At 46.2% G+C, this 72,089-nt stretch overlaps 1 protein-coding gene across 1 annotated transcript; it reads right to left on the bottom strand.

The window, feature by feature from the left end:
* Nucleotides 1-28,337: 28,337 nt before the first annotated feature.
* Nucleotides 28,338-58,050, bottom strand: LOC125522068 (conserved oligomeric Golgi complex subunit 3-like). The gene is given in 26 exon segments (XM_048687141.1): nucleotides 28,338-28,659; nucleotides 29,498-29,598; nucleotides 29,679-29,804; nucleotides 31,475-31,489; nucleotides 31,492-31,569; nucleotides 31,984-32,100; nucleotides 34,595-34,657; nucleotides 34,734-34,820; nucleotides 34,933-34,965; nucleotides 35,068-35,184; nucleotides 35,518-35,595; nucleotides 36,372-36,591; nucleotides 52,664-52,752; nucleotides 53,555-53,647; nucleotides 53,729-53,833; nucleotides 53,989-54,090; nucleotides 54,166-54,228; nucleotides 54,318-54,384; nucleotides 54,472-54,557; nucleotides 55,091-55,168; nucleotides 56,746-56,841; nucleotides 56,935-57,009; nucleotides 57,098-57,142; nucleotides 57,304-57,390; nucleotides 57,716-57,799; nucleotides 57,881-58,050. Coding segments are annotated over 26 exon segments (2,319 nt in total). The 5' UTR covers nucleotides 57,965-58,050; the 3' UTR covers nucleotides 28,338-28,529.
* Nucleotides 58,051-72,089: the final 14,039 nt, after the last annotated feature.

The following is a 72,089-nucleotide window of genomic DNA, read 5'->3' on the forward strand; positions in this document are numbered from 1 at the left end:
TGTGTGTCTTACGATCCCACGTCGCCATTTGGGTGGTATTAGGATCTTTTATTCCTCATCTATACTCTAGGACTCTAATCTCTCTTCTATTCGGGTTTAACAAATTTACTAAAATCTAACTTAGGTTCTCGAAAATACTTTCTCTCGAAGAGCCCCTTCAGTCCAGATGATCGTCGGCTGCACCAGAAGATTTCAAAGATACTCTTCGATATTCTCTCAAGACCTTGTGCATGTTGCTTTTACAATTCCATACCACCAAAATATCCCTATGGATAAATGCTTACACCTGTCGTTCTTGTTTTTATTTCCACTTGATCTTCTTATTACAAGATACCCCGAGAATACTTTGTGCCACTGCCTTGTAGTTCCTTGCCGCAGAAATACCCATACGGAAAATTCTTCGCACTTATCAAGTATCCACTCATTCCCAGTTGTTCTTGTGTCCCGCAAAAGACTCCGAAATACTATTTGATCTTTCGAAAATCCTCAACAGCCTGTTGTTCTGGGAATTCTTGCATACTTGCATTCTGGTTAATTCCATTGGTCTAGCAATTTACTTTTAAAAAAACCTTTGTGATTGTCATTCCGATCCTTTTGATTCAACATGTGTGTGAATGCACACAATCATCAGTTGTTCCCTGGAATTTATCCTTCCAATTCAGACGTCATTCCGGACATGTGCTGGATCTCGACCAATCAAATTGCCATCGATTGTACCCCTAAGGCTATTCAGCTTATCCATCCCTAATCAGAGCATTTCTTCTGATCCCTTGTCTTGGAATTCTTAATTCCTTTGCATTTGAGCTTTGAGTTAGTCGGTTGTTTCTATAATCCGATGCACTTGCATTCCTTCTTCCTTTGATAGAGTACCGATACTCACATCATCTCCGTTGTAGACCACCAGACCTCTTGTTGGATTATTATCCGATAGTGTCCTTCATATTCAAATAACCTTGTGAGCCTTCCCACGGATATATAAAAGCCTTGGTAAATTATATCCTCTGCTTTCTCAACCATGCTCTGTTTTCGAGCTGGTGGTATTTACTATTGAAGCTTGTGGTATATGTTTCCATGATACCCTACCGGGTTGAACCTATGCCTTCCTTAATATGTGTGAACTCGAAAGTTTTCACGAGTCATACTCTTCTAGTATTTTGCTAGATAAAATTTCAACACTACAACTTCTTCGAAAATGAGAGGTGAATGGAAGGTTATACCTTGAAGAAGTGGGAGTCGACCTTGAACTTTGTGTTCATGCCCATGGACACGATGTAGATCCTACCATAAAAGCTTCTTGTAATAATAACTATTTCTTTGATATAATAACATTTGGTATCTGTGAATTGATCCTATGCAATCGTGGTTCCGACCATATTTTCTCTTTGATCCCATTTCTCGAACAAGTTAAAGCACTTGTCTTTTGCAAGTCAATACACCAGTCGAACCTCTACTTTGATCTACCGTCGAGTATTACCCTCTGGTATCTCGAGCATATCTAAGAACTTTGTTGCATCTTATGAGTCTTCATCAGCTATTATTTCTCCCTGATTCCAAATTTTTCATGGGTTCTGAGTTGTTAGTCGCGCAAGAACACCGGTAAGTGAACCGATTCCGCACTCGGGTTCGATAACTCTAAGTAACCTTCATTGCTTATGAGTTTAATAATCCTTTAAGTCATTCCTAGCCCGATCGGCTATATCATTATCATGCAAAATTTTAACTGTGCTACCCGGTCCTTCTTCCCCGAGCACAATTTCCGACGATGAGCTAAGCTTACGTCGATTTTCCTCGTCATATTATTTGTCCTTGAACAACAAACTTGATTTCGAGTTTGTGTCGTACCCGTGGTTCCAATAACCTTTTTCTTTCATCATTCCTTTGACTTGATGTCATCATTGATCGATTACATCTTCTTGAAACCTCTCGACAATGTGTCGTGATCATCATCAACATGTTGACCCCTTCCAGGATATCAATTGAATTCATGATGAGAAATACCATCCTTGCCCTCGGTGATTTGTGTTATCATCGAAAACGTTTTTGCCTTCCCTCCAACACAAACCTGCTCATGTTTGTGATGTACCTTGAGTTCCTTGCTATCCAACTTATGTTATGTTCTACCTTGGAGTATTACTGACTATTATGTCAAGGATGTTGCAAGGATTCCTCCACCTCTTAAGAATTCTTGGTATAGCGATACTTCTCACAAGCACCATTCTTTCTAGGTTCTCGTATTGACTAACCGGGAATATCAAGAAGTGAACGATGCTGCTTGGATTCTGTAATTCTAGCAACCCTAGTGCTTATAAGTTATTGGTCGATAGTTTCATTCTAAGTCTATTTCTTATTGAATCATCATTCAAACATTGACCATGCTACCCAATCTAGATTTCAGGGTGCACCTTTCTATCATTGTTAAATTGTGTATGTTTTCCTTGAGCATACATCATTATACCATTTGATCTTTTTGGAAATCTTGATGAATTGTCGCTGAGTTCATCAGTCACCTCCTCATCCTCTCCTTGGTTTAAATGATGAACTCTTGTGTCGGAACTCGCTCCCGTAGTTCATTTCCCGAGAATCTTATATTGTTTGTGTTGCAACCTTTATTCTCGGGTATCCTAAGTCTGAGGTTTTCCTGACACGAATCAAATCTGAATCTCGGTCGGATATGATGGTTGGGACATTTTCCAAGAGCCAAAGCATTGGTCCTATTATGACCCATTAAGATGATGTCATGCCTAGCACGCCTGGCCGGAGGACCTATTGCTATAGTTTCCTTTTCAGTAAGGTTATCCATTCTTCCATGAGGAAATTGTAAGACTTATTCTATAAGTTATTCCTGAGGGATCCTTTGTGTTTCCAAAGTCTGATCTTCACCTGTTGACCATGTCCATGCTATCTCGAAGCATGTCTGTGGTACTCCGATTTTCAATAAGAGCATTGAAAGTGCAATGCTAAGTTTTCTTTAACCATTATCCAAACACCGTTGTATGGGTAATGCCATGAAAATTCCTCTCCCATTACCTAAATGGTTTTCTACTTTCTATCCTCTCATGGATATCGTGTTCTGCTTGTCCTTGGGAAGGATATACCCTTGAAATATGTGTTTAAACACATTTCCCTTCCATTGTTCTGTTTAATCTGATAATCATATTTTCCTTTCAATTGTTTGGTTTAACCTTCTTGTGAACTATATGATCTAAGCAGTAATATTCTCCTGCTTATGTAACCCCCTCGGTGTACAATTATGTCAGCAAGACCCTGTTACTATTGTTGATGACATTCCGGTAACCACCGATGGATGAGAACTTTACCTATTGGTCCGCCTCGTTCAACGAGCAGGAAGATGGTTCTCTCCATCCCTTGCCCTTGGTACCGACGTTGCCGACATAATTGATAGGCTATCCTCTGACATGCGTTGTTATCATGACTGTGCAAAATATCACCGCCTTTTCTACTTTTAACCCACATGGTGGGCCCATAACCCACAGTCCCACAGGATCGAAACCTGACTCTCCTGTACACCCCCGGTTCCCAAAGTTATTCCTCGCGCTTGATCTCGTATGTAATTCATGGGTCATCTTCCTAGTAAGCTACTTTTGAATCAGACACAATACTTATTCCCGTGATTTGAACCCCTTTCACGCCCCATTTCAGGCATCGAACGTTTGCCTGCCCACTCGAAACTTCCCAGGATACCTTCTTATTTAGCTCTCGATTTTTTTCTCAAGTTTCAATTCGAGAGTTACTCTCTGCCACCTTCCCCGATGTTATCGACCAGGTAGTCAACCTTGCAGAGGTCCGTTCTTTCGGAATAACCACCCTTTATTCTTTCGTAAGTATGATGAAGATCCCGAAGAAAGGATGCGTACTACATCATCATGACCTGAAGCAGAGAAATGAAGACATCAACATAATGGATCGACAGCTTCAAGAAGAGCAACCAAGATTGAGGACGCTCATTAGAATTTCGTAACCAAATCCCTTCCACCTCCCTTCCCCTCTTAAATCTCGAGACGAGATTTCTTGTAGTGGAGGAGAATTGTGACGCCCGTATATTTAAGCTACAGTAATACCCTGCTAATGATGCCACGTCACCACAATTACTGTTGTTAATCCCGCGTTAGTTCAAAGCGATTCAAATTCAAATTTGAGTTAATGGCAAACATCAAAAGTTTTCAAACATTAAAACTAAAATGTTCAGTTTGCGGCAAATAATCCATACATTAATTTGGTCAAGAAACCACATTTTATAAAATAATTAAATGCTCTAAGATAAGTAAAACAACAGCTGAAACAATTATTTAAACATCTCTTAAATGATAAAATTATTGAAAACCACATTTTTATAACTAAAAAGATAATTGAGGCGGTGGTATAACTACTATTACTAATTTAGGTGCTAACTATATGATTTAAAAAAACTAAAACAATTTGAAAGTCTAAATAAACAGAAAAGAAATTGAAAAAGAAAAAGAAAAGACAAAAAAATAACTCACGACCCAACTGGGCCACGGCACAGCTGGCCGCACACCCAGCCGGCCCAGCTCCCCCTCCCGAGTCGTCTTCATCCACTGTGCGTGCGACCGAGCGTCCGCGCCCGCGGTCGTCGCCGGACCGGCTCGCCGTCCATACCGCTGCAGTTACGCGGGCGGATAAGGGCGCCGTCCACCCCAGGCTAACCCTAGCCCCAGGTCCACTTCCCCCTCCCCCCGTCGCTCTCCCCCTGTCGCCCCGGTTCCGCTTCTCCCCTCTCACCCGAGTGCCATCGCCGGCGTCCACTCACGCCCTCATGGCCACTGAGCTCCCCGGCGCCCGAGCTGCTGTCCAGGAGGACCGCCGTCATCTCCTCCATCGCCTGAGCCACTAGTTGGAGCCGGCGAGCCGCCTCGACGCCATCTGCCTCGATCCCCTTCGCCGGAGGCCGTCGATCCCCTCGACTCCGGCACCCCCTGGCTCGCCTGAGCCCCCTACCGGCCCTCTGTGAGCCCCCACATCCTCCCCTCTTCCCTTGAGCTCTGGCTCCCCCACTAGCTACCACCGCTACCGCGTCCGAGGACTCATCACCGTCGTTTGAGTCTCCGTCGTGGCCACAGCTCGCAGGACTCACGACTGAGCTTTGCCTCGTGTTCCTGAGCCCCCAGGAACCATCTGATGCCCTTGGGTCGCCTCGCCATACGCTGCGACCCTGAAACCGAGCTCATCGAGATTCGGCCATCGCCTTTTCCCGTCGCTGGCGTCGCTTGGGACCTCCCTCGCTCCTGCCCCTAGAACCGTTGGACGCGGGACTTCAAGCGCGTTCGAACGCGACCAGCGGCGCCCGTTTTGGTGGCATGTAGCCGTTTTCTGATGACATCCCGTGCGTCGCCGCCGTGTTTTCGTCGCCGGCGGCTAAACGTTGGTGCCGCTGACGTGTCCGCTTAACCCAGCCGCTAATGACGTCTAGTGCCACTGACTGCTGGGACCCGCCTCCTAATTAACCACAACTTAATTAAATTGGCTAATTAACTAACCTAATTACTCCCTGACATGTGGGGCCTCCCCTGTATTTTGCCCTGGGTTAAATTTAACCACTGATTAAACGGTTGAAACAATGACAGGTGGGACCACTCCACTGTTCTAGTGGATAAGGCTGACTTGTCAGCGGCTGACTCAGCTGACTGGACCCACCAGTCAGCCTCTTTGTTGCATTTGCTGGGTACACTTCTGTGTACCGATAGTAATTAAATATTAATTCATTTTCAAATTAAATTAAATCCAAAAATTAGTAATTCAATTAAAGGTTTGAAAATTAATCTAAAATAAACGGTAGCTCGGACGGAAAAACTTTGTACATGAAAGTTGCTCAGAACGACGAGACGAACCTGAATACAATGAAGGAAATATGCCCTAGAGGCAATAATAAAGTTATTATTTATTTCCTTATATCATGATAAATGTTTATTATTCATGCTAGAATTGTATTAACCGAAAACATAATACATGTGTGGATACATAGACAAACAGAGTGTCACTAGTATGCCTCTACTTGACTAGCTCGTTGATCAAAGATGGTTGTGTTTCCTAACCATAGACATGAGTTGTCATTTGATTAACGGGATCACATCATTAGGAGAATGATGTGATTGACTTGACCCATTCCGTTAGCTTAGCACTTGATCGTTTAGTTTGTTGCTATTGCTTTCTTCATGACTTATACATGTTCCTATGACTATGAGATTATGCAACTCCCGTTTACCGAAGGAACACTTTGTGTGCCACCAAACGTCACAACGTAACTGGGTGATTATAAAGGTGCTCTACAGGTGTCTCTGAAGGTACTTGTTGGGTTGGCGTATTTCGAGATTAGGATTTGTCACTCCGATTGTCGGAGAGGTATCTCTCGGCCCTCTCGGTAATGCACATCACTTAAGCCTTGCAAGCATTGCAACTAAATGAGTTAGTTGCGGAATGATGTATTACGGAACGAGTAAAGAGACTTGCCGGTAACGAGATTGAACTAGGTATTGAGATACCGACGATCGAATCTCGGGCAAGTAACATACCGATGACAAAGGGAACAACGTATGTTGTTATGTGGTCTGACCGATAAAGATCTTCGTAGAATATGTGGGAGCCAATATGAGCATCCAGGTTCCGCTATTGGTTATTGACCGGAGACATGTCTCGGTCATGTCTACATAGTTCTCGAACCCATAGGGTCCGCACGCTTAACGTTTCGATGCTGGTTATATTATGAGTTTATGAGTTTTGATGTACCGAAGGTTTTTCGGAGTCCCGGATGTGATCACGGACATGACGAGGAGTCTCGAAATGGTCGAGACATGAATATTGATATATTGGACGACTATATTCGGACACTGGAATGGTTCCGGGGGTTATCGGATATATACCGGAGTACCGGGGGGTTACCGGAACCCCCCCCCCCCGGGGGGGGGGGGGGTTATTGGGCCTCATGGGCCCAAAGTAGTGGAAGAGGAGAGGCAGCAGAAGGTGGCGCGCAGCCCCCCTTGCCCCAATCCGAATTGGGAAAGGGAAGGGGTGCGGCCCCCTTCTCCTTCCTTCTCTCCACCTCCTCCTTCCCCCTTCTCCTAGTTGGAATAGGAAAGGGGGGGGGCAAAACCTACTTGGAGTAGGATTGCCCCCCTTGGGCGCGCCTCCTCCTCTTGGCCGGCCCCCTCCTCCTCCACTCCTTTATATACGTGGCCAGGGGGCACCCCATAGACACAACAATTGATCTCTAGATCTCTTAGCCGTGTGCGGTGCCCCCTTCCACCATAATCCACCTCGATCATATCGTAGTAGTGCTTAGGCGAAGCCCTGCGATGGTAGAACATCATCATCGTCACCAAGCCGTCGTGCTGACGGAACTCTCCCGTGAAGCACTACTGGATTGGAGTTCGCGGGACGTCATCGAGCTGAACGTGTGCTGAACTCGGAGGTGCCGTGCGTTCGGTACTTGGATCGGTCGGATCGTGAAGACATACGACTACATCAACCACGTTGTGCTAACGCTTCCACTTTCGGTCTACGAGGGTACGTGGACAACACTCTCCCCTCTCGTTGCTTTGCATCACCATGATCTTGCGTGTGCGTAGGAAATTTTTTGAAATTACTACGTTCCCCAACAGTGGCATCCGAGCCAGGTTTTATGCGTTGATGTTATATGCACGAGTAGAACACAAGTGAGTTGTGGGCGATATAAGTCATACTGCTTACCAGCATGTCATACTTTGGTTCGGCGGTATTGTTGGATGAAGCGTCCCGGACCGACATTACGCGTACGCTTATGCGAGACTGGTTCTACCGACGTGCTTTGCACACAGGTGGCTGGCGGGTGTCAGTTTCTCCAACTTTAGTTGAACCAAGTGTGGCTACGCCCGGTCCTTGTGAAGGTTAAAACAGCATCAACTTGACAAACTATCGTTGTGGTTTTGATGCGTAGGTAAGAACGGTTCTTGCTAAGCCCGTAGCAGCCACGTAAAACTTGCAACAACAAAGTAGAGGACGTCTAACTTGTTTTTGCAGGGCATGTTGTGATGTGATATGGTCAAGACATGATGCTAAATTTTATTGTATGAGATGATCATGTTTTGTAACCGAGTTATCGGCAACTGGCAGGAGCCATATGGTTGTTGCTTTATTGTATGCAATGCAATCGCCCTGTAATGCTTTACTTTATCACTAAGCGGTAGCGATAGTCGTAGAAGAATAAGATTGGCGAGACGACAACGATGCTACGATGGCGATCAAGGTGTCGCGCCGGTGATGATAGTGATCATGACGGTGCTTCGGAGATGGAGATCACAAGCACAAGATGATGATGGACATATCATATCACTTATATTGATTGCATGTGATGTTTATCTTTTATGCATCTTATCTTGCTTTGATTGACGGTAGCATTATAAGATGATCTCTCACTAAATTTCAAGATAAAAAGTGTTCTCCCTGAGTATGCACCGTTGCCAAAGTTCGTCGTGCCCAAACACCACGTGATGATCGGGTGTGATAAGCTCTACGTCCATCTACAACGGGTGCAAGCCAGTTTTGCACACGCAGAATACTCAGGTTAAACTTGACGAGCCTAGCATATGCAGATATGGTCTCGGAACACTGAGACCGAAAGGTCGAGCGTGAATCATATAGTAGATATGATCAACATATTGATGTTCACCATTGAAAGCTACTCCATTTCACGTGATGATCGGTTATGGTTTAGTTGATTTGGATCACGTGATCACTTAGAAGATTAGAGGGATGTCTTTCTAAGTGGGAGTTCTTAAGTAATATGATTAATTGAACTTAAATTTATCATGAACTTAGTCTTGGTAGTATTAGCATATCTATGTTATAGATCAATAGCTCGCGTTTAGCTCCCCTGTTTTATTTTTGATATGTTCCTAGAGAAAACTAAGTTGAAAGATGTTAGTCCGTGATCTGAGGTTTATCCTCATTGCTGCACAGAATAATTATGTCCTTGATGCACCGCTAGGTGACAGACCTATTGCAGGAGCAGATGCAGACGTTATGAACGTTTGGCTAGCTCAATATGATGACTACTTGATAGTTTAGTGCACCATGCTTAACGGCTTAGAATCGGGGCTTCAAAGACGTTTTGAACGCCATGGAGCATATAAGATGTTCCAAGAGTTTAAATTGGTATTTCATACTCATGCTCGTGTCGAGAGGTAAGAGACCTCTGACAGTACTTTGCCTACAAGATGGAGGAGAATAGCTCAACCAGTGAGCATGTGCTCAGATTGTCTAAGTACTACAGTGTCTTGAATCAAGTGGGAGTTAATCTTCCAGATAAGAGAGTAATTGACAAAGTTCTCTAGTCACTATCACCGAGTTACTAGAACTTAGTGATGAACTATAATATGCAAGAGATGACAAAAGTAACTCCCAAGCTCTTCGTGATGCTGAAATTGACGAAGGTAGAAATCAAGAAAAGCATCAAGTGTTGATGGTTGACAAAGACCACTAGTTTCAATAAAAGGGCAAAGGGAAGAAGGGGAACTTCAAGAAGAACGGCAAGCAAGTTGCTGCTCAAGTGAAGAAGCCCAAGTCTGGACCTAAGCCTGAGACTGAGTGCTTCTACTGCAAAGGGACTGGTCACTAGAAGCGGAACTGCCCCAAGTATTTGGCGGATAAGAAGGATGGCGAGGTGAACAAAGGTATATTAGATATACATGTTATTGATGTGTACTTTACTAGTGTTTATAGCAACCCCTCGGTATTTGATACTAGTTCAGTTGCTAAGAATAGTAACTCGAAATGGGAGTTGCAGAATGAACAGAGACTAGTTAAGGGTGAAGTGACGATGTGTATTGGAAATGGTTCCAAGATTGATATGATCATCATCGCACACTCCCTATACTTTCGGGATTAGTGTTAAACCTAAAATAAATGTTTGCGTTGAGCATGAATATGATTGGATCATGTTTATTGCAATACGGTTATTCATGTAAGTTAGAGAATAATTGTTGTTCTGTTTACATGAATAAAACCTTCTATGGTCATACACCCAATGAAAATGGTTTGTTGGATCTCGATCATGGTGATACACATTTTCATAATATTGAAGCCAAAAGATGCAAAGTTAATAATTATAGTGCAAATTATTTGTGGCACTGCCGTTTAGGTCATATCGGTATAAAGCGCATGAAGAAACTCCATACTGATGGACTTTTGGAACCACTTGATTATGAATCACTTGGTACTTGCGAACCGTGCCTCATGGGCAATATGACTAAAACGCCGTTCTCCGGAACTATGGAGCGAGCAACAAATTTGCTGGAAATCATACATACAAATGTGTGTGGTCTGATGAATATTGAGGCTCGCGGCGGGTATCATTATTTTCTGATCTTCACAGATGATTTGAGCAGATATGAGTATATCTACTTGATGAAACACAAGTCTGAAACATTTGAAAAGTTCAAAGAATTTCAGAGTGAAGTGGAGAATCATCGTAACAAAAATAAAAGTTTCTACGATATGATCGCAGAAGGAAAATATTTGAGTTACGAGTTTGGCCTTCAGTTAAAACAATGTGAAATAGTTTCACTACTCACGCCACCTGGAACACCACAGCGTAATGGTGTGTCCGAACGTCGTAACTGTACTTTATTAGATATGGTGCGATCTATGATGTCTCTTACCAACTTACCACTATCATTTTGGGGTTATGCATTAGAGACAGCGACATTCACGTTAAATAGGGCACCATCTAAATCCGTGGAGATGACACCGTATGAACTATGGTTTGGCGAGAAACCTAAGCTGTCGTTTCTTAAAGTTTGGGACTGTGATGCTTATGTGAAAAAGTTTCAACATGATAAGCTCGAACCCAAATCGGAGAAGTAAATCTTCATAGGATACCCAAAACAAACTGTTGGGTACACCTTCTATCATAGATCCGAAGGCAAGATATTCGTTGTTGAGAGATCCTTTCTAGAGAAGGAGTTTCTCTCGAAAGAAGTGAGTGGGAGGAAAGTGGAACTTGATAAGGTAATTGTGAAGGAAATATGCCCTAGAGGCAATAATAAAGTTATTATTTATTTCCTTATTTCATTATAAATGTTTATTATTCATGCTAGAATTGTATTAACCGGAAACATAATACATGTGTGAATACATAGACAAACAGAGTGTCACTAGTATGCCTCTACTAGACTAGCTCGTTAATCAAAGATGGTTATGTTTCCTAACCATAGACAAAGAGTTGTTATTTGATTAACGGGATCACATCATTAGGAGAATGATGTGATTGACATGACCCATTCCATTAGCTTAGCACCCGATCGTTTAGTATGTTGCTATTGCTTTCTTCATGACTTATACATGTTCCTATGACTATGAGATTATGCAACTCCCGTTTGCCTCCGGCAAACTTTGTGTGCTACCAAACGTCACAACGTAACTGGGTGATTATAAAGGAGCTCTACAGGTGTCTCCAAAGGTAAATGTTGGGTTGGCATATTTCGAGATTAGGATTTGTCACTCCGATTATCGGAGAGGTATCTCTGGGCACTCTCGGTAATGCACATCACATAAGCCTTGCAAGCATTGCAACTAATGAGTTAGTTGCGAGATGATGTATTACGGAACGAGTAAAGAGACTTGCCGGTAACGAGATTGAACTAGGTATTGAGATACCGACGATCAAATCTCGGGCAAGTAACATACCGATGACAAAGGGAACAACGTATGTTGTTATGCGGTCTGACCAATAAAGATCTTCGTAGAATATGTAGGAGCCAATATGAGCATCCAGGTTCTGCTATTGGTTATTGACCGGAGACATGTCTCGGTCATTTCTACATTGTTCTGAACCCGTAGGGTCCGCACGCTTAAGGTTTCGATGACAGTTATATTATGAGTTTATGAGTTTTGATGTACCGAAGGTTGTTCGGAGTCCCGGATGTGATCATGGACATGACGAGGAGTCTCGAAATGGTCGAGACATAAAGATCGATATATTGGAAGCCTATATTTGGATATCGGAATCGTTCCGGGTGAAATCGGGATTTTACCGGAGTACCGGGGGTTACCGGAACCCCCCCGGGGGTTATTGGGCCTACATGGGCCCTAAGGGAGAAGAGGAAAGGAGGCAAGAGGTGGCCGCGCGCCCCTCCCCTCCCTAGTCCGAATAGGACAAGGAGAGGGGGGCGGCGCCCCCCCCTTCCTTTCCCTCTTTCCCACTTCTCCTTCTCCAACTAGGGAAGAAGGGAGTCCTACTCCCGGTGGGAGTAGGACTCCCCCTTGGCGCGCCCTCCTTGGCCGGCCGCCCCCTCCCCTTGGCTCCTTTATATATGGGGGCAAGGGGGCACCCTAGAACACACAAGTTGATCTTCGTGATCGTTCCTTAGCCGTGTGCGGTGCCCCCCTCCACCATATTCCACCTCGGTCATATTGTAGCAGTGCTTAGGCGAAGCCCTCCGACGGTTGAACATCAAGATCGTCACCACGCCGTCGTGCTGACGGAACTCCTCCCCGAAGCTTTGCTGGATCGGAGCCCGGGGAGCGTCATTGAGCTGAACGTGTGCCAAGAACTCGGAGGTGCCGGAGTAACGGTGCTTGGATCGGTTGGACCGGGAAGACGTACGACTACTTCCTCTATGTTGCGTCAACGCTTCCGCTTCGGTCTACGAGGGTACATAGACAACACTCTCCCCTCTCGTTGCTATGCATCACCATGATCTTGCGTGTGCGTAGGAAAATTTTGAAATTACTACGTTCCCCAACAGTGGCATCCGAGCCTAGGTTTTATGGTTTGATGTTATATGCACGAGTAGAACACAAGTGAGTTGTGGGCGATATAAGTCATACTGCTTACCAGCATGTCATACTTTGGTTCGGCGGTATTGTTGGATGAAGCGGCCCGGACCAACATTACGCGTACGCTTACGCGAGACTGGTTCTACCGCCGTGCTTTGCACACAGGTGGCTGGCGGGTGTTAGTTTCTCCAAATTTAGTTGAACCGAGTATGGCTACGCCCGGTCCTTGCGAAGGTTAAAACAGCACCAACTTGACAAACTATCGTTGTGGTTTTGATGCGTAGGTAAGATTGGTTCTTCCTTAAGCCCGTAGCAGCCACGTAAAACTTGCAACAAACAAAGTAGAGGACGTCTAACTTGTTTTTGCAGGGCATGTTGTGATGTGATATGGTCAAGGAATGATGCTAAATTTTATTGTATGAGATGATCATGTTTTGTAACCAAGTTATCGGCAACTGGCAGGAGCCATATGGTTGTCGCTTTATTGTATGCAATGCAATCGCCCTGTAATGCTTTACTTTATCACTAAGCGGTAGCGATAGTCATAGAAGCATAAGATTGGCGAGACGACAACGATGCTACGATGGAGATCAAGGTGTCGCGCCGGTGACGATAGTGATCATGACGGTGCTTCGGAGATGGAGATCACAAGCACAAGATGATGATGGCCATATCATATCACTTATATTGATTGCATGTGATGTTTATCTTTTATGCATCTTATCTTGCTTTGATTGACGGTAGCATTATAAGATGATCTCTCACTAAATTTCAAGATAAAAAGTGTTCTCCCTGAGTATGCACCGTTGCCAAAGTTCGTCGTGCCCAAACACCACGTGATGATCGGGTGTGATAAGCTCTACGTCCATCTACAACGGGTGCAAGCCAGTTTTGCACACGCAGAATACTCAGGTTAAACTTGACGAGCCTAGCATATGCAGATATGGTCTCGGAACACTGAGACCGAAAGGTCGAGCGTGAATCATATAGTAGATATGATCAACATAGCGATGTTCACCATTGAAAACTACTCCATTTCACGTGATGATCGGTTATGGTTTAGTTGATTTGGATCACATGATCACTTAGATGATTAGAGGGATGTCTATCTAAGTGGGAGTTCTTAAGTAATATGATTAATTGAACTTTAATTTATCATGAACTTAGTCCTGGTAGTATTAGCATATCTATGTTGTAGACCAACAGCTCGTGTTGTTGCTTTCATATGTTTATTTTGATACGTTCCTAGAGAAAATTGTGTTGAAAGATGTTAGTAGCAATGATGCGGATTGGATCCGTGATCTGAGGTTTATCCTCATTGCTGCACAGAAGAATTATGTCCTTGATGCACCGCTAGGTAACAGACCTATTGCAGGAGCAGATGTAGACGTTATGAACGTTTGGCTAGCTCAATATGATGACTACTTGATAGTTTAGTGCACCATGCTTAACGGCTTAGAATCGGGACTTCAAAGACGTTTTGAACGTCATGGACCATATGAGATGTTCCAGGAGTTGAAGTTAATATTTCAAGCAAATACCCGAGTTGAGAGATATGAAGTCTCCAACAAGTTCTATAGCTAAAAGATGGAGGAGAATCGCTCAACTAGTGAGCATGTGCTCAGATTGTCTGGGTACTACAATCGCTTGAATCAAGTGGGAGTTAATCTTCCAGATAAGATAGTGATTGACAGAATTCTCTAGTCACCATCACCAAGTTAGTAGAACTTCGTGTTGAACTATGATATGCAAGGGATAATGGAAACGATTCCCAAGCTCTTCATAATGCTGAAATTGACGAAGGTAGAAATCGAGAAAAACATCAAGTGTTGATGGTTGACAAGATCACTAGTTTCAAGAAAAGGGCAAAGGGAAGAAAGGGGAACTTCAAGAAGAACGGCAAGCAAGTTGCTGTCAAGTGAAAACCCAAGTCTGGACCTAAGCCTGAAACTGAGTGCTTCTACTGCAAAGGGACTGGTCACTGGAAGCGGAACTATCCCAAGTGATTGGCGGATAAGAAGGATGGCAAAGTGAACATAAGTATATTTGATATACATGTTATTGATGTGTACTTTACTAGTGTTTATAGCAACCCCTCAGTATTTGATACTAGTTCAGTTGCTAAGATTAGTAACTCGAAACGGGAGTTGCAGAATAAATAGAGACTAGTTAAGGGTGAAGTGACGATGTGTGTTGGAAGTGGTTCCAAGATTGATATGATCACATCATCGCACACTCCCTATACTTTTGGGATTGGTGTTGAACCTAAATAAGTATTATTTGGTGTTTGCGTTGAGCATGAATATGATTTGATCATGTTTATTGCAATACGGTTATTCATTTAAGTAAGAGAATAAATTGTTGTTCTGTTTACATGAATAAAACCTTATATGGTTACACACCCAATGAAAATGGTTTGTTGGATCTTGATCATAGTGATACACATATTCATAATATTGAAACCAAAAGATGCAAAGTTAATAATGATGGTGTAATTTATTTGTGGCACTGCCGTTTAGGTCATATTGGTGTAAAGCGCATGAAGAAAATCCATACTGATGGGCTTTTGGAATCACTTGATTATGAATCAGTTGATGCTTGCGAACCATGCCTCATGGGCAAGATGACTAAGACTCCGTTCTCCGGAACAATGGAGCGAGCGACAGATTTGTTGGAAATCATACATACTGATGTATGTGGTCCGATGAATATTAAGGCTCGTGGCAGGTATCATTATTTTCTGATCTTCACAGATGATTTGAGCAGATATGGGTATATCTACTTAATGAAACACAAGTCTGAAATAGTTGAAAAATTCAAAGAATTTCAGAGTGAAGTGGAGAATCATCGTAACAAAAATGAAAGTTTCTACGATATGATCGCAGAAGTAAAATATTTGAGTTACGAGGTTGGCCTTCAGTTAAAAACAATGTGAAATAGTTTCACTACTCACGACACCTGGAACACCACAGCATAATGCTGTGTCCGAACGTCATAACCGTACTTTATTAGATATGGTGCGATCTATGATGTCTCTTACCGATCTACCACTATCGTTTTGGGGTTATGCATTAGAGACAGCTGCATTCACGTTAAATAGGGCACCATCTAAGTCCGTTGAGACGACACAATCTGAACTGTGGTTTGGCAAGAAACCAAAGTTGTCATTTCTTAAAGTTTGGGGTTGTGATGCTTATATGAAAAAGTTTCATCCTAATAAGCTCAAACCCAAATCGGAGAAATATGTCTTCATAGGATACCCAAAGGAGACTGTTGGGTACACCTTCTATCACAAATCTGAAGGCAAGACTTTTGTTGCTAAATTCAGAGTTTTTCTAGAGAAGGAGTTTCTCTCGAAAGAAGTGAGTGGGAGGAAAGTAGAACTTGATGAGGTAACTGTACCTGCTCCCTTATTGGAAAGTAGTTCATCACAGAAATCTGTTCCTGTGACTACTACACCAATTAGTGAGGAAGCTAATGATGATGATCATGTAACTTTAGATCAAGTTACTACCGAATCTCGTAGGTAAACCAGAGTGAGATCCGCACCAGAGTGGTACGGTAATCCTGTTCTGGAAGTCATGTTACTAGACCATGACGAACTTGCGAACTATGAGGAAGCGATGATGAGCCCAGATTCCGTGAAATGGTTTGAGGCCATAAAATCTGAGATATGATCCATGTATGAGAACAAAGTATGGACTTTGCTGGATTTGCCCGATGATCGGCAAGCCATAGAAAATAAATGGATCTTCAAGAGGAAGACGGACGCTGATAGTAGTGTTACTATCTACAAAGCTAGAATTGTCACAAAAGGTTTTCGACAAGTTCAAGGTGTTGACTACGATGAGATTTTCTCACTCGTATCTATGCTTAAGTCTGTCCGAATCATGTTAGTAATTGCTGCATTTTATAAAATCTGGAAAATGGATAAACAAAACTGCATTCCTTAATGGATTTACTAAAGAAGAGTTGTATACGATGCAACTAGAAGGTTTTGTCGATCCTAAAGGTGTTAACTAAATATGCAAGCTCCAGCGATCCATCTATGGACTGGTGCAAGAATCTCGGAGTTGGAATATACGCTTTGATAAGTTGATCAAAGCATATAGTTTTATACAGACTTGCGGTGAAGCCTGTATTTACAAGAAAGTGAGTGGGAGCACTACAGCATTTCTGATAAGTATATGTGAACGACATATTGTTGATCGGAAATAATGTATAATTTTCTGGAAAGCATAAAGGAATATTTGAAAGGAGTTTTTCAAAGAAAGACCTCAGTAAAGCTGCTTACATATTGAGCATCAAGATCTATAGAGATAGATCAAGACGCTTGATAAGTTTTTTCAATGAGTACATACCTTGACAAGATTTTGAAGTAGTTCAAAATGGAACAGTCAAAGAAAGAGTTCTTGCCTGTGTTGCAAGGTGTGAAATTGAGTAAGACTCAAAGCCCGACCACGGCAGAAGATAGAAAGAGAATGAAAGTCATTCCCTATGCCTCAGCCATAGATTCTATAAAGTATGCCATGCTGTGTACCAGATCTATTGTATACCCTACACTGTGTTAAGCGAGGGAATACAATAGTGATCTAGGAAGTAGATCACTGGACAGCGGTCAAAATTATCCTTAGTGGAATAAGGATATGTTTCTCGATTATGGAGGTGACAAAAGGTTCGTCATAAAGGGTTACGTCGATGCAAACTTTGACACTGATCCAGATGATTCTAAGTCTCAATCTGGATGCATATTGAAAGTGGGAGCAATTAGCTAGAGTAGCTCCGTGCAGAGCATTGTTGACATAGAAATTTGCAAAATACATACGGATCTGAATATGGCAGACCCGTTGACTAAACTTCTCTCACAGGCAAAACATAATCACACCTTAGTACTCTTTGGGTGTTAATCACATAGCGATGTGAACTAGATTATTGACTAGTGCAAGTGGGAGACTAAAGGAAATATGCCCTAGAGGCAATAATAAAGTTATTATTTATTTCCTTATTTCATGATAAATGTTTATTATTCATGCTAGAATTGTATTAACCGGAAACATAATACATGTGTGAATACATAGACAAACAGAGTGTCACTAGTATGCCTCTACTAGACTAGCTCGTTAATCAAAGATGGTTATGTTTCCTAACCATAGACAAAGAGTTGTTATTTGATTAATGGGATCACATCATTAGGAGAATGATGTGATTGACATGACCCATTCCATTAGCTTAGCACCCGATCGTTTAGTATGTTGCTATTGCTTTCTTCATGACTTATACATGTTCCTATGACTATGAGATTATGCAACTCCCGTTTGCCGGAGGAACACTTTGTGTGCTACCAAACGTCACAATGTAACTGGGTGATTATAAAGGAGCTCTACAGGTGTATCCAAAGGTAAATGTTGGGTTGGCGTATTTCGAGATTAGGATTTGTCACTCCGATTGTCGGAGAGGTATCTCTGGGCCCTCTCGGTAATGCACATCACATAAGCCTTGCAAGCATTGCAACTAATGAGTTAGTTGCGAGATGATGTATTACGGAACGAGTAAAGAGACTTGCCGGTAACGAGATTGAACTAGGTATTGAGATACCGACGATCAAATCTCGGGCAAGTAACATACCGATGACAAAGGGAACAACGTATGTTGTTATGCGGTCTGACCGATAAAGATCTTCGTAGAATATGTAGGAGCCAATATGAGCATCCAGGTTCCACTATTGGTTATTGACCGGAGACATGTCTCGGTCATGTCTACATTGTTCTCGAACCCGTAGGTTCCGCACGCTTAAGGTTTCGATGACAGTTATATTATGAGTTTATGAGTTTTGATGTACCGAAGGTTGTTCAGAGTCCCGGATGTGATCATGGACATGATGAGGAGTCTCGAAATGGTCGAGACATAAAGATCGATATATTGGAAGCCTATATTTGGATATCGGAATCGTTCCGGGTGAAATCGGGATTTTACCGGAGTACCGGGGGTTACCGGAACCCCCCCGAGGGTTATTGGGCCTACATGGGCCCTAAGGGAGAAGAGGAAAGGAGGCAAGAGGTGGCCGCGCGCCCCTCCCCTCCCTAGTCCGAATAGGACAAGGAGAGGGGGGCGGCGCCCCCCCCCCTTTCCTTTCCCTCTTCCTCCTCTTTCCCACTTCTCCTTCTCCAACTAGGAAAGAAGGGAGTCCTACTCCCGGTGGGAGTAGGACTCCCCCTTGGCGCGCCCTCCTTGGCCGGCCGCCCCCTCCCCTTGGCTCCTTTATATACGGGGGCAGGGGGCACCCTAGAACACACAAGTTGATCTTCGTGATCGTTCCTTAGCCGTGTGCGGTGCCCCCCTCCACCATATTCCACCTCAGTCATATTGTAGCGGTGCTTAGGTGAAGCCCTGCGACGGTTGAATATCAAGATCGTCACCACGTCGTCGTGCTGACGGAACTCCTCCCCGAAGCTTTGCTGGATCGGAGCCCGAGGAGCGTCATCGAGCTGAACGTGTGCCAAGAACTCGGAGGTGCCGGAGTAACGGTGCTTGGATCGGTTGGACTGGGAAGACGTACGACTACTTCCTCTACGTTGCGTCACGCTTCGGTCTACGAGGGTACGTAGACAACACTCTCCCCTCTCGTTGCTATGCATCACCATGATCTTGCATGTGCGTAGGAAAATTTTGTAATTACTACGTTCCCCAACAAATTGTACCTTCTCCTGAATTGGAAAATAGTTCATTACAGAAATCAGTTCCAGTGATGTCTACACCAACAAGAGAGGAAGTTAATGATGATGATCATGAAACTTCAGATCAAGTTACTACAGAACTTCGTAGCTCAACCAGAGTGGTACGGTAATCCTGTTCTGGAGGTCATGTTACTTGACCATGACGAACCTACAAACTATGAGGAAGCGATGATGAGCCCAGATTCCGCAAAATGGTTTAAGGCCATGAAATCTGAGATGGGATCCATGTATAAGAACAAAGTATGGACTTTGATTGACTTGCCGATGATTGGTGAGCCATTGAGATTAAATGGATCTTCAAGAGGAAGACGGACTCTGATAGTAGTGTTACTATCTACAAAGCTAGAATTGTCGCAAAAGGTTTTCGACAAGTTCAAGGTGTTGACTACGATGAGAGTTTCTCACTCGTATCTATGCTTAAGTCTGTTCGAATCATGATAGCAATTGCCACGTTTTATGAAATCTGGCAAATGGATAAACAAAACTGCATTCCTTAATGGATTTATTAAAGAAGAGTTGTATATGATGCAACCAGAAGGTTTTGTCAATCCTAAAGGTGCTAACAAAATATGCAAGCTCCAACGATCCATCTATGGACTGGTGCAAGCATCTCGGAGTTGGAATATATGCTTTGATAAGTTGATCAAAGCATATAGTTTTATACAGACTTGCGGTGAAGCCTGTATTTACAAGAAAGTGAGTGGGAGCACTACAGCATTTCTGATAAGTATATATGAATGACATATTGTTGATCGGAGATAATGTAGAATTATTCTGCAAAGCATAAAGGAGTGTTTGAAAGGAGTTTTTCAAAGAAAGACCTCGGTGAAGCTGCTTACATATTGAGCATCAAGATCTATATAGATAGATCAAGACGCTTGATAAGTTTTTTCAATGAGTACATACCTTGACAAGATTTTGAACTAGTTCAAAATGGAACAGTCAAAGAAAGAGTTCTTGCATGTGATACAAGGTGTGAAACTGAGTAAGACTCAAAGCCCGACCACGGCAGAAGATAGAAAGAGAATGAAAGTCATTCCCTATGCCTTGGCCATAGGTTCTGTAAAATATGCCATGTTGTGTACCAGATCTATTGTATACCCTACACTGTTTTTTGCAAGGGAGTACAATAGTGATCTAGGAGTAGATCACTGGACAGCGGTCAAAATTATCCTTAGTGGAATAAGGATATGTTTCTCGATTATGGAGGTGAAAAAAAAGGGTTCGTCATAAAGGGTTACGTCGATGAAAATTTTGACACTGATCTAGATGACTCTAAATATCAATTTGGATACATATTGAAAGTGGGAGCAATTAGCTAGAGTAGCTCTGTGCAGAGCATTGTTGACATAGAAATTTGCAAAATACTTACAGATCTGAATGTGGCAGACCCGTTGACTAAACTTCTCTCACAAGCAAAACATGATCACACCTTAGTACTCTTTGGGTGTTAATCACATAGCGATGTGAACTAGATTATTGACTCTAGTAAACCCTTTGGGTGTTGGTCACATGTCGATGTGAACTATGGGTATTAATCACATGGTGATGTGAACTATTGGTATTAAATCACATGGTGATGTCAACTAGATTATTGACTCTAGTGCAAGTAGGAGACTGAAGGAAATATGCCCTAGAGGCAATAATAAAGTTATTATTTAATTCCTTATATCATGATAAATGTTTATTTTTCATGCTAGAATTGTATTAACCGGAGACATAATACATGTGTGGATACATAGACAAACAAAGTGTCACTAGTATGCCTCTACTTGACTACCTCGTTGATCAAAGATGGTTGTGTTTCCTAACCATAGACATGAGTTGTCATTTGATTAACGGGATCACATCATTAGGAGAATGATGTGATTGACTTGAACCATTCTGTTAGCTTAGCACTTGATTGTTTAGTTTGTTGCTATTGCTTTCTTCATGACTTATACATGTTCCTATGACTATGAGATTATGCAACTCCCGTTTACCGGAGGAACACTTTGTGTGCCACCAAACGTCACAACGTAACTGGGTGATTATAAAGGTGCTCTACAGGTGTCTCCGAAGGTACTTGTTGGGTTGGCGTATTTCGAGATTAGGATTTGTCACTCCGGTTGTCGGAGAGGTATCTCTGGGCCCTCTCGGTAATGCACATCACTTAAGCCTTGCAAGCATTGCAACTAAATGAGTTAGTTGCGGAATGATGTATTACGGAACGAGTAAAGAGACTTGCCGGTAACGAGATTGAACTAGGTATTGAGATACCGACGATCGAATCTCGGGCAAGTAACATACCGATGACAAAGGGAACAATTTATGTTGTTATGCGGTCTGACCGATAAAGATCTTCGTAGAATATGTGGGAGCCAATATGAGCATCCAGGTTCCGCTATTGGTTATTGACCGGAGACATGTCTCGGTCATGTCTACATAGTTCTCGAACCCATAGGGTCCGCACGCTTAACGTTTCGATGTTGGTTATATTATGAGTTTATGAGTTTTGACATACCGAAGGTTGTTCGGAGTCCCAGATGTGATCACGGACATGACGAGGAGTCTCGAAATGGTCGAGACATGAAGATTGATATATTGGATGACTATATTCGGACACCGGAATGGTTCCGGGGGTTATTGGGCCTCATGGGCCCAAAGTAGTGGAAGAGGAGAGGCAGCAGGAGGTGGCGCGCAGCCCCCCTTGACCCAATCCGAATTGGGAAAGGGAAGGGGGCGCGGCCCCCTTATCCTTCCTTCTCTCCACCTCCTCCTTCCCCCTTCTCCTAGTTGGAATAGGAAAGGGGGGGCAAAACCTACTTGGAGTAGGATTCCCCCCTTGGGCGCGCCTCCTCCTCTTGGCCGGCCCCCTCCTCCTCCACTCCTTTATATACGTGGCCAGGGGGCACCCCATAGACACAACAATTGATCTCTATATCTCTTAGCCGTGTGCGGTGCCCCCTTCCACCATAATCCACCTCGATCATATCGTAGTAGTGCTTAGGCGAAGCCCTGCGACGGTAGAACATCATCATCGTCACCACGCTGTCGTGCTGACGGACTCTACCATGAAGCTCTACTGGATTGGAGTTCGCGGGACGTCATCGAGCTGAATGTGTGCTGAACTCGGAGGTGTCGTGCGTTCGGTACTTGGATCGGTCGGATCGTGAAGACGTACGACTACATCAACCGCATTATGCTAATGCTTCCATTTTCGGTCTACGAGGGTACGTGGACAACACTCTCCCCTCTCGTTGCTATGAATCACCATGATCTTGCGTGTGCATAGGAAATTTTTTGAAATTACTATGGTCCCCAACATACACTACCCACATACCTGTCAGATGCCCCTAACTATCTGAACATGGAACTTTCCCCCTCCGGTCATCTATCTGACACAGGTCCGGAACCGGGAAAACATTCCCGGTTGTTTTCCCCCTTCACCTTTATCGCGTAGCCATACGTTAGGTCACACCCGGCACATCTTATTGCCATGTTATGCTTTGTGGTGCTATGTTGCTTTATATTTACTGTTTCTTCCCCCTCTTCTCTCCGATAGACCCCCAGACCGATGTTGCCCCTGTGATCGACTACGTCGACGACGACCCCTCCTTGCTAGAGCAACCAGGCAAGCAAACCCCCCTTGAGCATTCCGATATCACCCATCTCTTTCCCTCTCTTGCTTGCATTAGAACTGCTACTGCTTTATGTATGATCCTACTCTGATGCATAGCCTGTTTTTGTTACCTGCTTTCATACCTTACCTGCTTATCCTAAAATGCTTAGTATAGGTTGGTTAGAGATCCATCGGTGACCCCCACCTTGCCCCAGTTGCCCCGCTTTATGTTCGATGACTCTACCAACGTGATTGATGTCCAGGCCCCGACACCGCACATCACCCCCCCTAGTTGTATGACTCTACAGAGTTACCATCGAGTGCCGAGGGTGGAACCTCTTACATCACTCCTGATGAGATCCCTGTAGTGTAGCTATACGGTCGAGGTCATCGAAGGTGATTTCCTCCTTAACCACTTCCGTTACGGCTCTGTCGTGCGACCCCTCAAGTGTGAACCTGGAGGGTGGATCCTCTTACGTTCACCTTGATGATAACATCGAGTGGATTTCACCGCGGGTGATTCCTCGGGTTTCCCCTTGGTGTTAGACACACAGTTACTATGGTTACTATGACTTTATACTAAACCATGTTACTAAAGACGGGTCGGCCCTGAGGGGTACCCGCGCGAGCTTATTAGCGAGTGATGTGGAGTCGGGTTGACCTGGAAGGTGCCCGCGAGATACTTACGAGGCGTGGCCGGGCAATCTTAGCCCTTGCCGCAAGTACTCGAGACGGGGCGACGGGGTCACATCAATCATGAGTCTCTGCTCGTTACCGCGTGCTCCTAATCCACTACGGTTTGGATATTTGATCCGAGGGGCCTCTGACCTGATAGCACTAACCATCACGTGGGCATAGTATGGGCGTTCTGCATCGTATACATCATAGACGCCAGCGACTGAGCGGCGCGCGCCGGGTTGGACTGCGTAAGCTCCTGCCTTGTTGAAGGAGGTAGCTAGGTCTGCTCACCGGCCGCCCACGCAACGTGCATGAGTTCTCGGGGCGATGGCCCATGACCCCTGGGGGCATAGGTTTAGTCTGGCGTGCTGGCCTCTCTATTAAGCCTAGATCGGGTTGCGGCGTATTGTTTGGCCGAGGTCGGGAATGACTCGGGAAAGTGTGTCCGGCCGGAGTTAATCGAGCGTGGTGGGTAAGTTGGTGCACCCCTGCAGGGAAGAAAACATCTATCGATAGCCTGTCCTACGGTAACGGACACTTGGAGTTGTATCCCGATCGATACAACTAGAACTGGATACTTGAGATGAGAAATGGATATGAGACATGGTTATGATGAATGGATAGTATGGCTCTGGGATTGCTTTCTCGCAGGGAGTCGAGAAAGGATCTCTGGCCGAGGTTGATAACACTACTGCTACTTTACTTTATGCTACTCTACTCCCTCATGTTGCTACAAGATGGTGGTTTCCAGAAGATGCTAGTCATCGATAGGACTAAGCCTTTCCTCTATTCTGGCATTCTGCAGTTTAGTCCACAGATACAGTCCATTTCCTTTGATACAGATGCATACTTAGTTTAGATCTGATGTAAGTCTTGTGAGTACTTTGGATGAGTACTCATGGCTGCTTTGCTACCTCTTTTTCCCCATACCCGATTGTTGCGACCAGATGACGGATCTCAGGAGCCAGATGACACCATTGATGACTACTGCTACCCTGAGGGTGCCTACTACTACGTGACGGCCGCTGACGACTTGGAGTAGTTAGGAGGCTCCCAGGCAGGAGGCCTTGCCTTTTCGATCGATATTGTTTTTGTGCTAGCCTTCTTAAGGCAAACTTGTTTAACTCATGTCTGTACTCAGATATTGTTGCTTCCGCTGACTCTTGTGTATTCGAGCCCTCGAGGCCCCTGGCTTGTAATATAAAGCTTGTATTATTTTATTTTGTGTCTAGAGTTGTGTTGTGATATCTTCCGTGAGTCCTTGATCTTGATCGTACACATTTGCGTATATGATTAGTGTACGGTTGAATCGAGGGCGTCACACATTGTCACAGGTCTGCTACATCTGTAATCATACATTCAACATGTAATTTAGCAAATCTGCATGTTATCCCCTATCAAACATAATTTTAGTATGCTAGTGCGGCCTCTAGATAAGCTTTCTGAGTCAACTGGATCATGTGTAAATGAGATATTTGTTGCCTCTATTTACATTCCTTCAATTAGGTAAAATTTGTTAATCATGGTGGAGGTCGGAATTTCGGAGTCGTCGCCAGTGCATGTAGTCACCATTGGACGGCTCGTCGTAATCTCGGCAGCGGAAGCGAGCACCCAGAGCGGTTGTATTCGTTCTAGGCTTGTAGCTCATATTGAGAAAACGGCAGTCAACTATCTGCCTTCAGGAGAGGCTTCAGGTTCTTCTCCTATTGTGAGTGATGTAGCGTGGGATTTCTATTACGTCAGTCAAGAAGCTGAGAACCTCACCCAAATTTCTTTCATAGCAACTGATGCGATCTGGACCATAGGCATTTATCCATATGATGAGGAGTCTAACTGCTCTGAGTTTAATGAGTTCCTCGGTTTCTGGCCATCTGAGGGCCGTGGACAACTGTGGTGCAAGTCGCTTTGATGATGAAGACTTCCTCTTCCACGAGAATGACTGAAGCTTCAGGCACAAGAAGAAATTGAGGCCCTTTTGGTTTATCAGCAAGCTTTGCTTAAGTGCCGTGCTTAGCTTTAGTGCCTCTATTAAAGTGTTATGAATTAGTGCAGTATGCACCTATGCAACCTTAGTGTAAATTTTTTGTAATGAGTACTATGAACCAGTGTTCTAGATGGATGATAGCAGACAATGTATATCTGCATAAGACTGCTACCCCTAGGCTATTGTAATTTATGCACCTGTCAAACGTTAGATTTGGTTTATGTGTTTATCTATTCTGCTTCTGCTTGTCACTAAGGTTGTTTCTTTGTTTCCCTTGTTGTATTTCTGTAAGGTGAACCTTTTTTCCTGATACGGTCAAGCATTGATCTTAAAAGAAAGACAGAAACATATGTTACAAAGGAAAAGACATTGTTAGCCCTGAATGTGGTTTGCTTGCTCAATATTGATCTCGCTGCCACTGCTTCTGCTGCTCTATATCACTGAGTTGTATGCCCTGCTTCTCTTAATCAAACTAAATGGTTCTGCTTTGTGCTCAACTCCTGTTGTTATTAATCAGGATAAATACTATTGCTTTATCATGCGCAAGTAAACATGCTAACCTGCCTCGTTGGCACACGCGCTTAGGCACAACGTTTGGACCCCGACACCGCGTGCCAGGGCGCGCTGTAGGTCTAGTATTGATTGTATGCGTGGAGTACAGGTTGGTTCGGTTGTGGTAACCGAAAAATATCTACACAAGGGAGAGATAGAGATAAACAACATAGGATGTGTCTAAGGCACATCTAGATATGCTTTAGTTATTACACATCTAAGTGAATGAGTCAAGCATAAAAAAGAAAAAAAAAATCCACAAGCATCCCGACGTAAGATCAATGACATAGGACTTAGATGTGCAATAATTATGGCACATCTAGATGTGCTCTAGCAAAACTAAACAACATATGTAAACAAAAGAGAATATATTTCTGTCCTAACAAGATGTAACACACAAGTCATGGTGCAGCTAATGCTAACAACCTACCTGTTTAACATGTGATTGGATGGTTAGAGGGAATGTGATATCCCCAGTCCAGTAGGGTTCAAATCCTGGTGCTCGTATTTATTTTTGGATTTATTTCAGGATTTCCGGCGATGCGCATTCGGTGGGAGGAGACGTTTCCGTTGATGACAAGGTGCCTACGGCGACTTCGTAAATTTCAAGATAATATGACGGCTCGGTCTTTCGAAGGTGCTCATAGGAATAGGGTATACATGTGCGTTTATAGGAGTGAGTGTATGCACATGTATATGAGCCCTTGCATTTGTATTGTGTTAAAAAAACACATTGATATGGACATCTAGGCAAAATTGTATGTGCTTTGATGCAGCCTAAAAAAAAGTCTAATGTAGGTCTTCAAATGGTGATTGACATCGTGTGGGTGGATGTTGGTGGCTATTTTCATGTTGTTCTTTTCTGAACTTCTGTTCTTTTTTTTCTCTAGGTGAGTTTCTTAACAGTTGTAAGGCAACTTTTCTTGATGGTCTTCTTCGTCTTTGGCGGTGGATCAATCCCATCTAATACATGGATAAATACGTCATTGCCAATGTAACTAGAGTGGGTGAGACAATGAGACAAAATATTTCAAGGACAATGAGACACAAAATACTGCATGGAGCACTCCTCGCTAAAAAGAAATGCAGTATTTTTAACTGGTTGAAGTGTTTGACTAGCAAGGAGCTGATGTGTATGGAGTACTATCTCCGTCTAGGTTTATTTGTCCTCATCATATTTTTGTCAAAGTTTGACCATGTATTAAACTTACAAAATGTTAATGCACATCACTGAAAATTATATTGCTGGATTTGTATGTGAATGTAGTTACTAATGATATTGTTATTTCTATGTATAACTTATACTCCTTCCGTTCCAAATTACTCGTCGCAAAAATGAATGTATCTAGAAGTTACTTGTCGCAGAAATAGATGTATCTAGAACTAAAATACATCTAGATACATCTATACCTACGACAAGTAATTCAGAACGGAGGGAGTATAAGTTAAAATCATGGTTAAAATATGATCTAAAATACAAGGAGACTAGTAAACCAGGATGTAGGTAGAAAACATAATTGCAGACACAATCGACAGCTCCATGTCTTAGATGACATTTGCCTTAGTCATTTTTCCTTGCGCATGTCAAAACGGGAATAAGATTCTCTGTCCAATGTCCTGGAGATTAGTTTTCTGCTGCAACGTACATAGTTTTTTTTACACGACCTAGAACGTAGTTTTTGGTGCATGTTACATTCAAATGGATTGGTGCATCTTAAATAGTTTTTATTAGTTGCCCTGTTATGATGTTGAATGCAAGAAATGCAAACATTCAATAGATGTAATCAGTGTCCAATAAAATGCAGCCACTACTTGCAGCCTAACTAAAAATTCATAAGCTAGCCCATGGAAAAAACACAAAACCTATGATTGTGACACACTAATGGCAATTGCCAAAGCAACGAATTCCATATAAAAGGGGGTAAAGCAAAGAAAGGAAAAAAACAATCGAAGAGCAACACACATATGCTTCTAGTATGTGAGTACAGGAGCAACGAAATAATCAATCCGATATGCTAACCCATTAGCAACAATCTTGTATTAGCCATCCACCATGATTGATGTCATATCAAAGTGTGTTTAAATTTGATTACAGGATTAAAAATAACATCACTCTAGTTGAACAATCGAGTGCACTTCTTCACTAAGACTCAGAGGACAAACCATAACAAAACAGATGAAAATGTATGGGCTACAGAAGACTGTCGAGCTGAGATTGCAGATCAGATATAGACAGCATACCAATAGACTGAATTTCTTCAGCCGAGTATTCTGAGTTCAGAAGGGACTGTAGCTGTATATGAGCCTCAACTATATTCGACCTACAACAAAGAAAAAAGCATAAGAAGAAACTCGCAGAAAACAACTTTAGTAGTACATAAAGTGTTTGACCCTCTTCAGTGTACAATCACTAGTGTCAGCATACATGTTAGAATTTCATAGTATAAGAAAACATGAATAAAGGACAATCTTGTATTCAGTCATAACCAAAAGTTAGCTGCGTACAGCTTAGCACATTTCAACTTACTAAACGAGGTACTTGTGTGAAAATCTAGATGATGCACACAAGTAAAAAGTACCACGATTGACAATGATGTATGGAAGTGTACTGATTTTACGAAAACAGTGGAATGGTAAGGTAAAAATTTGCTCAACTACTAGGGACCTTTGAAAAATATAAAAATTGCGTCTGTAGCAGTACTAGGTGGAGATATGCTTCAAGTGCTCTAGTTTGCATAAATGACAACACAGAATAGAAACGGGTAGAAGCGGAGCTTGATCAAAGAACCTCTAGTTTGCAGGCTTTGATCCCCGCACATGCTGCTGAACTCTTGTACCTATTTACTTCTCCACTTAATGAAAAGAGTTGTCTATTCATAATTGTGTAATACCGCCCCTAAGGATGATGAGGATCTACAAAGGTTCTTTCATCAAGCTCTCGCTTTGGGCTCCAGTACATTTATATATATCGGCGTATGGCATCCTGGGAATACAAGTTGCTATTTCCCTAACAAGGATTTGATTTCTATCAATATATGAATGATTTCTTATGGCAAAAACTTAAGTTGGTAGCTAACTTTGGCCAGGTAAGCATTACTACTCAGTGGATAAATAATGCCATGGTATTCTTGATGGGTGTTGTAGGACGTAGAACCTTACTTGATGGGTTTGAATATAATTAATCTTGTCGACGGATTTTGCAAATACAACATCAACTTGGTCATTGCTTTGGGCAGATCTTGTTGAATAGCAGTCCCAACCTGTTTTGGCAGAATGAATAGTTCCATAACATATGAAAAGCAGCACAGTAGTAAATAGCTTTTCATAAAATGACATGTACCTTTTGAACCAGCTCTGCAACTTTATCGGATGAAGCAAATGCTTGTGTCTTAAGGGGTTTTGCTAGAACAGAATCCAAATTCTGGCCCTGGCTACCTGAGGACAGTGCAACTTTGACAGCAGTTACCTGCCATACAAGTGAATCGTGTTACAATCAAAATTTTAGAGTATAGCCTACAGCACTGGATATAACACTGATTTCTAAGATTGTGGTCACACATCTCACATTCTGGCTTCGCTGTTTGGCCTGAACTATAAAATGATGGCCTGATTAATACTAGAGATTCAGATAGTCACAACTTGCAATACAAAATGGCAACATTTCAGGACTGCTACAGTTATTACAGCAAGAAAGAAGTCCACTTTACTCTTCTGCAGCATTTCCAATGTCCACATAACATCCAATGTATCATGCTGTTTACCACCACCCCACCCCCCACCCCTAGAGCTAGTTTTGCCCGCTACAAGTTCGAGTATATTGGCCACATATGAAAGTCATGTAACCTGGTTTTGTTTTGCACATCATGGCGTCCATGTCACCCTTCTTCTATCTCCCGTCCTCTCTACTTGTCTCTGCCATCCCTCCATCTTTCCCTCCAACTCTCATGGCTCTGCATGTAGAAGACCTTTCTCCCCTCCATCTTTCCCTTCCACTCCCATGATACTCTGCACGTAGAAGACCTATACACAGCGCCCACACGCTCAACGGCCACCTGAGCTTGCTCTCAGTGCTCATGACATACGATCAGTCCCGTTGAAAGAAACGCTCGTCAAACTAACGGCAAAAGAACATGCCTTGTTTCTAAGGCGTCCTGCTTTAGACGCTTAAGTGATAAGGCGCCCTGACAGCGGCTTAGAAATATGCCTGCTTTAGGGGCATAGGCGCCGCTTAGGCGTCAGAGCGGGTGGTGCTCGCCTTAGGTCGCTTTACCGCCTTATAAACAATGAGAACAGGCAGAACAGACGATTATAATTTAGGATTAGGGACGGAATGGGGAGGTGACAAGTGGGGAATTGGGTACGGGCTGGTCTTGAGCTACTATGCACGCACCGGTGTCTTCTATTCCTGCTAATGGTTGCCAATTCAGCACTTCTTGATGTGTACTGTTGGTAACTCTTTGGTTGTATGACTGCTTTTCCTTGTAAATTTTGACATGCCAAGTTGGACATCTGGTCATCCAGCTGTATAACCCCATGCGATTGGAGTGCCCCACTTGCTTGAGGCAGAATATCAAACAGGTTCCAGCTGGGCAGGGCAACTCTATTCTGTCGGCAGCATGAGACAAACCTGAAGCAGTAGCAGAGCAGCAAGTTCAATAACCAGATCCCAAGTTCATTCTGGATCCTGCGCAGGATGCAGCTGGGAGACCCCCAGCAGACTGGCACCATGTCCAGTCTCGCGGAGGAGCGCTGCGCAGGAGGTCCGAACACACCGGCAAGTCCTTAGACCTATCTGTGTCAAGACCAAGAATGCACCTGCCTCCAAAACCAGTTGAAGGGAAGGCCACATGGGCAAAGCAGGATGACATAAAAAAGACCCTAAAACCAGCCTCGGTGTTAGCCCTACCTATACCTCATTCTTACGAGAAAGAGAAGGGTTTGGCATAGAGAGAACAAAACTAGTAAAGGAAACAAACCCACGCTTCGGGAAGGTGAGGCCAAGGATGTGACCCAACTTTAGAGGTCAAATAGACTAAATGGAACTTTTGTGTGTTATTTAGGAAACGGTGGGGAGAAAAGTGAACATTTTATTACAGCAAAACAAAATACAAAGGGCTAAGTTTCGATTAACCGTACCTTAGTAACAAAAGAAAAAGCATTGGGTCCACTACTAGTTTAGTGATGGACATTATAAACTCTTCACAAGTAGATTTAAGGCCTTTCTCCAGTTCCTGAAATAAAAGAGTATTCGCAGGGAAATTAGCTGGAATCAACAAAATTGAGCGCAAATGGTTAAACAAACATGTTTGAGTATTCAGTGTTGCCATATTTTAGACATTAGCAACTGCCAACAGCTTCATTACATGTGAAGATGCATTTGTACATCAGCACAGGCAAAGTCCGACTTATGCTCACAAATGCATGCACATCTGCACACTTTATTTCCAATTGTCACGATATGGAATGCTGCTTTCTAGTAGCTGTTGAAGTAAGTCTTCTCCAGCGGTTCAGACTTTGACTCTACCGGTTGGTGCATGAAACTTAATAGTACAAACGATGGGAGAATAACAAAAACATCTTACACTTGATAGCAAATGATCACTTGTAAGCCAAAAGGCAAAATTCTGTCGGTTCAAGTTGCTTACTTTTCTGGCGTCAATTTGATTCTCCAAAATGCGGGGAGAAAAGGTCCTAGCAAGTGATGTTGACCTTGACCAGTCAAATAATGAGACCTGGCCCCTGAGAATCCTTCTTAAGTGATCCTGTAAAAGGAGCACGTGATTTGTTTTGGTTATCTAGGAAATATGATCAACTAACATGATAAATAACATCAGCGTGATGATAGCTAAATGATAATAAAAAAAAGCTTTGGTCCTGTGGAGATCACATGATTAAGTCAAAGTGATATTACACTATTGAAAACCTTAATCAAGCTTCCAAAAATCCAAGCTCACTACAGATACTCCCTCCGTCCGGTGAAGAGTGTACATCTAGAAATTTTAGGACAAATTATGGAGTTAAGCAAAAATTGCATTGGAAAGGTGGAAGCCACCATCTCTCTCCTCTTTAATTACCCAACCCCCAATGAGCTAAGTGCATATACAAATTAAGAAGACCATGTGTGGATTGCTATTGGTCTTGATTACCGTGTGATGAGAGAGAAGTAATGATTTTCTACTTTAAGTGCATTGGGAAGATAGACATACACTCTTTCGGGACAAATTTTGAAGCTAGATGTACACTCTTCACCGGACGGAGGGAGTAGATGCAAAGGAAAAGTAGGGAGTGCATTTGAAAAACATAGGGTTTAAGTTTTCTCCAAAGAAGACAAGATTATAGGTGCATCTTATTTGGTATTGCCAACAGATCACTTCTATTATACTGAAATATAGCAAAAGGAAACGAGACACTTATTTTGGACCGGAGGGAGTACAAACTTTTATGATCTCATCACAATGAGACGCCTTTTAGTCCCATACAAGTTGGGGTAGGCTAGAGTTGAAACCATAAGATCTCGAAACCAACTTGGTTCTGGCACGAGGATAGCTAACTTCCATGCGAACCTGTCCATGTCTAGTTCTTTGGTAATATTCCAATCTTCAGATCTCTCTTAACGGACTCCTCCTATGGTTTCAAAACTGCGACACTTATTTTGGACCGGAGGGAGTACAAACTTTTATGATCTCATCACAATGAGACGCCTTTTAGTCCCATACAAGTTGGGGTAGGCTAGAGTTGAAACCATAAGATCTCGAAACCAACTTGGTTCTGGCACGAGGATAGCTAACTTCCATGCAACCCTGTCCATGTCTAGTTCTTTGGTAATATTCCAATCTTCAGATCTCTCTTAACGGACTCCTCCTATGCTGCTTTTGATGTCTTTTACTTTTACTCCATTACCTGCTCTCTGGACTATATAACCAGCGACTGAAAACCCTAGTTGGCATCTTTTGCCTTCTGGGTCGAACCTTAGCCGCCACCGTTCATGGTCAGTCTCCAGCATTCCCATGTAATCTCGTATCATAATTAGGAGAGGCCTCTGGAGTCGCTATATTGTGAGATGATCATGTGTGTATCTTGTTGTTTCTCTGAATTCCACTATATGACCGTGATACACCCCCACAGCGGCTGCTGGCTGCTCATTCCCACAGCCCGCACCGTGTTGCCCCCCTTCCACCCTCGTGGTGCCGACTCCCTCCACCTCCACTTCTCCTGCATCCCCACCGCAAGCGGCGCCGGCTTCGCTTAGCCCTGCCCAATCTGCAACCACATCACGCGGCAGTGCTCCCCGATCCAATGACCGAGCTAGGCGGCACTCTAGGAGATGGAGCACGGTCGTGTGACAATGGTGGTTGTGTCCTCTTTATCTCCCTTTCTCTCAGTATAAAAGTCGAAGATGTGACATCCTAGGATCTGGCTGCTGTATGCCTGTCGAGCCCCCTGCTGCAGATACAACTACCCCGGCTCCCAGATCAGACATCATCATCGCCGCACATGTTGACCGTCCAGATCAAGCGTGGCCGGTACCTGGAGAACATGGTGACGGATGGCACACTCTGCAGCCAGCATCGACGATGCCGAGCCAAGGACATGCCTGTTGGGGTATGCCCCAGTTGCGATGATAAAATAACGTGGTGCATAGTATAGTCAACACAAGCAATCGGCGCTAGAACTGTGAAGCAGGACACAGGGAGCGGTATGAGTATGAGCTGTCCGCGACGCATCCGGCAAGGAGCGTCAGCAGAACGGATGGCGTAGCGTGTGTCGTTGACAAGCGAACCTAACGCGCGTCATACATATAACGGGGTGGAACCTCATGAGGGCAGTTGTGACCCATCTGGGGCGGGACCATTTATTGCAACAGAGTGTGCAGGCCTGCGCTCGCATAAAACCTGTCGCATAGGCAACGTATGGTTCGGCCAATGGGTACGAGATAAATCACTAGAAGAGAGAAAATAGCGAGCTGGGTGCCAGGGAACCGAATAAACGCAACTGTTCGATAGGTGATACCCAGGTACATGTGATACATATATATATAGGAATGCTAAAGTAAGCGTGAGTATAGAATAAGTTATTCTACACCCCTAGTAAAAAGTGCACAAAATATAGTAACATAGTATGCAAAATATATATAATGAAAGCAAATGTAATCCAGAATACAAGGCTTCAGCAACAAATTCACATGAATATGCAATGGAATACAGCACAAATAAGCCATACTTCCCATTCCCATGCAAAAGATAAAGTTGCACATACCAGCAAATGGGAGAAATCCAGCTCCTTGTGTGTGACTGAGAACTCAATCTCAAATGGTGCAATCTGTAAACATATAATCAATGAGTTGCCAGATGAATTAATGAATTTAATTACGACTATTAGATAGTTGTATGCCCACCTGTTCCCTTAAAATGAGAAGGTGCTTAATTAGGAAAAGCTGTCCATCCATTGGGGTTGCTCTTTTTGCAATGACCTTGCTTGCACTCTGTTCACAGGACCAACAGTTCGTTTCTAAGACTAACATAAGATGTTGCATATACAGAAACTGCAAATAGCATGTTTTTAAGATCATGGACAATGATAAAAGGAGAAGGGACCTGAAGGGATGCTGAGCAAACTTCTATGGCTTCCTGTGAAATTTAAGTGATATGTCAAGTCAAATGAACAGGGCATCAAGTAGTAAAAGAAGAATTAACCAGAGAAATCAACATAAGCTTTGAGAGGTACAATACAAGGGCTAATCCAGTAAAAACCGAAGATTCCAAGCAGTGATATAGCTTTGACAGGCAAGAAACTGTTTTCTCCAGTGGTCTGTACCATGTCGCATACATGTCTGAGTTGTCACTAACCTACAAATAGAAACATAAGCAATAGAATTTGTTATCCTTTCTCAACTAGATCTTCCCATGCTGATTCAGTTAGAAGCGCCATTTGCTTTCTTAAAATCAGAAATAGCCATCATGCGAAAAAGCAATCTTGGCACATACAGACAAGGAGGGGGGGCATTTAAGTCCAAAATCTACCCATAAACTTGCATGCACATCTGTGAGACAAAATATAGATACAAGAATGTGCAAGCATGACTATACAGCAAAATAGTACAGTATTTTAGTGAATGTATAGGACCAAAAGGAGTTGCACAGGAAATAACCAATTTGTATTGCGATAAGAAGAAAACTAACATTAGCACTTGAAATTGTAGATCTCTCAAGTTTTCCAGGATAATCCAGATCTTCGTCAGAAGGGCGAAAATTTGCAATCTGGAAAAAATAGTTAGATGATAAATATTAAGTAAAAGGTTTCAATAGATAAAACAACAGCTGTTTCATGCTCAAAAGAACTTGCACTTGTTTAAACAATTGAATGAGGTATTTGACAGAAAACAAAAAACATTAGGTGCAAACATGACATAAGGTTCAAAACAAAGTAATGCAAGAGTATTATCCTATGAACTCAGATCTGCTGATCAAGTTTCTTCCACTTTAATCATGGAAGATCACCTTTCAATCCTATGGCTCAGCCTTGGCAGTCAGCATCATCATATCCAGTTCAGCTTTTAAGGGCTGTCATGCTTGTGCAGAAGCAAGATGGGTAAGCTACAGAGGAGTTATGGGGATCTAATTATGGGCTTAAGCTTCTCAATATGTTACTTCAAGAGGCTTCGAGTTGAGTCCAACTTTCAAGTTTTTAAACAGCCGTCAATGTGCTAACAATTGCTCATTTTCAGGACAATAACACAATCAAATACACTTCTTTTACAATTCATAACAAGTAACCGACCTCCGATTTCTCTCACGATTACCTGTGCAATGCATGCAGAGGCTTCCATGTGCGAAGCCATGTTCATACAGATGACCAAAATTGATACCAAGCAGTTCAAAGGATTATTGTGCGCAAAGAGGACATTTTCATTATAATTTTTTCAGTTGGGCATCACAGCTGATTGACTGAAGGAACCATACTCACAGTACATACGAAAACAAAAGAGGCTGAAGAAACACAACGTCAGCCACACACAAGAGATTTGAAATAGTACCCCCTCACGAATATGAGTCCGAGCACAAAATGCCAGACGCTCAAGAACATCTGCAAGTATCCTCTGCAATATTGGACGGAGTCCAGCTGCTGATTTACCACGTCTACTCAGTTGTTCGCCCAACACTTCGACCTTCAGAATGTCAACGAGTTCACAGAGAGAATCAATGTTGCCTTCATATATCAGTCTAGGCCTCAGAGTATCATATAAGTGTGTGCACCTGAATGAAAAGGCAATTCAGTTAATCAACTTAAATGAAACAGTTGTCTTCATAACAGATATGCATCAACTATCACAGAGTTTGAGTTTATAAAAGTTGAATATCTACTCTCAGGACACAAGTGACAGTTCTTTATGCACTGAAACCTCATCCAAGAAGACAGAAGAGATTATTAGCTGATCTTCATCTTCAGGTTAAATGCTTGTAGCAGGTAATGTATACTATATCTTCCGTTCTTCATTGGCTACTTTACTTTGTTCTCTCAGGTTATACACATTAGGAGTTTAGGGCTCTGCTCGATTTCCTGATCCTCTGGATCCTTGTACTATCGTATTATTAATTCTGATACAACTAACATGAGCCTACATACCACAGTGGTATCATAGAACTTTGCCAAATTGTTAGTATTACTCATGGCTCAACAAAGAAATTCATTTTTCCAAGTTTCAAGATATTCGGATGAGTTGTGATATTATGGAAGTTTGCTCCAGTTCATACTTTTTGTATATCTAGAAGAGATTCGTATACAAGTTCATTGAAATGTTCAATATAGAAACTGAAAGTTACGACTCTACTACCAGTACAGCAGCAACAACAACAACAACAAAGCCTTTAGTCCCAAACAAGTTGGGGTAGGCTAGAGGTGAAACCCATAAGATCTCGCGGCCAACTCACGGTTCTGGCACATGGATAGCAAGCTTCCACGCACCCCTGTCCATGGCTAGTTCATTGGTGATACTCCAGTCCTTCGGATCTCTCTTTACGGACTCCTCCCATGTCAAGTTCGGTCTACCCTGAACTTCGAACTTCCTGCTCCAGCATGTACTCCAAGATGTAACTCTATCAATCTTTCAATAAAGTGCCAAAAGACTTTCCTTTCAAAAAAAAAAAAGGTTCGGTCTACCCCGACCTCTCTTGACATTATCAGCACGCTTTAGCCGTCCGCTATGTACTGGAGCTTCTGGAGGCCTGCGCTGAATATGCCCAAACCATCTCAGAAGATGTTGGACAAGCTTCACTTCAATCAGTGCTACCCCAACTCCATCTCATATATCATCATTCCGGATCGGTCCTTCCTTGTGTGGCCACACATCCATCTAAACATGCGCATCTCCGCCACACCTAACTGTAGAACATGTCGCCTTTTAGTCAACAACACTCAGCGCCATACAACATTGCGGGTCGAATCGCAGTGCTATAGAACTTCCCTTTTAGCTTTTGTGGCACTCTCTTGTCACAGAGAATGCCAGGAGCTTGGCGCCACTTCATCCATCCGGCTTTGATTCGATGGTTCACATCTTCATCGATACCACATCCTTCCACAGCATTGACCCCAAATATCAAAAGGTGTCCTTCTGAGGCATCACCTGCCCATCAAGGCTAACCCCCTCCTCTTCCCCGTGCCTAGTCGTACTGAAACCGCATCTCATGTACTTGGTTTTGGTTCTACCAAGTCTAAAACCTTTCGGTTCCAAGATTTGTCTCCATAGCTCTAACTTCCTATTGACCCCCGTCCGACTATTATTGACTAGCACCACACCATCCGCAAAGAGCATACACCATGGGATTCTCCTTGTATATCCCTTAACCTGGCTCGAGTGGAGCAGCGCGAAGAAAGAGAGGCCCCCACGTCGTCCCCGCGAGCGACTCAAGTAGCGGCGCCGCCATCCCGCCCCTTCTCCCCATTCGCTCCTCTCTCTCCCCTCCCACCGCCGGCCCGAGCCGCCAGGGCAAAGCCCCTCGTGGTGGCCGGCGGCGGGGGCCCTTCTTCCTCCCCAACCACGCCGAGGCAGCGCGGGATGCAGCCGTGGGCGGGGGATGCGGCGCTCGCGCGGGGCGCCGTGGCTGCAGAGCGCATGGCCGGGCCGACGGCGCGGCGGTGCAACAGCGGCTGCATAGGTGCTCCTGCCGGGTGGCGGGATCGATGGAGGCGGAGCACGCTTGGCAGATGGTGTAGGCTGCAGCGGTGGCTAGCCCAGATCCACCCGATCTGGTGGTGCGGGTCGTGGGCAACATGATCTGCGAGCGGCCGCCCCTGCCTCGGCGACGGGCTGGTGGGGGTGGCAGCGCGGTGGGGGTGGCTGGCTGGGCGTGCTAGTCGTGTCCGCGTTGGGATCTTCCTGGTCCGGCGCATGGATGTCGACGGGCGGCGCGAGGAGGCATCTCCGGTGAGCTCCCTTGCTACTGCTGAGGGTCGATTTGGTGTCCCTCGTCGATGGGCTCACGATTGATGGTGGTCTCACGAGGATGTGTGCCGACTGCCATGGTGGGGCGACACGAGGGTGTGTTCGGTGGGGAGCTTGGTAGGAGGGATGGGTGGCCTCGATGCGGTCATGTCACCTATCACCGGCACAGGAGTGCGCTAGTCCGGATGCATCCACTCCTCCCCCTTTCCTCGACTACAGGCGGGTTGGCGCAGGTCTGCCGATGTTCGGGGCGGAGTGTTTGCGGTGGCTCTGTCGGTCGGGGGCTGCCGGTTGGGCCAAAGCTGGGGCCTTTGTGTGGTCTCGGGGTTGTCTGGTTGCAGGGTAACGGCTCTGGCAGCGGGAGGCACGGTGTTCATGGGCGGAGCGCACGTCTCAGGTGCGTGCGGGCAGCCATGGCTACACAGGTGGCACTGCTGTTGATGGTCGATGTTCGGCGTGGTGGTTTGGTGGAGGTGGATGAGCGTCGGGGTGCATTACCTGCACGCTTCTTTGGCCGGCCAACGGTGGCGGCGTCCGCGGGCGTCGTTCCCTTCCTGAAGGCTCCGTCGCGGCTGCTCCCGTCTCCCCCAGTTTACTCCGGGTGAAAACTCGATCTTCTGGATCAGATGGTGGCAGCACTCCAGTGCCGTGTCCTTCTTGGAGGCACTGTCTTGGAGTCTTTGCTACGTTGAGGGTCAGCCTTACTTCTTCACGGTGGCTAGCTCATAGTGAAGGTCGCCGGCGTCTCCAAGCGGTCTTATTGTTTATCTTTACTGTGCTTGGTAGCGTTAGGGTGATGTAGTGTCGTGCGGCACCCTTTATCTTGCCTTGGGTGTGTGTTGTGTGTCGGGTGTGCCGGTGCCGCGTGTTGGGTGGTTGGTTGTATGCATGGTTGTTGCTTTATATATAAAGCGGGGCGAAAGCCTTTTTCGTATATCCCTTGACCTCATCCATCACCAAAGCAAAAAAGATAAGGGCTCAAAGCTGACCCCTGGTGCCGTCCTATTTTAATCGGGAAGTCATCAGTATCGCCATCGTTTGTTCGAACACTTGTCACAACATTATCGTACATGTCCTTGATGAGGGTAATGTACTTTGTTGGGACTTCGTGTTTCTCCAAGGCCCACCACATGACATTCCGCGATATCTTATCATAGGTCTTCTCCAAGTCAATGAACACCATATGCAGGTCCTTCTTTTGCTCCCTGTATCTCTCCATAAGTAGTTGTACCAAGAAAATGGCTTCCATGGTTGATCTCCCAGGCATGAAACCAAACTGATTTTTGGTCACGCTTGTCATTCTTCTTAAGCGGTGCTCAATGACTCTCCCATACCTTCATTGTATGGCTCATCAGCTTAATTCTATGGTAATTAGTACAACTCTGAACATCTCCCTTGTTCTTGAAGATTGATACTAATATACTCCGGTCCCTATTTTTCTGGCATCTTGTTTGCCCAAAACATGAGGTTGAAAAGCTTGGTTAGCCATACTATTGCTATGTCCCCGAGGCCTCTCCACACCTCAATGGGGAAACAATCAGGGCTCATCGCCTTGCCTCCTTTCATCCTTTTTAAAGCCTCCTTGATCTCAGACTCATGGATTCACCGCGCAAAACGCCTGCTGGTATCATCAAAGGAGTCGTTCAATTCAATGGTAAAGCTCTCATTCTCCCCATCGAACAACTTGTAGAAGTACTCCCGCCATCTATGCTTAATCTCCTCGTCCCTCACTAGGAGCTGGTCTGCTCCGTCCTTGATGCATTTAACTTGGTCAACCTCCCTCGTCTTCCTCTCTCGGATCTTTGCCATCTTATAGATGTCCCTTTCGCCTTCCTTCATGTCTAACTGCTGGTAGAGGTCCTCGTACACCCGACCCCTTGCTTCACTCACAGTTCGCTTTGCAGCCGTCTTTGCCATCTTGTACTTCTCTATGTTGTCTGCACTACTATCCAGGTATAGGCGTCTGAAACAATCTTTCTTCTTCTTTAGCCTTCTGAACATCATCATTCCACCATATCTTTAGCTTTGCTTCTACTTCCCCTGAACACTCCAAACTCCTCTGAGGCCACTTAGTCGGCGTTCTGGAAACGAGGGTACCCAGACTTGCCTGCCTACAGCCCACGGCGTAGCTCCATCGACGGCCCGGTACGGCCCAGCTTCCTCAACAACAACACAAGATCCTCGCGAGGGGCCAAGCCTCGCGAGGCGGACGACACCAAGACCTCCCTGAGGCAGCCTCACCAGGCTGGCTCCCGAGGAGCGAAGATATCTATGCAAGGTGCACCTCGCGAGGCTCACATGACGTAAGCCGTGACGACCAAGGTCAGACGGGCGCCAACGGGCGCATTGTACCAGTTTCCTCTTTGGTGCCAAGGAGGCAAGCATAAGCGCGGAGTCCCGAGGAATCAAGCAAAGGTTTTCATATTTGTGCAACAAAGACCAAGACCACCAGAACAGCAGGATGAAAGTCATCACGGAGCCCACCGCGGCGTCACCAACTTTTGTCAGGATAACTTGTACTAGTTGTCTCTCTTCGAATTTGGCCGTTGTGGGATCCCTTCCCGCCTTACATTTGGGAAGAGGACCAAGGCCACTGTAAATAGGACTTAGCCACCACCATATAAGGGGGATCATTCAGATCATCCTCTCACCCACCAGCTCATCAAGCTCAAGAACACCTCACCTCCTGAGGCCGTTCTATCACTGTACTAGTTCATACTCAGCCCCTCGAGGCAATCCACCACAAAGCTGGAGTAAGGTATTACACCGCAAGGTGGCCCGAACCAGGATAAACTGTTGTGTCTCTCGTTCGTTGGATTCGTCGAGCTAGGCCGTGGGATCAAGGCGTAGGCAGATTGGTGAGGACGAGTTCTTCGCACACACCCCAGTGTTCCAACCTTTTAAGGGTCCGCGGAACCCTGGATCCGACATTTGGCGCGCCAGGTAAGGGTGCGTCGGAGCCTCTCTTCCACCGATCGACTCGCCGCCGCTCCACCGCTTCCATGGCTGACGCTCGTCGAGCCCGTGCTGAGCGTCGGGCCGCTCTCGCCGCTCGCGTCGCCCAGACTGCGCCCGTCGGCGGACCTCCCGTCGTTCTCCATCGCCTGCCGCCAACGCCGCCACTGGCCCGGCGGGGCACGAGCAGGAAGCTTCGTCGCTGAACCCCTCCGTGCGGCGTGATGGACACACGGCCACCCCGTTGCTGACTCCGGCCGGTTCGTCATCTCACGCTCGTCGCGGGCCGGCGGACGCGCAGGCTACGCTGCTCATGGCACGCAAGCTCCTGCGCTACCGCCCTGTCGACGACTTCCACGAAGACTGGCTGGACCGCATCGCCGAGCTTGTCGGCGTCGCTGGGGCTCTCCTGCGTCGTCCTTCTCGCTGCCTCGCTTGCCGCCTGCCGCAGGCGACGTAGCCCATGGAGCGCCTCTGCCACCTCCCCGTCAAGACGTCGCCCTCGGGCCAAAGCGCGCGGCCCCACGGCGTGACCCGCCGCGCAGGACGCCCGCGCATGAAGAAAGCTGCCAGGAGGTCCAGCGGTCGCAAGGTGCTCCGGCGCTCCCTGCACCACCACGTCAAGACCGCGCGCCGCCTGCAATGGTGGCGTGTGAGCGCCAAGATCAGGCTCCACCTCCACGTCGGGCTCCCGTGACCACTACGGGCTGCCGAGCCTTCACTCCCGAGCTTCGCAGCGTCGTCTGGCCGGGGAAGTTCAAGCCTGACCTGCCTCCACGCTACGACGGCACCCCCGACTCTGCCGAGTTCCTGCAGCTCTACGAGCTGAGCATCGAGGCGGCCAACGACGACGAGGTCATGGCGAACTGGTTTCCCATGGTCCTCAAGGATGGCGCGCGCTCGTGGCTCCTGAACCTGCCCGCGGGATCGATCTCCTCCTGGGACGATGCGCGAGCGTTTCGTCACCAACTTCCAGGGCACCCGTGACCGCCCACCTGCCGCGGGTGACCTGCGGCGCATCAAGCAGCAGCCAGGGAAAACCCTGCAGAAGTAAATTCAACGCTTCAACAGCGTTCGTCTCAAGATCACCAAGGTTTCGAACGAGGCCATCATATCAGCATTCTCTGATGGCGTCCGCGATATCAAGATGAAGGAGGAGCTCGCCATACACGAGGATCTGTGCACGGCCCTGGAGATGTTCAACATGGCAACCTAAGTGCGCGAGATCTGAGAAAGGACGCCTCCCTCCTCGAGGTCCCAGCGACCGACCCAGAAGACAAGAAGGCCAAGGCCAAGGACGTGAAGCGCAAGGGGGCGGCCGTGCTCGCGGCTGAACCAGAGATGAAGCGCGGCTGCGACCACCCAGAGTCATCCAAGAGCAATCATCCGTTCTGCATCTTTCACAACGTACACAGCCACAACACCAATGAAGGAGCCCAGGGCCATCCGCGACGGGCGCCTCGGTCGACGCCCCGAGCGCAACGATTGAGGCTACGACCGCGAAGGAGGCCGAAGTGAAGGACGCTGGGACGACCGCAGCCCCGCCAGGAGTGACGCGACCAGCCTCGTGAGGACCGCTAGCAGGGCTAGCCTCGCGAGGGCGCCTGAAGAGATCAGCCTCGAGAGGACCGTCCTCAGGGCAACGTTGGCCTCCCTCCGCTGCCACCACCACCAAGAAGGAACGACGACCACCACCAAGACGAGGGGGCTGGGGGCTTCCAGGAGCCTCGAGCCATCGCATGCATCCTGGGTGACGCTCAGGCCCCAGCCTCTCATCGCATCTTCAAGCAGTTCGCCCGTGAGATGAACACGGCCCTTCCCAGGCTCGAGGCCACGCGCCCGCTCAGGTGGTCCAAGTGCACCATCACCTTCAGCTCGTCCGACCAGCTCAAGTGCGCGGCGACTGTCGGCGCCCTCCCGTTGCTTTGTTCGCCCGTCATCTGCAACGTCCTCGTCACCAAGACCCTCATCGATGACGGTGCGGGGCTCAATGTTCTTTCCATAGAGACGTCCGACCGCCTCCAAGTGCCCTATGATCAGCTGCAGCCCACCAAGCCTTTCTCAGGAGTGACCGACGGCTCTACCACCCCAATAGGGTTGATCCGCCTCCCTGTCACCTTCGGCCAGCGCGACAACTACCACACCGAGCTCATCGACTTCGACGTCGCCCACATCCGCCTTCCGTACAACGACATCCTTGGGTATCCAGCCCTGGCCAAGTTCATGGCGGTGATCCATCATGGTTACAATGTTCTCAAGATGTCAGGGAACCGCGACATCATCACGATCGCCTACGAGGCGAAGGATGCGGTGTGCTCTCTCGAGCGCGCCTACCAAGCTACAACAGTCAAGGACCCAGACAACGAGGGCACCATCTACCCTCCTGAGGCTGCCCCCAAGAAGAAGCAGTTGCTCCGCCAAGAGCCTCAGGATAGCGGTGTCTCCAGCAACACCACCTCAGGACCTGCGCCCATGAACGGGGCGCCTCCCTCTCGCGCGTAGGAAGGCGCGCCCGGCGTCCTCCTCAGGCTGGGCTCGGGGGCTCTCTTCTGGAGGGCCTCTGACTTAGCCAATGTAACGAGGGAGGCGCTCGGGCACCACATGGAAGCATGCTTCATCGCACTTTATGATTATCATCTGCCTGCCCGGTACTTCGTTGTCATGATCGTCGTAGGCCCTTACAAGCCCACCCACGACCGCCTCATGATTAAGGGCGGACACGGCGTCTGTGCTCGGGTCCGTCCCTGCAGCGTCGCTAAACCCAAGTGGCTAAGCTCTGGCTCGCGGGCCAGCTCCTGTGCACGTCACCTCCCATGGTCCTTGGTGCCTTATTCTCACATGAGCTAATCGGGGGCGGGTAAGTTAGGGCGCGCGACACGTGCCTTGTCACCACGGGAGCCGCACGCCGGTTGTCTTTCTTCAGGATTTTCGCATGAGAAGACTGGGCACGGCGTCTGTGCTCGGGTCCGTCCCTGCAGCATCGATAAACCCAACGGTTGAGTTCTGTCTGGCGGGCCGGCTCCGTTCACGTCATCTCCCGGGGTCGTTGGTGTTTGTCCTTCTCATGTGATAACCTCAGGAGATTCATTCAGCGCAGGTTGTCTAACCACCTCGCAGGGCCATCACAAGTGTTCCAAATCAAGTTCAGGCGCAACCCGCCTTGAGGTAGGGCCTTGTGAGTCCCGCGCTGGCTCATGAGTGCCCAGACACACCTCCTCCAGCCCTGTCGTGCAAGCCACGTGTCAGGGCGGGGATGTACACGCCCCGGGGGCTCCACTCAGAGGGAGTCCCCATCCACACACCAGTGGAAGCACCATGCTCCGCGCTGGCAGTCGACATGGTCGAGGAGCGGCTATGCCCGTGCAAGTGCGGAAGCGCCATGCTCCGCGCTAGTGATAAACAACTGGGGGCAAACTCACGGCCGCATTAACCTCAGGGAGCCGCCAGGCTCGGTGTTCAGCTTCATCGCAACACTTCCCCTTCAGGAGAGTCGCGTGAGGGGGCTGAGCACGGGGGCTACGCTCAGGTCACGCCTAGTGTACGCCACCCTGCCAGGTCCCTCGGACCTGGTCGTCGTGCGCACCTCCCGAGCGGGACCTCGACGAGGAAAGGTATGGAGGTCTGTTCGTACGTCAAGGGGGACTCCTGAGCATCATGACTCAGGAGACTAACTGGTCACGTAGCCCCTCACCCCTTGGTCTCGTCCTGGTGATCTGGGTGACCCAACGGCGACTGGGGTATGCGTGGGGCCGGGCCCTGCCGACGCAGAACGCTAAGACCTACTCTCGCATCTCCTTCCCGAGGGTTGTTTGTACGTCAAGGGAGACTCCTGAGCTATGTTTTTAAAGCGTCCCTAAGGCGACGCCTAGGCATCGAAGCGCTCCCCCTCCGCTTTGGAAAATCGACCGCTTTGGGCGCCTAGGCGTCCAAAGCGCCCACCTAGGCGTTGCCTAGGCGCCAAAGCGCCCCCCCCCCTCCCTAAGGAGGTAAGGCGTCGCCTTAAAAACATAGCTCCTGCGCATCACGACTCAGGAGCCTAACTGGTCACGTAGCCCCTCAACCCTTGATCTCGTCCTGGTGATCCGGACGACCCAACAACGGCTGAGGTGCGCGCGGGGCAGGGCCCTGCCGACGGAGAACGTTTAAGCAAACCAGAAGGAAGTCGTAAATCCTAGCAAATTATTACAATACATACCGTCTCTTAAAAAATGCCAAGCACATAAGTTCTTACGCCTCCACGAGGCATGATACATGTCGCAGGAGATAAGATGAAGGGGAGCACCACCAGTGAGCTTCTTCTTCAGCCTTGGACATCGCCATCGCCCGTGATGGGTGCCCCGTCGTCGACAACGTCACCGTCGCCTGTGCCGTCAGCCGTGGTTGTGGGCTCGGCGGCGCCGTCAACCGGGAGCGCAGGATCGATGGCGAGAAACTTTCGCAGCAGGGCCTCCACCTGGTCCTTCACGACTTCAGCAGCGACAGCGCAGTGCTCCAGGTCCACAGGACCAAGCAAGTCTCCAAAGTCGAAGTTGGGGTCGCGAAGGTGGAGGTGCCTGAAGACGCGCGTCACGGCCGAGGTGGAGAGCGCACGGGCTTCTCCTTCCACCATGGGACCGACCCAAGGACAACGCCCTCAAGCGCCGTAACAAGCTGGGGGAGCAGCTCGGCGGGGCCTTCCTCAGCAGTCACCAACGGCTCCTTCAACCCCCTCCCGTAGAGATCCCGCAGCGCCTTGCGGGACCTCTCCTCGAGAGAATCGAAGGCGGCACGATCTTTGGCAAAAACTTTTGCCTTGGCATTCAGCTGGGCCTTCTCCGCCTCCACCTCCTCCTTCAGCTTCTCCAGGCGGCTGCGTACCGCGGCCTGCTCCCGTGCCAATCGCTCCAGCTCAGTGTCACGATCGGCGACCGCATCTTCCGAGCCTTCGGCTTCTCCCGCGCCTCGCGCTGACGGGCCTCGGCGGCCTGTTGATCGCGAAGGGCCAGGCCAGCAGCCTGTTTGCCCTCCTCTGAGGCCGCCACGGCCTGGCCCCATGCCACCCTGACGGACACATCAGCTCGAAGCCATTCCGAGATCAGCTCCAGGCGCCCCGACACCAGGCGCTGATCGGCACCTTGAAGATCGCCGCGAAGCTGGTTCAGCGCAGAAAGAGCCTCCTCCAGAGCATCAGGCGCAGCAGAAGCGGCCGGGGACTCCAGAGCCTTCGGGACTTCGGCAGGCGAGCTGAGGGCGAGCACCTCCGGAGTTGGCTCTGCCGCGGAGATCACCTCCTCGCGAGGACGGGCCTCCGGGCCTAGGAAGGACGACCCAGTCACAGGGGCACGCAGGCTGGCCCCGTCCTTCTGTGGCGGAGGTGGCGCAACCACGACAAGCTGCTGGGCCACGATGGTCCCTGCTGTCTCCTTCGCCACCGGCATTGGCCTAGCCGTACGAGTGATGAGGACATCAATACCATTGTTACATCCACAGCCCCTACTGTTACATATACTGGACCAATTACTAGAGCTCGCGCACGCCAATTAAATTACCAGGTACTTCCGTTTCTTGGTAATGATTCTAATGTTCATGAGATTATGATGCTGCCTAAATTGGATACATTTGTTTTGCTTACAAATGAAGGACCTAGCTTAGAGAAGGATGAACATTGGAGCAAGAACACGCATGGAGTTGATGGCATGCGCAAGGGGATCAAGAACGGAGTTACAAGTGATGATTTCAGGACTTTGAAGCCGCCATAAGGAGTGCATGAAGCCTTGGACGAAATATACAAGATGCCACTTCATAATATTCGTCCATAGGCTATTCTAGGTGCTGCGTCATCTTATTAATGGGCCAGGCCCATGTAATTTCGAAATACTTAAGTATAGGCTATTTTTAGAGTCCGTATGTGTGGGGAAACAAGAGTTAGGGTTGGTTTTGGACCCCACCCTCAAGGGCCACGAAATTCCCCCCTCTTCCTCCATATATACAGCCCTTAGGGCGTCGTTTAGACTTTGGGTTTTGTTTAGATTAAAAGTTCGCCATAGCTGCAACTTCGCGTACTTCGTTTGTGTCCAACGACCAGACCAAGACGTCACAGAACCCCACCTTGATCAATAAAGCTTTCATCTTATATTCGCAATATCCCGATTGCAATCTCAGTTTCTTGCTTGTTCTTCGTTTGCTCGCAGGAAACAGACCCTCGTGGTCAGGTTGATTGTGCTCCGGCGTGGTCAATAACCCTCGGAAGTTGGTTTAGCGATTGCTAAGGCGCGACGTCTCGCACGTTCGTAGTCGGATCGTCAAGGTCGACTCCCACAGAAAACGATAGCCACCATCTCATCGAAACATCGGGACACCTTAGCCTCTATCAAGAGGGAGACATCAAACACAACGGCAAGAACAAGGAACAAAGACCAAAACGGCGCACTTACTGGTCCACAGCAGCGTAGTCCCTCACCCTCTTCTGAAGCACCATGCCCGCAGGCTTCGTGGACCGGGCCGTTGGCGTGCGAGCCCCAGCTCCGGACAAGGGCACGGAGCCCAGGTCCGCGGCAGCCTCAGCCGGCGGCGAGGCGAGGGCACCGCCTCACAGGATCAGCGCCAACCTGCTCTTCTTCGGCACCCCCTGCTTCAGCTCCTTCGAAGGGGTGCCCTTGGACCTCGTGGAGACCCTGACAGAGCGTGGTGACTCCCTGACAGGGTGCTTGCCGGCATCGTCATCATCGAAGAGGGTGCGAAGGTCGGTCTGGCGCGGGGGAGAGGTCTCCCCCGCCCCCTCCCGGGTCGCCTCCAAGTCCGCCCTCTCCTCCTGGTCAGACTCGCCGGAAGATACCGACACCACCGAGCCCGGGAGCCGGGAAGGCTTCGGAGGAACAAGCCCGCGCTCGTCGAAGACAGGCATGGAGGCGGCGATCTTCTCTCTGCCCGGACGGCGGTACAGCGGAAGATAGGAGTCGGGGGGGGGGGGGGGGGCAGCCCTGGTCCTTCCCGAGCAGGGTACGCAAAATCTGGTCCAACTCCTCCTGGGACAAGTCATCCGGACGCAGCCGGAGGTCATCTCCTGCGCCCTTGGAACTTCCACAGGGGACCCGAGTGCACCTGGAGCGGAGCCAGGCGCTGCGTCAGGAATTCCTTGACGATCATGGCCCCCGTCAGCTTCTCCGCCTTCGGGTCATCGGTCTTCAGGTTTGCCGCCATCCTCTCCAGCAACGGCTCCGCCCTGGGATCGGTGAGCTTCTCGTGAGGCCACCCTTCCTGGGGCATCGGCTGCGAGGTCGGCAGCACCAGCCGGGGGTGGATGCGCTTGGCATCCATGAAGATCCACCTATTCCTGAAGACATCCACCTTCCCGGCTCACGAGATCGCATTGCTGCCATGCGCCGCAACGAAGTTGGCGCACCCCGAGCACTGTGTGCCGTTGACCCGGAGGTAGAAGAGGTGGCGGAGCAGCGCCATGGAAGGCATCACCCCCAGGAACGCCTCGCAGGAAAAGGCAAAGATCGACGGGAGGAGGATGGAGTTGGGGTGATGGAGGGCGTGGAGCTTGTAGTGCGAAGGGCGGCGAAGAAGTCGGAGAAAGGAGGAACCAGCCCTGCGAAGACGTTGTGTTGGAAGAAGGGGTAGAAGGTGCCGCCCAGGGTTTCTGACTTAGCGGAGCCGAACTCGAGCGCCGTCTCTCCCCTTTCATTGCTGAGGTCGGCCGTCACCTGGAGCACGGTGGCGAGGTGTTTCTCGGTGATGGTGGACGCGCTCAAGGCTGGCTCGAACCAGGAGGCTTGGCGCCCGAACGCGACGGAGGATCCAGCCTTATCGATGGCAATTGGTCACTGATTCGGGATGAGATTGGCGGATCTGGAGGTTTTCTGAATAGAAGGGAAAGGGAATCTGGAGCAAGACGAAGGAAGGGTAATGAAGGCTTCGCGGCAAAGGCCAGCCTTTTTGTCAGCCGGGAGCAGTTGTCGAGGCAGCGTGGGAGCGGAGACGCCCACATCCCATTAATCGCCACGCGTCAACCGAGGCCGCGGGCGGTTGGGGCCCACAGCACTTCGCACTTGCCCTTTGGCTTCGCCTTGAAACCAAGCTCGAGCGCGCCTTGGGCCCGAGGGCTACCGTCGGCGTCCTGGGAATGGGGGTACCCAGACTTGTCTGCCTGCGGCCCACGGTGTGGCTCCATCGACGGCCCAGTACGGCCCAGCTTCATCAACAACAACCCAAGACCCTCGCGAGGGGCCAAGCCTCGCGAGGCGGACGACACCAAGACCTCCCTGGGGGCGGCCTCACCAGGCTGGCTCCCAAGGAGCGGAGATATCTATGCAAGATGCACCTCGCGAGGCTCACATGACGTGAGCCGTGACGACCAAGGCCAGGCGGGCGCCAGCGGGCGCAGTGTACCAGTTTCCTCTTTGATGCCAAGGAGGCAAGCGCAGGCGCGGAGTCCCGAGGAATCAAGCAAAGGTTTTCATATCGGTCAACAAGACCAAGACCACCAGGACGGCAAGACGGAGGTCATCGCGGAGCCCACCGCGGCGTCACCACCAGAGGCTTTTGCAGGCGAAGACCACTTTTATCAGGATAACTTGTACTAGTTGTCTCCTTTCGACTTTGGCCGTTGTGGGATCCCTTCCCGCCTTACATTTGGGAAGAGGACCAAGGCCACTATAAATAGGACTTAGCCACCACCATAGAAGGGGGATCATTCAGATCATCCTCTCACCCACCAGCTCATCGAGCTCAAGAACACCTCACCTCCTGAGGCCGTTCTACCACTGTACTAGTTCATCATCAGCCCCTCGAGGCAATCCACCACAAAGCTGGAGTAAGGTATTACACCGCAAGGTGGCCCGAACCAGGATAAACTGTCGTCTCTTGTTCGTTGGGTTCGTCGAGCTAGGTCGTGGGATCGGGGCGTAGGCAGATTGGTGAGGACGAGTTCTTCACACGCACCCAGTGTTCGAACCTCTTAAGGGTCTGCGGAACCCCGGATCCTACACACCTTACGAATGCAAGTCGTCATCTTCATCCACATATTGTCTACATCCCTCCTTCCTCCCAAGGCCTTGACTGTCTTAGCTCCCTTCCCCTTGAGCTTCCACCACTTCGTTCTAGCAACTTCGGCACGCTTGTCTCGCTAGACATGAATCCGAAAGTGGAAGCCAGTCTCTTCAGATATCATCTTACAATCTAGGCACGCACGCCTGTCTTCTCTTCTCAAGAGGATGAAATCAATCTAACTAGAGTGTTGACCACTACTAAAAATCACTAGTTGTGATTCTCTCTTTTTAAAGAGGGTGTTAGCTACGATCATGTCATAGGCTAGAGCAAAGCTTAGGACATCTTCTTATTGATTCCTGATGCCATAGCCAAAGCCCTCGTGCACCCCTTCGAAACCTGTGTTAGACGTACCCACGTGACCATTGAGGTCTCCTCCTATGAAGAGCTTCTTGCCAATCGGTACACTCCTAACCAAGTCCTCCGGGCCTTCCCAGAACTCTCTTGGTGTTCTCGTTGTGGCCTACTTGCGGGGCATACGCGTTGATAACATTGAGAACTAAGTCCCTAACTACCAGCTTGACCAGGATAATCCGTTCCCCACGTCTCACATCTACCACTCCATACTTGAGGCTCTTGTTGATCAAAATGCCTACTCCATTGTTGTTTGCAACGGGCCCAGTGTACCACAGCTTGAAGTCGGTATCCTCCACCTCCTTCGCCTTCCGCCCCCTCCATTTGGTTTCTTGGACGCAAAGGATATCAACACCTCTCCTCATCATTGTATCAACTAGCTCCTCGAGCTTACCTGTCAGGGACCCTACGTTCTAGCTACCTAAATGAATCCTCCTAGGCTCGGCTAACTTCCTTACACTTCGCACTCGTCGAGTCAAATGCGAAGACCCTTGCTCATTTTCCACTACACATGGGTGTTGATGTAGCATGCCACTAAGGATGCGACGACCCAATACTTGCTCACTTGCCACAGTATCCAGATCAAAATACGGCGCGCCACCAAGGGGGGTGACGGCCCGACCCTTGCCTATTTGACACCACACCCGGGTTCCGATGTGGCACGTCGTTGAGAGGGTTACGCCCCAACGAAAATCTTTTGGGTTTCATCTCCATGAGAGTGGCCGAGTTTTGACGTTGGCTCGCCAAACCTATCACAACCCTGCCATTTATATCTCCGAAAATGATAAGTACCTGACGTCAGGTTCGAGCACATGGCAAATCAAATTTTTCGATGGCAATTTTCTGTCAAAATAAAGAACGAAGCCATGCTTACCAACTAAAGTTGCCATCCTCACGTCACTAAACTTGCCATCGGAAATATTCGATTTGCCATGTGCCCGTACCTGACGGCCGGGCGTTATCAGATTCCTATATCTCTAACAGGTGGCAGAACAAGCAAAAACCAAATTGACTACTAGCTGACAACTACATACTCCTACTGGCCAAGTATTGGTCTATACAGACCTACACTAATACTGAGTTAATTAAGCACAACACAAGGGTTATAGCTAACATATATTGCATGTAAACCAGAACATAAACCAGACTTGCTACATCTATACTGCTAAGTAACAAAACAATACTTCCTCCGTCCCAAAATTCTTGTCTTAGATTTGTCTAAATACGGATGTATCAAGTCACGTTTTAGTATTAGATACATCTCTATCTAGACGAATCTAAGACAAGAATTTTGGGACGGAGGGAGTACTTCCTGGCAACATACAACATGCGGTAAAACTTGTAACAAGGTGTTAGGACACATTATTGGTTATTGACCTCTTGGTTTGTCAAACTAACTTTACGTGATACCAAGTCAAGTTTTTTTTTTTGCGAGGATTACCAAATCAAGTTGCTGAACTGCACAAATAAATCACTTGTAACTTGTAGGATTGCCAGCATGAACGTAAATGGCTTTAACAGAACTAAGGGGGGTTAAATAATCTTACAATGGGTCCATTAAAGGAGCCATACTTGAAACATCTGATGCGGATGCTGGGAAGAAGTGAGCAAAAAGCTGGTGCTCAAACTGGCATGCCTGAGAAGAAATGGGAAACAAGTATAACATTTTTTTCTAACAGTAAAGAAGATATAACAAAAACAAATCATACCACAAGAATGCTACAAGCTTCGATAAAATATAAGTGTGATACTGAAAATGGATATTGCAGAAAACATAGAACTACTTACGTTTTAACACGCTGGATAATTTCATGTGCGTTTCAGCGGCGGCATAAATATTCTAGTAGGTTAGCCCGTGACCGCTCGTCTATCCTTTGTACATTGTGCGCAAAAAAATAGTTTGTTTTTCTACACAATCATCGTGATTTAGCTGCCATTTTATTGTTAATGCGATTGTGTACCCAAAAAACTGGATTTTATTTGTTAACATTGGATTACCGAAGAGAACATGATTTCATTTGGTTGTCAATAAGATGTGGAACAGCTGAGGCGTTTTTAAGGGGGGGGGGGGGGGGGGGGGGGGGAAAAAAAAAAAAGGGGGGGGGGGGGGGGGGGGGGGCATGGGAGAAAAAACAGAGATGGGAGGGGGGAGTCAAAACGGAGAGGAGGAAGGGGGATGACGTTCGTGGACAGGTTGCACGAAGGAAAGAACAAAATGGGAACCTTATGTTCTTTTTAGTAATGTAAGTAATAAGCATATAGATAGGTAGTAGAGATTTCATGTGTAAACACACAATACTAGGCCACTGAATATACAAAGTGTGATGCTCAATGTCCTCTACCTTACACTTCTCTGTATGCTACCACATATAACAGTAAGTTGTAACTTAGGAAGCAAATGAAATCTAAATAGAATAATTAGCTAAATATGTGGTTACCTCCATCAAATAGGCACAACCAGACCTTGTAAAAGAAGGTAAGGCCTCTTTTTTAGCAAACTCAGAAATGCGTTGCTGCACCATACCTCGTATCTAAAAGCAATATTGCAAGCGATAGGATATAATCAAGTTAAGGACTTAAGGTCAAAACAGAGTACAAAGGTTGTAACTTACCAAGTACAGCCTCTGCTCACAAAACAAACTGTGACATTCTGAAAGAACCTGCGCGTACTCTTTCTTAGAGGATCTACTTTCAATCTCATTGAAAACCGGTTTTAGCTGGAAAGAAGAAAGAATCAGGAACAACAGAAGTACAGAACTACAACTGAATACTACCAGAGCTTCATGGATAGAGTATCTACAGATGGTTTAAACTTTTCAATGGACTACAGATGTGTTCGGAAAAAACCATAGATCATGTAGAAAAAGTATACCTCCCCAGCTGCTGCCTTGAAACGAACATAGATAAGAGATGCTTCCACACCCTCTGTAACGGCATTTTTGCCAGAACCACTGCCTCGAATTGCGGCTTGAACCTGCTAATAAGTAAACCTACTATCCAGTAAATATTAGCTACAGCACTCTACATATTAAATGCAACAGAGGAGCACCTGGGATGAAGCGGCTTTCAGTGTCGACAAGACATGTGACCAGATCATACCTAATGCTCGAGACTGCAATACAAGAAGTAGATAACTATAGGTTAACACGCTCTTATTCGTTATGACTAGAAATGTAGTTTGCCTCACACGTAGTCCTTCACCTGAAGTTGGCGAAACTTGACCAAGTAAACAGCAGATTCAGCATACAGTGGATTATTTTCAACATATCTATATCCACCAGAGGATAGAAAATGAGCTCCATAAATCTCAACACAGAAAAGGAGAAAATGTCACTGTTATGCAACAACTACTTACAAGATACAATCATCAAGTCTTTTCAACAGTGGGAGAAACTGTTCATTTCCAATGTTCATAGTCTGAGAATAAAAGCTAGTAGAGGCCTGAAAAGTGGAAATAGGTAATTAGACAAAATGAATCAGCCTATGGAGACAAATGGAACTTGACTACAGATTCACGTGTCATCACGTCACATATATATAGTAGCCTGAATGTCAGTATTTTGATAAACTGCAGTGCTTGGTAAGTGGCAAAATGTGGTCAGCAACCAGAAAAGATCTAGATCTCAAAGATATGGAATCCATGGAGCCTAAACCATATCCATATATTCTTTCAACAACCAAATGACAGCTCACTTCTTTGCACAAATGAGCACCAGTCACCCAGTTGAGAAAGAGCAAGGATGCAAATACCAGCAGAAACTTCACAAGTATGTTCATTATGTAGGCTTTCTCTTAAGTTTGTTAATTCAATTATAGGATAAGGATTAGAGCATTGCAGAATCCAGTATGTTTGGTTAAGGATGCTCTCATCTGAACTGAAGAAATTGTTGAAAAGGTATTTATTCAACCAAATACATTCATGATGTCAAACAGAAACTTATTTTCAAGAGACAGACTAGAATGCCAAATCTTACATTTTCCAATTCATCAAAGTAGTTTAACCTACTTCGGAGTGCTTCAGCGAACCCAATGAGCCTTTGTTTCTCCACCAACTGCATAAGCATTTGAAAGCAAAAAACAGACCAAGATGGCCAAATTACAAGATAAATAAGCTTTTAGGACAGTAGTATACTACTAGAAATAGAAGAACACAAAATTAAAATAAAAAAGTTAAAATGAAAGTTACACCTGTCTCCAGTAGGTGAAATAAAATATGTTTTCAGATGACAAGTTGATAATACAGCCATGCACAAAAAAGAAAATGGGAGATCATCATTACAGCATTTATTCTGTAAGCTGTCCAGCTAGTTGAGAAACCCAAGTCTTCCTTGTAGAACTTCCCAATAGCCTAACTTGGATTGATTCCCTATGATATCCTTACCAGAGTAATTACATAACATGATAATTTATCTTAATCCCACAATTCACAGCACTATTAACAATATCGGCCGATATTTAAGGTAATCGGCCAGTTAATCCTGAATCCCTAGGCCACGGATGCGATAACACCTTATGCATCGCGTTAACTGATCCAGCGGATTAATCGGCTGTAAGGCCAATTTATCCCATTGGGCCGATCAACTAGATAGAGGGAGAGAGAAATTTGGGCTCCAAAATTTTGTTTGAGGTCAGCCCGTTCCCTCCCTTCTCACTCTCCCCTCCCTCCCGTGGTAACCCTCGTTGGAGGAGGCTAGGAGCAGCCGCCGCCGCCCCGAGCAGCTGCCAGGGCCATCCGCCAGAGGCGCCTGCACTCCTCAAGGATACAGGCACCGAGCCTCTTCCTCCTGCTCGAGCTGGCCACCCCCTCCGCCCCCCCCCCCCCCGAGACCAGCACCAGCAGCACGGCAGACGAGCTCGCCTCCCCCTCCCCGAGCTCGCATCCCTTCTTCTTCCTGCTCCAGGTCGCCGCCCCCTACCCAAGCAGTCTGTGCTATATGCTGATCTGCTTTGTGCTATGTTATACGCTGCTCCTGCTCTGTGCTATATGCTGCCGCTACCGCTTGTTGCCTCTCCTTTATTGCTGTTGCTGCTGCATTATTGCTATATGTAGCTAAGACATATAGATATGGCCCTAATTAACCTACCGATAAATGGGTTACCAACAAATTCAGTTAATAGGTCGATTGCCGATTAATCCCTACTCCTCACCCAACCGAGCAGCTACAAGTTACCGATATCCTGAACACTGAATCACAGTACCAACTTATGGAAAATATTTTATAAGGATCCATACAGGAACTGGTATAGCAGGAGAGGAGACCACATACAATCAACTGATCGAAATGTCAAAACAAATTGTAAATTTTCCAACAAAATATCTAGTTGATGCAATAAGTAGGGATATAAAAAATATCTATAATCAGAACATTAACATGGGATTCAAACTGAACAGATGGCAAAAGACATGCATGATTCAATAAGTAGGGAGACAAAAAATATCTATAATCAGAACATTAACATGGGATTCGAACTGAACAGATGGCAAAAGACACGCACGTCAATGTAACCTGACAAATTTTAGTCTTAAAGTAGGCATGAATGCACAATAAATTATAAACTAAATATCATTTCTTGTGGAAATCTCACAATGGATAGTTAATTCAGACAAGAATGAGTAGAAGGGGCATACAAGTTGGTCGCAAGCATCATGCAAAGTTTGTGTCTTTATGGCAACACTTGAGTGCAAGGATTGTAGTTCTTCAAATAAGTTCTGTGTGTCATCCACCTGAATGGAGGTACTTAATGTTAAAATGAAGGATGTGTATGTTCACTACAAAATTTCTTCCACATAAACTAACAGAAAAGTTCACAGTCCTACTTGTTGAAGGATGTCATCACATGTGTTAACACGTTCCTCTAATGTACTCTCGTAGAGGCGATACTTTTCCTCAGTCTGTCAAAAAACAAAAAAGGAGGGGTTAAAACTCTGCACGCCGTTCCAAGCTGTGCACTACTTACTGAAGAACAGCATATGCACAAACCTCAGATTTCATAGCTGATTCCAGTTCAGCAAACCATTTGTAAAACTACAGGTGGTAATCAAAGTATTAGCTCAATCTGCAGAAAATGTGTACCTTTTATCCTTAAACAACCTAAGGTTAAACATGAAACATAAGGACGACAAAGAAATGAGATCGCAAAGTTCCCTATAGTCAACCAATATAAATAGCAACGAGGGAAAACTTACCTGATGTGTATTCACCAAGACAGCATCCATTGCACCCGCCTCCTCCAAAGCAGACTCTTTTTCTGGCACGGCCGTACCTCCATCTTCCTGATATAACAGCCCGATCAATTTTAGCCTAACCCTGATGGCAATGTAATATAGAACGGGAAGCATGAGCTAATGATGTTACAGTGATCGCCATTTTTTGTTAATTTACTAAACCCTTGTACTGCAAAGTCTGTAACACTATTACTGCTAATAAAATATCTCAGATCCTTCAAAACAAAATGAATTTGACAGCACTCCGACACAATACAAACACAGCAAGGGAAAAACTGAAACCGAATTACAGAGACCCAGACGAGATCACATTATTTGCCATCTCGGTTAGTGAGGCGTAGCTTAAACAACAAATGCGAGATCGGCGTCTTACCAGATTGACCGGGAACGGCCGCTCTGCCACAGCGTGCGAGAGCGCGGAGATCGCGGCATTCTGCTCCTCTGTGACCGGCGCGTTCTGCCAGAAACGAGGCCTCAGATCAGATCCACCCGAACTGTTAATCGCGGAGGGGGGAGGGGGGCATAGGCGGGTACCAACCTTCTCCCACGCGTACGCGAAGTTGTAGCCCTTTGAGAAAGCTCCCGACCTGGGCAGGGTCGCTTGCTTCGTCGCCATGGACATCCTAAGGCGTGGGCTCGCACGGAAGTGGAGGAAGACGAAACGGGACAAGTGAGAAGAATGAAGTTTGTTTTTACTTTCTTCTTAGGCATTATAAGCATATTTTCTTTCTTTCTCTCCAATAGAAGATGTACTACTAGAACGTGCTCCCCTCAAAAAAAAAAATGTTTGTGCTCTCTGAGCCAATGCCGAGAAGAATGAAAAATATTTCCGGAATAAGGCCAACTCCAGCGCGTGACCCCATCCTGCCCGGATGCGTTTGAGGCAAAACAGACAACCAGACGGCTCAGCACGTGGGCGCAAACGGATTTTTGTCTGTTTTCTGTCCGTTTTCGACTCATCCCGGCCCAAGTTTGGGCCGCTTTTGGGGTGAAACGGACAGCGCGCGGACGGGCGGGACGCGCGCGCTTATCCTCCCCTGGCCCGCTCGTCGGTGGCACAAAGCACCACCCCAGCGCCCCATTTCGTGTCATTTTCCCTCAAACCCTCCCACGTCCCGCCCACCATCCTCTCCCGTCCATGGCCGACGCCCCGTCGAATTCCGATGGACAGGCCATCGACCCACCAGGAAAGGTGAAGAAGAAGGCGGCCAAGGGTCCGAGGAAGCCGCGTTCGGAATGCACGCTGAAGGAGCTCGCAAAGATGGACGCGGAATCGGTGAAGAGGAGGAACCGGAGGGCGGTCGTCAAGGGCAAGAACGCCGCGGCCAAGTTCGCCGCCGAGCACGATGCGGTGGAGGCCACGTGGCGCAAGGCCGAGGTCGACGAGAAGGAGGACATCATTGTTGGAAATATGCCCTAGAGGCAATAATAAAAGCATTATTATTATATTTCCTTATTCATGATAATTGTCTTTATTCATGCTATAATTGTATTATCCGGAAATCGTAATACATGTGTGAATAACAGACACCAACATGTCCCTAGTAAGCCTCTAGTTGACTAGCTCGTTGATCAACAGATAGTCATGGTTTCCTGACTATGGACATTGGATGTCATTGATAACGAGATCACATCATTAGGAGAATGATGTGATGGACTAGACCCAATCCTAAACATAGCACAAGATCGTATAGTTCGTTTGCTAGAGTTTTCCAATGTCAAAGTATCTTTTCCTTAGACCATGAGATCGTGTAACTCCCGGATACCGTAGAAGTGCTTTGGGTATACCAAACGTCACAACATAACTGGGTGACCATAAAGGTATACTACGGGTATCTCCGAAAGTGTCTGTTGGGTTGACATGGATCAAGACTGGGATTTGTCACTCCGTATGACGGAGAGGTATCACTGGGCCCACTCGGTAATGCATCATCATAATGAGCTCAAAGTGACCAAGTGTCTGGTCACGGGATCATGCATTACGGTACGAGTAAAGTGACTTGCCGGTAACGAGATTGAACGAGGTATTGGGATACCGACGATCGAATCTCGGGCAAGTAACATATCGATTGACAAAGGGAATTGCATACGGGGTTGATTGAATCCTCGACATCGTGGTTCATCCGATGAGATCATCGTGGAGCATGTGGGAGCCAACATGGGTATCCAGATCCCGCTGTTAGTTATTGACCGGAGAGTCGTCTCGGTCATGTCTGCTTGTCTCCCGAACCCGTAGGGTCTACACACTTAAGGTTCGGTGACGCTAGGGTTGTGAAGATATGTATATGCAGGAACCCGAATGTTGTTCGGAGTCCCGGATGAGATCCCGAACGTCACGAGGAGTTCTGGAATGGTCCGGAGGTAAAGAATTATATATAGAAAGTGCTGTTTCGGCCATCGGGACAAGTTTCGGGGTTATCGGTATTGTACCGGGACCATCGGAGGGGTCCCGGGGGCCCATCGGGTGGGGCCACCTGTCCCGGGGGGCCACATGGGCTGTAGGGGGTGCGCCTTGGCCTACATGGGCCAAGGGCACCAGCCCTACTAGGCCCATGCGCCTAGGGTTTCCATGGGGGAGGAGTCCAAGTGGTGGAAGGCATCTCTAGGTGCCTTGGGGGGAGGGAATCCTCCCCCTGGCCGCCGCACCTAGGAGATCAGATCTCCTAGGCTGCGCACCACCCCCCCTTGGCCCTCCTATATATAGTGGGGGAGAGGAGGGACTTGACACACCAGCCCCTGGCGCCTCCCTCTCTCCCCGTTACGTCTCTCTCTCGTAGTATAGGCGAAGCCCTGCTACTGTGACGCCCTGCATCCACCACCACGCCGTCGTGCTGCTGGATCTTCATCAACCTCTCCTTCCCCCTTGCTGGATCAAGAAGGAGGAGACATTCCCCGTCCCGTACGTGTGTTGAACGCGGAGGTGTCGTCCGTTCGGCGCTTGGTCATCGATGATTTGGATCACGTCGTGTACGACTACATCATCACCGTTCTTTGAACGCTTCCGCACGCGATCTACAAGGTATGTAGATGCATCTGATGAATCGTTGCTAGATGAACTCCTAGATAGATCTTGGTGAAACGAGTAGGAATTTTTTTTGTTTTCTGCAACGTTCCCCAACAATCATCAACAAAGCGCACGCCCTCCTCATGCTTGGGCTTTGCCGTCTGCGCGGGTTTCTCTGGAGCGGCCGTCGGCCCGGCGAGCACAGGCTCGCCGGTCGCCAGGCCTCAGCACTGCCCCTCGCCAACGTCGCGGGCCATGCCTTTGTCGCCCGGTTTTCCCCCGCCAAGGCACGATGGCCAGACCCGTTTTTCGGGGTCGCCGAACTTTGGCGTGATCGCGCCGTCCACCCCGCGCCCCTCAACCATCATTGACCTCAACGTCACGTCGGGGTCCAGCAGTGGCGGTTGGCCGTTCGTCGAGATGCAAAGAAAGCAAGCACGGTCGCCATCTACGGGCACCATGTCGTCACCCTGCGTCCTGTTCGACGAAATGCCAACACCAACGTCAACGGTCGACGACCCCTTCTACAGCCAGTTCATGGAGAATGTGATCTACGAGGGTGGGCACGGCGGTGCCTACAATCCCGAGGAGACCCAAAGTCAGGATGGTCGCGCCCGGTACGTTGCCAATGAAGACAATGAGGCCCACGACCATGCTGACTACAACCATGGTGACTCGTGGCATGAAGATCATTACATCTATTGTGAAGGTGATGGTGATGAAGAAGAATGCATTGTTATTGGGGGCGAGCCATTGTTCATCGACGAGCTCACCCAAAGAGCGGAAGCACAAAAGAGGAAGAAGAGCATTCGTATGGGTTCATACTCATAAAGAAGAGGACAAGTTGATTTGCCAATGTTGGATGGAGATTAGTCAAGATCCGAGGACCGGTGCGCAACAAAAGGGACTTGTTTTTGGACAAGAGTTCACAAAACATTCCATGAAAGAAAGTTGTTTGTGCCCTACAAATTTACGAGCGACTGTGGCATCACCTCCATCCAAAACAGGTGGTTGTTCATCCAACAAGAATGCAACAAGTATTGTGCGCACTTGAGAGCGTTGAAGCACGACCTGTGAGTGGACTCGGCATTGGGGACATGGTATGCTTGTTAGGGAACGTAGCAATTCAAAATTTTCCTATGATCACGCAAGATCTAACTAGGAGATGCATAGCAACGAGAGGGGAGAGTGTGTCCACGTACCCTCGTAGACCGAAAGCGGAAGCGTTTAGTAACACGGTTGATATAGTCGAACATCTTCACGATCCAACCGATCCAAGTACCGAACGTAAGGCACCTCCGTGTCCAGTACATGTTCAGCACGATGACGTCCCTCGAACTCTTGATCCAGTTAAGTACGAGGGAGAGTTTCGTCAGCACGACGGCGTGTTGACGTTGATGATGAAGTTACCGGCGCAGGGCTTCGCCTAAGCTCTACAACGATATGATCGAGGTGTGTAACTATGGAGGAGGGCATCGCACACGGCTAAGAGAAAACTTGGTGTGCCTTTGGGATGCCCCCCTCCCACGTATATAAAGGAGGGAGGGAGAGAGACCGGCGCTCCTAGGGATGCGCCAAGTGTAGAGAGTCCTAGTAGGACTCCCAAGTTCTAGTAGGATTCCCTTTCCTGTTCGGAGTAGGAAAGAAGGAAAGGAGGGAGAAGGAGAAGGAAAGGGGGAGCCGCGCCCCCACCCCTTGTCCAATTCGGTTTGGGAAAGGGAGGAGGCGCGCGCCACTTCGTGGCCCTTCTTCCATCTCTCCACTAAAGCCCAATAAGGCCCATTAACTTCCCCGGCGAATTCCCGTAACTCTCCGGTACTCCGAAAAATACCCGAATCACTCGGAACCATCCTGGTGTCCCAATATAGCCTTCCAATATATCGATCTTTACCTCTCGACCGTTTCGAGACTCCTCGTCATGTCCATGATCTCATCCGGGACTCCGAACAAACTTCAGTCATCAAATCACATAACTCATAATATAAATCCTCATCGAATGTTAAGCGTGCGGACCCTACGGGTTCGAGAACTATGTAGACATGACCGAGACACATCTCCGGTCAATAACCAATAGCGAAACCTGGATGCTCATATTGGCTCCTACATATTCTACGAAGATCTTTATCGGTCAAACCGCATAACAACATACGTCATTCCCTTTGTCATCGGTATGTTATTCGATCGTCGGTATCATCATACCTAGTTCAATATCGTTACCGGCAAGTCTCTTTACTCGTTTCTTAATGCATCATCCCGTAACTAACTCATTAGTCACATTACTTGCAAGGCTTATAGTGATGTGCATTATCGAGACGGCCCGGCGATACATCTCCGATACACGGAGTGACAAATCCTAATCTCGATCTATGCCAACTCAACAAACATCTTCGGAGACACCTATAGAGCATCTTTATAATCACCCAGTTACGTTGTGATATTTGATGGCACACAAGGTGTTCCTCCGGTATTCGGGAGTTGCATAATCTCATAGTCAGAGGAACATGTATAAGTCATGAAGAAAGCAATATCAATAAAACTTAACGATCATTATGCTAAGCTAACGGATGGGTCTTGTCCATCACATCATTCTCTAATGATGTGATCCCGTTCATCAAATGATAACATATGTCTATGGTTAGGAAACTTAACCATCTTTGATTAACGAGCTAGTCAAGTAGAGGCATACTAGGGACACTCTGTTTGTATATGTATTCAAACATGTACCAAGTTTCCGGTTAATACAATTCTAGCATGAATAATAAACATTTATCATGATATAAGGAAATATAAATAACACCTTTATTATTGCCTCTAGGCCATATTTCCTTCAATCTCCCACTTGCACTAGAGTCAATAATCTAGTTCACATCATCATGTGATTTAACACCAATAGTTCACATCTTTATGTGATTAGTTCACATCGCAATGTGGCTAACACCCAAAGGGTTTACTAGAGTCAATAATCTAGTTCACATTGCTATGTGATTAACACCCAAATAGTACTTAAGGTGTGATCATGTTTTGCTTGTGAGAGAAGTTTAGTCAACAGGTCTGTCACATTCAGAGCCGTATGTATTTTGCAAATTTATATGTCTACAATGCTCTGCATGGAGCTATTCTAGCTAATTGCTCCCACTTCAAATATGTATCCAGATTGAGACTCAGAGTCATCCAGATCGATGTTAAAGCTTGCATCGATGTAACTCTTTACGATGAACTCTTTATCACCTCCATAACCAAGAAATATTTACTTATTCTATTGAGGATAATTTTGACCGCTGTCTAGTGATCCACTCCTGGATCACTATTTGAAGGAAATATGCTCTATAGGCAATAATAAAGTTGTTATTTATATTTCCTTATATCATGATAAATGTTTATTATTCATGCTAGAATTGTATTAACCGAAAACTTAGTACATGTGTGAATACATAGACAAACAAAGTGTCACTAGTATGCCTCTACTTGACTAGCTCGTTGAATCAAAGATGGTTAAGTTTCCTAGCCATAGACATGAGTTGTCATTTGATTAACGGGATCACATCATTAGGGAATGATGTGATTGACTTGACCCATCCGTTAGCTTAGCACAATGACCGTTTAGTTTGTTGCTATTGCTTTCTTCATGACTTATACATGTTCCTATGACTATGAGATTATGCAACTCCCGAATACCGGAGGAATACTTTGTGTGCTACCAAACATCACAACGTAACTGGGTGATTATAAAGGTGCTCTATAGGTGTCTCCGATGTTACTTGTTGAGTTGGCATAGATCAAGATTAGGATTTGTCACTCCGATTGTCGGAGAGGTATCTCTGGGCCCTCTCGGTAATGCACATCACTATAAGCCTTGCAAGCAATGTAACCGATGAGTTAGTTGCGGGATGATGCATTACAGAACGAGTAAAGAGACTTGCTGGTAACGAGATTGAACTAGGTATTGAGATACCGATGATCGAATCTCGGGTAAGTAACATACCGATGACAAAGGGAACAACGTATGTTGTTATGCGTTTGACCGATAAAGATCTCCGTAGAATATGTAGGAACCAATATGAGCATCTAGGTTCCGCTATTGGTTATTGACTAGAGATGAGTCTCGGTCATGTCTACATAGTTCTCGAACCCGTAGGGTCCGCACGCTTAACGTTCGGTGACGATCGGTATTATGAGTTTATGTGTTTTGATGTACCGAAGGTAGTTCGGAGTCCCGGATGAGATCGGGGACATGACGAGGAGTCTTAAAATGGTCGATACGTAAAGATCGATATATTGGACGACTATATTCGGACACCGAAAAGGTTCCGAGTGATTCGGGTATATTTCGGAGTACATGAGAGTTACGGGAATTCGCCGGGGAGTATATGGGCCTTAGTGGGCTTTAGGGTAAAGAGAAAGAGGAGGTTGCGCGCCCCCAAGGCCTAGTCCGAATTTGACTAGGGGGAGGGGCGGCGCCCCCTCCTTCCTTCTCTTCTCTTTTCCCTTTCCTTATCTCCTACTCCTACTACATGGAAGGGGGAATCCTACTCCCGGTGGGAGTATGACTCCCCAGGGCGCGCCATAGGAGGGTCGGCCCTTCCCCCTCCTCCACTCATTTACATACGTGGCCAGGGCCACCCCATAGACACACAAGTTGATCATTGATCCCTTAGTCGTGTGCGGTGCCCCCCTCCACCATAATCCACCTCGATCATATCGTAGCGGTGCTTAGGCAAAGCCCTGCGTCAGTAGCAACATCATCACTGTCATCACGCTGTCGTGCTGACGGAACTCTCCCGTGAAGCTCTGTTGGATCGGAGTTCGTGGGACGTCATCGAGCTGAATGTGTGCTGAACTCGGAGGTGCCGTACATTCGGTACTTGGATCGGTCGGATCGTGAAGACGTACGACTACATCAACCGCATTCTCATAATGCTTCCGCTTACGGTCTACGAGGGTACGTGGACGATACTCTCCTCTCTCGTTGCTATGCATCACCATGATCTTGCGTGTGCGTAGGAATTTTTTTGAAATTACTACGTTCCCCAACGGTGGCATCAGAGCCAGATTTATGCGTAGATGTTATATGCACGAGTGGAACACAAAGAAGTTATGGGCGTGGGTATATACATATTGCTTGCCGTCACTAGTTGATTCTTGATTCAGCGGCATTGTTGGATGAAGTGGCCCAGACCGACATTACGAGTATGCTTATGCGAGACTGGTTCTACCGACGTGCTTCGCACACAGGTGGCTAGTGGGCGTCTGTTTCTCCAGCTTTAGTTGAATCGGATTCAATGAACAGGGTTCTTTCTGAAGATCAAAAAGCAATCACTATACCACGTTGTGGTTTTTTTGATGTGTAGGTAAGAACGGTTCTTGCTCAGCCCGTAGCAGCCACGTAAAACTTGCAACAACAAAGTAGAGGACGTCTAACTTGTTTTTGCAGGGCATGTTGTGATGTGATATGGTCAAGACGTGATGAGATATAAGTTGTTGTATGAGATGATCATGTTTTGTTGAAGTTATCGACAACTGGCAGAAGCCTTATGGTTGTCTCTTTATTGCATAAGATGCAAGTGCCATGTAATTGCTTTACTTTATCGCTATGAGATAGCAATAGTTGCAAAAGCAATAGCTGGTGAGACGACCATGTGACGGCATGTTGATAAAAGATCAAGATGATGTAGATCATGGTGTCATGCCGGTAACAATGGAGATCATGACAGTACTTTGGAGATGGAGATGAAAAGCACAAGATGATGATGGCCATATCATGTCACATATTTGGATTGCATGTGATGTTTATCTTTTGGGTTTTTATCATTTATGCCATCGGTCATGTCCCACTACTCAGTTTTTCCACTAGGAATTTCAACTGCTCAAAAATGCCATCGCTTTGTTAGACACATGTTCAAAAATGCCACTGGGCACCATTATTGTGATCTCAAATCTCTTTTGCCATGTTATAATGACATAAATACCTATGAACCAGCATGCCAGCTCTCCTTCTATCTTACTACAATAAAGTGTGGGGCCCACTTGATCCCAACGATGTTCTTATTTTCCTATAAAATTATTCGCTTGGTTACTCCTGACAAGTGGGGCCACACTTATCATTGTGAGATAGAGAGAACTGACATGTGGGTCTAGGCTTATTTTTGTCATATAACATGGTCTGAGTTTGATGTGAAAATAACGATGTCTAATGGCATTTTTGAGGAAACATCTAATGGAACGATGGCATTTTTGAGCAAACATCTCACGGATCGATGGCATTTTTGAGTAGTTGTAACTTCTAATGGCAAAACTGAGTAGTGGGACACAACTAGTGGCAAAAATGATAAAAACCCTTATCTTTTATACATCTTATTTTTGCTTAGTTCAGTGGTAGCATTATAAAATGATCTCTCACTAAATTTCAAGGTACAAGTGTTCTCCCTGAGTATGCACTGTTGCCAAAGTTTGTCGTGCCGAGACACCACGTGATGATCGGGTGTGATAAGCTCTACGTTCATATACAACGGGTGCAAAACAGTTTTGCACACGCAGAAATACTCGGGTTAAACTTGGCGAGCCTAACATATGCAGATATGGCCTCGGAACACTGAGACCGAAAGGTCGAGCATGAATCATATAGTAGATATGATCAACATAGTGATGTTCACCATTGAAAACTACTCCATCTCACGTGATGATCGGACATGGTTTAGTTGATATGGATCACGTGATCACTTAGATGATTAGAGGGATGTCTATCTAAGTGGGAGTTCTTAAGTAATATGATTAATTGAACTTAAATTTATCATGAACTTAGTCCTGATAGTATTTGCATATCTATGTTGTAGATCAATAGCTCGCGATATAGCTCCCCGTTTATTTTTGATATGTTCCTAGAGAAAAACTAAGTTGAAAGATGTTAGTAGCAATGATGCGGATTGGATCCGTGATCTGAGGATTATCCTCATGGCTGCACAGAAAAATTATGTCCTTGATGCACCGCTAGGTGACAGACCTATTTCAGGAGCATATGCACACGTTATGAACGTTTGACAAAGCTCGGTATGATGACTACTTGATAGTTTAGTGCACCATGCTTTACGGCTTATAACCGGGACTTCAAAAATGTTTTGAACGCCACGGAGCATATAAGATGTTCCAAGAGCTGAAATTGGTATTTCAGACTCATGCCTGAGTCGAGAGGTTTGAGACCTCTGACAAGTACTTTGCCTACAAGATGGAGGAGAATAGCTCAACTAGTGAGCATGTGCTTAGAATGTCTGAGTACTACAATCACTTGAATCAAGTGGGAGTTAATCTTCCACATAAGATAGTGATTGACAGAGTTCTCTAGTCACTATCACCAAGTTACTAGAACTTCGTGATGAACTATAATATGCAAGGGATAACGGAAACGATTCCCAAGCTCTTCGTGATGCTAAAATCGACGAAGGTAGAAATCAAGAAAAACATCAAGTGTTGATGGTTGACAAGACCACTAGTTTCAAGTAAAAGGGCAATGGAAAGAAAGGGAACTTTGATAACCCACAAGTATAGGGGATCGCAACAGTTTTCGAGGGTAGAGTATTCAACCCAAATTTATTGATTCGACACAAGGGGAGCCAAAGAATATTCTCAAGTATTAGCAGCTGAGTTGTCAATTCAACCACACCTGGAAACTTAGTATCTGCAGCAAAGTGTTTAGTCGCAAAGTAATATGATAGTAGTAGTAGCAAAAGGTAAAGGTAGCAAAAGTAATGTTTTTGGTATTTTGTAGTGATGATAGCAATAGCAACCGAAAAATAAGTAAGCGGAGAAGAGTATATGGAAAGCTCGTAGGCAATGGATCGGTGATGGAGAATTATGCCGGATGCGGTTCATCATGTAACAGTCATAACCTAGGGTGACACAGAACTAGCTCCAGTTCATCAATGTAATGTAGGCATGTATTCTGAATATAGTCATACATGCTTATGGAAAAGAACTTGCATGACATCTTTTGTCCTACCCTCCCGTGGCAGCGGGGTACTTACGGAAACTAATGGATGTTAAGGCCTCCTTTTAATAGAGTACTGGAACAAAGCATTAACACATAGTGAATACATGAACTCCTCAAACTACGGTCATCACCGGTAAGTATCCCGATTATTGTCACTTCGGGGTTAACGGATCATAACACATAATAGGTGACTATAGACTTGCAAGATAGGATAAAAAACTCTCATATATTGATGAAAACATAATAGGTTCAGATCTGAAATCATGGCACTCGGGCCCTAGTGACAAGCATTAAGCATAGCAAAGTCATAGCAACATCAATCTCAGAACATAGTGGATACTAGGGATCAAACCCTAACAAAACTAACTCGGTTACATGATAGATCTCATCCAACCCATCACCGTCCAGCAAGCGTATGATGGAATTACTCACGCACGGCGGTGAGCATCATGAAATTGGTGATGGAGGATGGTTGATGATGATGATGGCGACGGATTCCCCTCTCCGGAGCCCTGAACGGACTCCAGATCAGCCCTCCCGAGAGGTTTTAGGGCTTGGTGGCGGCTCCGTATCGTAAAATGTGATGAATCCTTCTCTTTGATTTTTTCCTCCCCGAAACCAAATATATAGAGTTGGAGTTGGAGTCGGAGGAGCTCCAGGGGCCCACGAGGTAGGGGGCGCGCCCCCCACCCTCGTGGACAGGTGGTGGCCCCCCCGGCCTTTATCTTTTGCAGGTATTTTTTATATTTCCAAAAAGTTGCTCCGTGAAGTTTCAGGTCATTCCGAGAACTTTTGTTTCTACACATAAATAACACCATGGTAATTCTGCTGAAAACAGCGTCAGTCCGGGTTAGTTCCATTCAAATCATGCAAGTTAGAGTCCAAAACAAGGGCAAAAGTGTTTGGAAAAGTAGATACGACGGAGACGTATCAACTCCCCCAAGCTTAAGCCTTTGCTTGTCCTCAAGCAATTTAGTTGACAAACTGAAAGTGATAAAGAAAAACTTTTACAAACTCTGTTTGCTCTTGTTGTTGTAAATATGTAAAGCCAGCATTCAAGTTTTCAGCAAAGATTATAACTAACCACATTTGCAATAACGCTTAGGTCTCAAGTTTACTCATATCAATGGCATAATCAACTAGCTAGCAATAATAATAAATCTCGGATGACAACACTTTCTCAAAACAATCATAATATGATATAACAAGATGGTATCTCGCTAGCCCTTTCTGAGACCGCAAAACATAAATGTAGAGCACCTTTAAAGATCAAGGACTGATTAGACATTGTAATTCATGGTAAAAGAGATCCAGTCAAGTCATACCCAATGTAAACTAACAATAATGAATGCAAATGACAGCGGTGCTCTCCAACTGGTGCTTTTTAATAAGAGGTTGATGACTCAGCATAAAAGTAAATAGATAGGCCCTTCGCAGAGGGAAGTAGGGATTTGTAGAGGTGCCAGAGCTCGGTTTTGAAATAGAGGTGAATAATATTTTGAGCGGTATACTTTCATTGTCAACATAACAACCAAGAGATGGCGATATCTTCCATGCTACACACATTATAGGCTGTTCCCAAACAAAATGGTAAAGTTTATACTCCCCTTCCACCAACAAGCATCAATCCATGGCTTGCTCGAAACAACGAGTGCCTTCAACTAACAAGAGTCCCAGGGGAAGTTTTGTTTGCAATTATTTTGATTTAGTTTGCATAAAGCATGGGACTGGGCATCCCGATGACCATCCATTTTCTCGTGAGTGAGGAGAAGAGTCCACTCCTCTTGAGAATAACCCACCTAACATGGAAGATACGGACAACCCTAGTTGATACATGAGCTATTCGAACATACAAAACATGATATTTATTTGAAGGTTTAGAGTTTGGCACATAAAAATTTACTTGGAACGGAAGGTAGATACCATATATAGGTAGGTATGGTGGACTCATATGGAATAACTTTGGTGTTTATGGAGTTGGATGCACAAGCAGTATTCCCGCTTAGTACAGGTGAAGGATAGAAAAAGACTGGGAAGCGACCAGGTAGAGAGCGACAATAGTCATGGACATGCATTAAAATTAATCAACACCGAATGCAAGCATGAGTAGGATATAATCCACCATGAACATAAATATCGTGAAGGCTATGTTGATTTTGTTTCAACTACATGCGTGAACATGCGCCAAGTCAAGTCACTTAAATCATTCAGAGGAGGATACCACCCTATCATACCACATCATAACCATTTTAATAGCATGTTGGCACGCAAGGTAAACCATTATAACTCATAGCTAATCAAGCATGGCACAAGAAACTATGATCTCTAGTTGTCATTGCAAACATGTTTATTCATAATAGGCTGAATCAGGAACGATGAACTAATCATATTTACAAAAACAAAAGAGGTTGAGTTCATACCAGCTTTTCTCATCTCAACAAGTTCATCATATATTGTCATTATTGCCTTTCACTTGCACGACCGAATGATGTGAATAATAATGATAGTGCACGTGCATTGGACTAAGTTGGAATCTGCAAGCATTCAATAAACAGGAGAAGACAAGGTAATATGGGCTCTTTTGTCAGATCAACAATAATGCATATAAGAGCCACTTCAACAATTTAATCATGGTCTTCTCCTATCGAACCCCAAAGAAAAGAAAATAAATACAACTATTTACACGGGAAAGCTCCCAACAAGCAAAAGAAGAACATGAAATATTTTTGGGTTTTCTTTTTAGTTACTACTACAAGCATGGAAAGTAAACTAATTAAAAGCTACAACTAATTTTTTTTGGTTTTTCTTAAGGTTTATTAAACACACAAGAAGAAAGCATAAAAAAGGAAATAAACTAGCATGGATGATACAATGAAAAAGTATGAGCACCGACATCTAGCAATGAGTGTGTGAACATAAATGTAATGTTGGTGGGAAATATGTACTCCCCCAAGCTTAGGCTTTTGGCCTAAGTTGGTCTATGGCCACGGTTGGCCTGGCGGATATCCATAATAATAGTTGGGGTCATACTGCAATGAAGAAGAAGACTCCGATTGCCACTGGTTGGCAATCATCTCCGGGTTCCACTGGTAATTAGACTGTCGTGGAGGATCAACTTGTGGTTCTGGCTCTGGCTCTGTGGCTGATGTAGGGTTCCGATAGGCGTGAATAGCCTCTAACAGAACAAGATACTGGCCTGCAGATAAATCAAACAAGGAAGGAGCGGGCAGGGTAATAGTCTCAGGATGATGTTTATCAAAGAATAGTTTGTATTTAAGCTCTCCTTCCCTATTCTTAACAACAAAATCATGTGCCACCATACTCTTGTAATATAAATAAACACGAGTCGGCACTTTTTCTTCCTTCTCATAATGCCTAATAGGTATGTTAAAATGTGCAGCTAGGCGTGAAGCATAGATGCCTCCAAAGATGGGGCCCTTTGTACGGTTCAGACTTAACCGTTTAGCAATAATGCCACCCATACTAACAGAGTTATCACTAAATAAACTGTGGAGCAAAATAATAATATCAAGAACACTAAGGTTTCCACAGCTTCCACGACCAATTAAACAACGACTAGCAAATAATGCAAAATAGCGTAAAATAGGAAAATGCATGCTAGTGATTCGTGCATCGAAAACCTTCCTTGTTTCCCCTACAATGATAGTATCAATAAACCCATCCACATCCTCGCAATGTGGTTCCTCTATCTTGCCCTCGAAAGGGACTAAACAAACCGGACAAAAATCATAAAGTGACATC

The sequence above is a fragment of the Triticum urartu genome, chromosome 7 (assembly GCF_003073215.2).
Source record: "Triticum urartu cultivar G1812 chromosome 7, Tu2.1, whole genome shotgun sequence".
NCBI lineage: Eukaryota > Viridiplantae > Streptophyta > Magnoliopsida > Poales > Poaceae > Triticum > Triticum urartu.